This window comes from Sorex fumeus, unplaced genomic scaffold, assembly GCF_029834395.1.
Source record: "Sorex fumeus unplaced genomic scaffold, SorFum_2.1 ptg000063l, whole genome shotgun sequence".
NCBI classification, from domain to species: domain Eukaryota; kingdom Metazoa; phylum Chordata; class Mammalia; order Eulipotyphla; family Soricidae; genus Sorex; species Sorex fumeus.
In genome coordinates, this window is record NW_026606120.1 from 16,724,345 (window position 1) to 16,796,433 (window position 72,089).

Consider the following 72,089-nt stretch of genomic DNA (forward strand, 5'->3'; position numbering starts at 1 on the left):
AATAAGTACTAAACCAAACAGTAAGCAAACGACTTTGAACAACTGGGGGCACAGAAAGAAACTTGTAATTCTATAATGAAATTATACAAACGAATGAAATCTCCATTTTGTCGGATAAAAACAACAACTGTTAGTTTGACATTTTTCTCTTAACATTAACATCTTACATAACTGCATTTATCAAAATTGGCATTAATTTGAGATGACAGTACGGGTAACTTCAGATGCAATTTGTATTCACAAGTTGTCCTTGACCAGATTTGAGATTTCAGATTGCAGTCAATCATATTGTTTAAATCTCTTTCGATCTGTGATAGATTCTTGGTGTACATCTTTGTGATCTCAGTATTTGAAGAGAAACCATGCTGCTGGACCCCGTGTCAGGCTGTTTCATTTGGCTCGCCCCAGAAGGTGGTGGAGTGAGACCCCTCCCTGCCCCAAGGGACCCAATCCCAGCAGCCAAAATCCTTGAAAACTCAACTGCCACCAGGCTCTCAGCCACTCTCCACATGCTCCAATCAAGCCTCACCCACGAGTGAGCCGCCCCCAGAAAACCCAGGTGGTATGCGGCACTCTGTGACTGAGAACTCTGCGTTCAATGGGACCAGGAACAAGGATCCTTCACCCATATCCCCCTGTCTCTGGAAAATCAGCAGTCACACCCATAAGCCACCTCTGGCTGGCACCAGATAATCTCCTCATCAGTCACCACACAGTCACATGTGCTTCTCTCCCAGAAGGGAGCATAACATGACACACACCATAACCATGCCGCCAGACCCATGCCAGGCTATTTCTTTCGGAGCACCCCAGAGGGGGGCAAGTGAGACTCCTCCCCACCCCGTCAGCTAAAAACTTCCAGAACTCACACTCTACCATGCTCACTGCCACTTTCCACATGCTCGGGCAGAGCCTCACCCACGAGTGAACCTATTCTTGGACTGTGCGACCACAGATGCATACTAGACACTTCATACCACACAACCTACCCATACTCCAAGAGTACTGCACCACATTTAATGGGGTTCAAAGTAGGGGACAACAAATCTTAGAAGAAAATTTTTTATAATTTATTTATTTATTGAATCGCTGTGGGAAAAGTTACAAAACTTTCAGGTTTAGGCCTCTGTCATGCAGATATCAATCACATTTCCCTTTACCAATACTTATTTTTCACAACAAAGAACCCCAATAAACCCCCACCCCCAACCCCCTAATGCCTGTGGGGCAGGTGAATTCTAGTTAACACTCTGTCTACTTTGACTAGCTTCATTGTTTCGATAAAAGTTGCACCATTATTATTTAGACTTTACCCCTACTCCCCCACCAAAAAAAAACAGCCATGCTGAAAAAGCATTGTGGAATGATTTGCTTTCTACAGCTGGGTTCAAGAGTTAAAGGATGTTTTGCATTTGTTTTGTTTTTGTTTTGTTTTGTTTTTGTTTTGTATTTGTTTTGGATTTGATGTTTTGGATTTCTGCTATTTTATTTATTAACCCTGGAAGTATTACTACTGAGAGTCAGATAATTACGAGATGGTTTCCGTGCTTCTGGGGCTGTGGCCATACCGGAGAGCCGCTCGTGGAGGGCAACTGGTGACCTAGGTAGGGCGTGAAGGATGGGCCGGAGCGCCCCCCCCCATGAGGTTTCAGTCGCGCCCCCACCCAGGCTCATACCTGCTCTCCACCAGGCTCCCGTGCGGCCGCCATCTTTCTTTCCAGAGTGGAGAGGGCAGAAGTGAGCAACACCCTTTCCCCCTCCGGGCAGGCAAGACGACACGGATTAATGCATAGTCCATTTGCTTTTCTGCTCCAAGCTGCTGGATTTCTGTATTAAGTCAAGAGGAAAATTTTTTACACACACACACACACACACACATACACACACACATATGCACACAAGGCTCAACCTTTATTTTTATTTATTCTATCTATTTATTAATTTTGTTTTTTGGGTATCACCCGGTGGTGCACAGAGGTCACACCTGGCTCTGCACTTAAGAATTACCCCTGGTGGGTAATTCAAAAAGATCATACACCATGACCAAGTAGGATTCATCCCAGGGATGCAAGGATGGTTCAACATTCGGAAATCAATCAACATAATCCACCATATCAACAAAAGAAAAGATAAAAAGCATATGATCATATCAATAGATGCAGAGAAAGCATTTGACAAGGTCCAGCACCCCTTTATGATGAAAACCCTAGCCAAAATGGGTATAGCGAGGACTTTCCTCAACATAGTTAAAGCCATCTACCACAAGCCCACAGCAAGCATCATCCTCAATGGGGAAAAACTGAGAGCCTTCCGTCTAAGATCAGGGACGAGACAAGGATGCCCACTCTCTCCACTGCTGTTCAATATAGTACTGGAAGTACTTGCAATAGCGATTAGGCAAGAAAAAGATATTAAGGGCATTCAGGTAGGAAAGGAAGAAATCAAGCTCTCACTATTCGCAGATGATATGCTACTATACTTAGAGAACCCAATAACCTCCACCAAAAAACTCCTAGAAACAATAGACTCGTATAGTAAAGTTGCAGGCTATAAAATCAATACCCAAAAGTCCATGGCTTTCCTATACGCAAACAGTGAGAGAGAAGAAAGCAACATGAAAAAAAAATCCCGTTCACAATTGTGCCCCAGAAAATCAAGTACCTAGGAATCAGCTTAACTAAGGAAGTAAAGGACCTGTACAAAGAAAACTACAAAACGCTACTTCAGGAAATAAAAGAGGACATGAGGAAATGTCCTGCTCATGGGTCGGGAGACTTAACATTGTCAAAATGGCAATACTACCGAAAGCATTGTATAAATTCAATGCAATCCGTATAAGGATACCCATATCATTCTTCAAAGAAATGGAGCAAACACTCCTGAAATTTATATGGAACAATTAGCCCCCACGAATAGCTAAAGCAATTCTTGGGAAAAAGAAAATGGGAGGAATCAACCTCCCTAACTTCAAACTCTACTACAAAGCAGTAATAATTAAAACAGCGTGGTACTGGAACAAAAGCAGAACTGCAGACCAATGGAACAGGGTTGAATACACTGACATCTCCCCTCAATCATATGATCATCTAATCTTTGATAAAGGTGCAAGAAATGTGAAGTGGAGTAAGGAAAGCCTCTTTAACAAATTGTGCTGGCATCACTGGACAGCTACATGCGAAAAAATGGGCTCAGAACTCTGCCTAACACCATGTACAAAAATAAGATCAAAATGGATTAAAGACCTCAACATCAGACCAGACACCATAAGGTACATTGAAGACAAAGTTGGCAAAACCCTCCATGACATTGAGGCTAATGGTACTTTCAAAGATGCCACGCCACTGGCCGAGCAAGTAAAAACAGAGATAGATAAATGGGACTATCTTAAACTAAGAAGCTTCTGCACCTCCAAAGAAACAGTGACCAAAATACAAAGACAGTCTACAGAATGGGAAAGGATATTCACCGAATACACATCTGACAAGGCGTTGATAACAAGGATATAAAAAATACTGGTTAAACTCCACAAGAAGAAAACATCCAACCCCATCAAAAAATGGGGCAATGAAATGAACAGAAACTTTCTCAAAGAAGAAATCCGAATGGCAAAAAAGCACATGAGAAAATGCTCTACATCATTAATCATCAGGGAGATGCAGATCAAAACCACAATGAGATACCATCTCACACCTCAGAGACTGGCCCACATTCAAAAGAACAAAAGCAACCGATGCTGGCGCGGATGTGGCGAGAAAGGGACACTCCTTCACTGTTGGTGGGAATGTCGACTAGTTCAGCCCTTTTGGAAAACAGTATGGACATTTCTCAAAAAATTAGAAATTGAGCTCCCATTTGACCCAGCGATACCACTCCTGGGAATATACCCCAGAGAGGCAAAAATGTGTAGTCGAAGTGACATCTGCACTTGTTTGTTCATTGCAGCACTCTTTACAATAGCCAGAAACTGGAAGAAACCTGAGTGCCCAAGAACAGATGACTGGTTAAAGAAACTCTGGTACATCTACACAATGGAGTACTACGTAGCTCTTAGAAAAGATGAAGTCATGAAATTTACATACAAGTGGTACAATATGGAAAGTATCATGCTAAGCGAAATGAGTCAGAAAGAGAGGGATAGACATAGAAAAATTGCATTCATCTGGGGGATATAAAGCAACAAAATATGAGATCAATACCTAAGAATAGCTGAGATCAACATCAGGAGGATTACTCCATAACTTAGAGGCCAGCCGGATATTCTAGGGGAAAGGGCAGTTCAGATAGAGAAGGGAACACCAAATGAAAGGTGTTTGGAGGATCCTCCCAGGAGGGGAAATGCATGTTGAAAGTAGACTATGGACTGAACATGATTGCCACTCAATGCCTCTTTTGCAGACCACAACACCCAAAAGGAGAGAGAGAACAAAGGGGAATGCCCTGCCACAGAGGCAAAGTGGGAGGGGGGGTGGGGGGAAATGGGCACTGGTGGAGGGATGGGTATTTGATCATTGTATGACCGAAACTCAGGCACAAAGATTTGTAAATCTACAACTGTACCTCATGGTGCTTCACTAATAAAAAAAAATAAATTAAAAAAAAAAGAGTTTGAGGCACAAAAAAACTGGCAAAAATGACTTGGATACTATAAATTGAGTGGAAATTTTGTGTACGGATATATCAAATATTATAGTCATTTAAATTGCTGCATGACCACCTTGGAAATGAGGGAAGAGCCTAAATAAATTTATCTACATTAAAAAATAATAAAATTCAATTAAAAGGGTGGGGATGAACTGTCAGCTGAAGAAAAATGAATCATCTCCTTTTCCATAAGCATGTACAAACTTTCAACACAAGTAAAAAAGCATCATCCATTTTAGGTCAATAATCTCTAAACTATAATTCCCTTTTTCACAACCATACAATTTAAAAGGTGTACACATCTAAAAATGTACTTTTTATTTATGAGAATGTTTAGTTCCATATAATTGTTCCACATGTGATGTACTCTGTCAGTGATCAGGTAAAGAGAAATTTAGTGAGTTGTAAACATGAAGTAAATATGGCATTGGGGGTCTGTGGAAGATCTGTATGGTAGAAACCAGAATATCACAGCCTTGCAAAAGGGCCTCTACCTTTTAATCTTATTTCAGCTCAGGGGTTTTAAAAAAGATCTTCTTAAAACTTTAAAATACATATGATTTTCCATAGATAGCTATCACTAGAATCTGACTTCCAATGAGCATTTGACAATGTGATAAGAGAGTTGTGAAATTAAAGTTGTGCTATCAAGTTAACAGAACCTCAGAATTAATACACTGTGAGATGACAGAACCATTGGGAGATGTGATCATTTAGGTCTTTCTGTGAGAACTGGCACAGGAGACATCACGGGTGTGGAACCCCAGACCTAAGTCTAATCTTGGCTTGACAATATCCTAGAGGTCACAACGTCAAGATATTTAGTGTTTGAAGTTCATGGCTAAACTGTGTCTGTGAATACTTATTGTGAAATCAGCATTCATTTCTGACATTTCTGGATTCCAATCATATGCTGTGATCAATAAACCAACATTTTTGCCTTGAAAAAAAAAAAAAGAATGACCCCTGGCGGTGCTCAGGGGACCATATGGGATGCTTGGAATTGAACCCGGGTCAGCCTCTTGCAAGGCAAACGCCCTATCCGTTGTGCTATCGCTCCAACCCTAAGGCTCAACCTTTAACAACATGTTATTGATCTCTTTTTAGAAGGACTTAATGGCTCCTCAGTGAAGAACAACAATCTTCACAGTCTTTCCTCTAAGGAAACTTTTTTTGTGCATTATCAGCGGTTTTTCATAACAAACAATACAAAACATATTATTTCAGTTCTGCTTTGGGGCAGGGGTTGGGGTTCGGGATGGAAACCTCCAAAACATGGTGGTGGAAAGTTGTAATGGTGGTGGGATTGGTTTGAATATTAAATGTAATCAAATATTGTGAACTACTTTATAAAATAAAAAAATATTTAGAGAGAATATGTCGGGTATTTGATAGAGGGCACCAGATTTGAGATTATGTGATGTCTTTTCATTACTAGATTTTCATTATTGAGTTTGGGAGAAATATCACAGAAGTGACTTTCTAAGACCAAGAGATACAAGACACGAGCATATAATAGGCTTAGCTCCATAACTAATCTCAAAGAGGCACCAAACTGCTGAATAATCCTAGTTCTACAGTTCCTGGAGCACATATGCAAATGTGACACCTCCAAATCTCACAGTGCTAACAGCCCAGTAGGAGCACAGCAAAAATGGGAAGGTTGCTGAGAAGCCCACAAAGGTCAATGAGCAAAGACAATAAAACAGAAGACTCAACTGACATATCCCTGCTTAGTAAATCCTCAGAGTATGACTTAGCAATACCATTGTGGGATATAACAATTTTCACAAAATTTCTGTTATTGGGATATTTTTTGATACTTTGCCATTTTGTTCTAACAAGCAATATAAAGTCAATTATTTTGTGCCTTCTAAGGGGGCAGCCTTGGGATGAGTGGGAAACTGAGAACATAGGTTGTGGGAAGGTCATACTTGTGGTGGGATTGGGGTTGGACCATTAAATTCCTGAAACAACTGTATTATGAAAAACTTTATGAATTGCAGTGTTTAAATAAAGCTTAAGATGCTAAAAATACTTCAAATAAATGAGATACCTGAGAGAATTCCAGTTCCAATTCAACCTGAAGCCAACTGTTCATAGAGAGCTTCACAGATTTCACATACTTGCTTCACAGACACTTCTTAGGACACTGTTAACCATGAATCTATGAAGAATAGATCAAGCATCTTATAGAATCAAAAAGATATGAGAAAAAACAAGAAATAAAGTAGGGATTAAAGTACACTAAGTGTGGACTGGAGCAATAGCACAGCGGGTAGGGCATTTGCCTTGCACTCGGCCAACCTGGGTTCGATTCCCAGCTTCCCATATGGTCCCCTCTGCAACTCCAGGGGTAATTCCTGAGAGCAGAGCCAGGAGCAGCCCCTGTGCATTCCTAGGTGTGACCTAAAAAGCAAAAAAAAAAAAAAGTACACTAAGCCACTACATCTACTTTACTAACTGTAATATAACTTTAGTCTGATAAATAGAAACAAATAGTTTTAAGCAAAATGAGGAGATATATATATCCCAAAAGAAAGATTGAGATAAAACATCAAAAATTGAACAGAAATGATCAATATTCATAAAATTTATTCATAAAATATCAATAAAAATTTCAAATGCCCAGATAGTATCTGTCAAAAAAGGACAAAAATGAATATAGGAAGAACATCAATGCAGATACAAAAATAATAAAGTGTCAATCATAGATCAATGCTGATGAAGAATAACTAAACAACAGAGGGTTTAACAGCAGACAAAAAGAATGGATAGGTAAAAGGAATGAATAGGTGATTTCTAAAGAAAGTGTCAAAGGAAACCACCGAAATAAGGCACCAAAGGTAGTTAAAAATATATTGGGTGGTGATATGTGGTAACTTAACACTATTGTAAACATATGACTTTAACTGCTCTAATTTAAATTTATGTTTCCACATATATATGCATCAATATAAATATATGTAGTTTGTATGATATTTGGGAACACATAAGGGCCCCACATTTACACAGTAGGGACCTCCGGGGCAAACAAAAATAACTATGAAAGTACTTGGTGGAAAAAAGGATGGAAAGGTTTCCCTGAACAGGAGAAGGAAACAGACACTTTACCCTTAAGACACACACACACACAAAATGAGGGTAAATGAGGGAAAAGATGTTTTATTCAAACAAGCAAATCCCACAAATAGCTAACATTAAATTATATGAAACAATTTTAAAACGCTAAAATTAGAACAAGGAAATCATTATACATAAAGGGGATAGTAATTACATAAATAGAAATATTTGGAATTTTTGTCTTTTTGGGTCACACCCTGCTATGCTCAGGGGTTATTCCTGGCTCTGCACTCAGGAATTACTCCTGGTGGTGCTCAGGGGACCATATGGGATGCTGGGAATCGAACATGGATCAGCCATATGCAAGGCCAACGCCCGACCCGCTGTGCTATTGCTACAGCCCCTATTTGGAAATTTTTATTTTTGCAATTGTATATTTTTATATGTTAATCATCAAAGCACTTATAGAGGAAAACTAAACATATTAATAGTTAAGAGCTTCAACAATGATCAGAGAATCATAAAATAGATTTAAAACATTGTAGCACTGTGCTCCCGTTGTTCTTTGGTTTGATCGTGCAGGCCCAGTAACGTCTCCATGGTGAGACTTGTTACTCTGTTTGGCACATTGAATACATCACAGGTAGCTTTCCAGGCTTTGCCGTGAGGGCGAGATACTCTCAGTAGCTTGCCAGGCTCTCTGAGAGGGGTAGAGGAATCGAACCTGGCTCGGCTGGGCCAGCTGCACGCAGGCAAATACCCTACCACTGTGCTATTGCTCCAGCCCGATTTAAAACACTAAAGCACAAAAATACACGTGTAAACTGATATAGTACACATACATGCACACACATACATGGATATATATATATATGGCATTCTATGCATCACAATCTTCTCAAGTGCATTTGAAATACTTCCCAAGACTGACCACATATCAGACCACAAAGGATTCTTAGAAATTTCAAGAAGATCAAAATTACGTCAAGTATCTCATCTTAACACAGTGGCAAAAAGTATACATAAGCAAGAAAATAAAAATTGGAAGTTCACATACACATGTAAATGAAACCACTCTTCAGAACAGATAATGGAACAAAAAGGTGAAGTAGAAGTTAGGAAAATATATAGAGACAAATGAAAATGGAAACAGAACACTGAGATGCTGTACAGTGAGAAAGTTTATATGGGGCAGGAAAGATAGTACAGTGGGTAAGGTGCTTGTTTGTTTTACTTGCAAAAACCTGGATTTGAATTCCTGGCACCACATATAGTCCTCCGATCTTTCAAGAGAAATCCCTGCGCACAGAGCTAGTAGTTAGTCCTCAGTACTGCTGGACTAACTAATGTATGAAGTCTCCATCATATATATGTTCATTGTATGATGATGAACTGTCACTGTCACTGTCCTCCCGTAGTTCGATTTGCTCAAGCAGGCCCAGTAACGTCTCCATTTTGAGACTTGTTGCTACAAATATTTACAATTACAAACATTTTTGCCCCCCCCCCCGCCAAAAAAAGTGTGTAAACTCAAAAAAGGGGCACAGCACAGCGGCAGTGGCTCTATATCTCCCCGCCACCCACGTTCGGTAGTCTCACACAGCTTCCCCCACCCTGGGGAGGTCGATGCCGATGGGCAGGCAAGGGAAGGAAACGAGGGCCAGGCTGGTTGGTCTTAGTCACAGTTTATTCCAATCCTCTCTCCATGCACACCAGTCTCTCTCCTCTGCCTCTGCCCCCAGTCTCTCTTCTCCGCCTCTGCCCCTGCTTCTTCCTTCCCCATGCCACTTCATTCTCCTTCTCCGTCCCCCTTCATCCTCCTTTTCTGGAGTCTGGATTCTGATGCTGATCTCCTTTCTGCTCCTTCTGATCCCCCAGCCCACTCTTACAGTCTAGTTAAATCCCAAAGCATGAGGGGTTGGGGTAACAATTACACATAGGTGCGGTCACAATCAATAGGGGTAGAATTCTTTCCCTCAGGGAAAGCTGCTCCTAGGACAGATCCTCTATCAGCAGGACGACCAACCCTAGAGTGTATGGATACAGTAAGAAATATCTTAAACTTACACAATTGCTCTCTTAGGGCCATCTCAATCTCAGACTACAATGCTCAGGCCCATTAGTCTTTCCCATCCCTAGCAGGTTCCTAGGCTCGTCATTACTTTTGGATCATTGACAGCATTTGTCTATGATCAAACTCTTAACTTATAGTTAAGAATCGTGGCACTTTGGCCTGGCCCATTTCGATGCCAGGGTAGCTTACCTCTTGCCCTGGGGTCATTGAGTTCCTCGTCGGGACCCTGCTTTTGGGGTGTGAGGAACTAAGGGCAACTGAGGCTTAAGTCGAGAAAGCAGATGCCCGGGAGTGAATAATATTCAAAGCCAACTAAATCCTAAGTTACAAAGCATAATGTTTACAGTCTTCCTGTATCCATACAAAAAGGGCAATATTTCACGCATACATATAAAATCATAGATTTCTGAGGAATCTAACCTTACAAGTTAACAGAGTCTGATTAGGGAGAAAACTGATTAACTGGTTGGGGAGGAGAGCATAGGGAAAATTTACAGATAAACACAATGGAATGGAAATGCCTCAGGAGCACTGGGATGGGAGCACTGTGATGGGTGTAACCAGATAAACCTAAGCTCCTTGTGGAGAAAGGGAGAAAGGACAAGGCAATGTCATCCTACAAAAAGAAGTTCACATTGGAGTATGTCATACTGAGTGAAGTCAGACAGAAGGAAGGGACAGATACAGAGTGATCTCTCTCATATGTAGGCCTGAAAGATACACAGCAAGGTAGCAACAAAAGGCCGAAGGCAACACAATGGGAGAACTGATCCAGACATTGAGTTGGTGGGATGGAGGGGGAGGGAGGTGATGATGTTAAAATGTTAAAGGTGGTGTTAAAATTATGCGCATCCAAAACCTCGTTAACACTATTGTAAAGAACTTTAATAAATTAAAATCACTTGATCACTTGACAGCCCGTTACTCATCGATTTGCTCAAGCAGGCTCTAATAATGTCTCCATTTGTCCCTGTCACGTATAGGCCAATGGCGTCTGCTTGCTCCAGGAAAATGAAGAGCCTCCAACTGATCATTTAGGGTCTTGATGAAGAAGTCTGACTATCTCATAGGTGGCAGCCATGCGATCATTTGACATTCCATGGAATCCAATTGGTAATGGCTCTAGTCCAGCGGTCATCTCCAAATCACATTATGTGTCCAGCCCATCTGATTTTCGATGCCTTGGCAAACGAGACAGCATCCCTGATTCTTGATCGCTGATGGAGGCTGGAACTCTGGATTCTTTCTCTCATTTGAGTGAAGCGTGATACTCCAAGCATAGCTCTTTTGATTCCTCTTTGGGAGACGTGAATAGTGTTCTCATCCTGTTTTTGTAGGGCCCCGGTCTCTGAGGCATATGTTAATGCAGGAAGAACGGTGGAATCGAAGAGATGTGCCAGAGCTGGAGGTTCTTCATTCTCTTAGCTATTTCTTCAACGCTCTTGAAGGTGTTCCTAGCCACTCTCGTCCTCCTGCGCAACTCAGATGCCTGGTCATTCGTCTTGTTGACTTCTTGACCTAGGTACACATAACTGCTGTATTCGGAGATGTTAGTTCCCTTGAGGGTGAATGGAATGTCAGTAATGAGTCCATTTCTCATAAATATTGTCTTCGTGAGATTCAGCTGCTGTCCAACCTTTCCACACTCAGGGTCAAAGTCAGCCAGCATTTGTGCCACTTGGCTAATGCTTGGTGTTATTAGAACAATGTCATCAGCGAAGCAGAGGTGGTGTAGTTGCCGAATGTCTATCCTTACTCCCATTCCCTCCCATTTCAGTTCCTCGCATGAAGTTCTCAAGGGTGGCACTGAAGAGTTTCGGTGAAATGGTATCACCCTGCAGAACCCCTCTCTTGATGTCGATGATCACTTCCTTGTAGAATGGTGAGAAACTGGTAGTAAATCCATAATACAGCTCATGGAGGATCGAACGCCCTGTTTGGCTAGGGATTCGATGATCGTTTCAGTCTCAACCCCCACTACCTCCACTACCCAGCTACCGTCATGCTCCAGGCCACTTTCTGGACCTCACATCATAAGACACTTAATACCCATCTTCCAAGATTACTGCACCATATTTGATGGGGTTCAAACATGGTTTGAACAATGGGAACACCTGCAAGGGTGATTAGAGGCCGCCCTAAAAGCCTCTATCCCTCTCACAGACCTCGGCAAGCTACCCAGAGTATCCTGCCCGCATGGCAGAGCCTGGCAAGCTATCCATGGCATATTTGATATGCCAAAAACATAAATACAATGGTTCTCATTCCCCTGACCCTGAAAGAGCCCCCAATACGGCAGCGTTAAATCAATTAAAATAACATTTTTAAAAAAGAAAATACAAAAATAAAGGTCCACATTAGCAAGCAACAAAATTTTCAAATAAAAGGGAAAAGACTGACCAACCCAAACATTGGTTCTGGAAAGATAAACCAAATTAACTAGGGGTAAAAGAGACACTGTCTTTCCACTACCCTCCCGTTGTTTGTCGATTTGCTCGAGCGGGCCCAGTAACATCTCCATTTTGAGACTTGTTCGTACTGTGTTTGGCATATTGAGTACGTCACAGGGAGCTTGCCAGGCTTTGCTGTGCAAGCAAGATACTCTCAGGAGGTTGCTGGGCTCTCTGAGAGGGGTGGAGGAATCAAACCCAAATCAGCCGGGCTGGCTGCACGCAAGCCAAACACCCTACCACTGTGCTATCGTTCCATGGGGAAAAGAGAAATGACCTTAAATGACAAACTTTTTTTCCCCTTCTTTTTCATGTAGGAGTACTACTATTTACCCAGCCACTGATCAGCTGACTGAATTGGGCATGAACTCCACCTTACTTTTTCTTTTTTTATTATTTACATTGTTATCCATTGAATCACTGTGAGAGCAGTCACAAAGCTTTTGGGTTTAAGACTCGGTCACAAAATGAAACACCCATACCCTCACCAGTGCCCATTCTCCACCACCAAATACCCCAGTATACCCCCATACCACACCCTCCCCTTACCTGTGGGGCAGATGATTTCCACATTAACTCTCTCTCTACTTTGGTCACATTCAACATTTTGACACCAGACCCACCATTATTATTTGGGATTTTACCCCAACACTCAGATCTGCTGAAATGACAAATTTTAAGTGAAAACAGGAGACATTTAAATCAGTAACGGAAATGCAAAGGAAAATCAGGCTACTGAGAACAACTCTACACCAACAGATATTGAAAAATAGATTATGGGTGAAAAAAGGTTTTTAAAAGATCCATTACTTCTAAGTTTAATCAGTCAGTCATGAAAAATCTCCCAGCAAAGTAAAGCCCAATAAAAGGTAGCTTCGATGATGAATTTTACCAAATATTTGGTGAGACCTGAAGCTTTACTCCTGTTGCTCAAACGCCCAGCTCTCAGTTCCACCAGCTTCTACCAAAAAAAAATCATCTTGGAGTGAAGATCTCAAGATTAGACCAGCATCTACAAAACACACTGAAGAAAACATACAGAACTATTTTGGATAGGGACTTCAGAAGTGTTATTAGTGATTCCACTGGACAAAGAAATCAAGAGCAGAAATATACAAATGGGACCACACCAAACTAAAAAGCTTTTGTATGGCAAAAAAAAGAGAAAAAGGCTAAAATTAAAAGATATCTTATTGAGAGGGAAAAAAACATTTGTAACCTATGCTTTTGATGAAGAAATTGATATCCAAAATATATAAGACTAAAAAACCAATAACTCCATAAAAATAAAGATTGGTCTATAGTTACTGATGGCAACATGTATGTCCTTAGGGGTGATGCTACATGGAACACAGGATGAAAACCATATCGCATGAATACTGTATTTACATGGAAACTACATGGAACTACATGGAACTACATGGAACACAGGATGAAAACCATATCGCATGAATACTACGCCTGTACGTCATTTGCAAACACACCCACACTGAACTTTACTTCCCCCAGTACACAGGCACCGTAAACTCCTAAAGAGGCTCAGAAGGAATATGAAGGATGCTGACGCTTCACCCTCACCCTTTTCTGTGTCCTGAAGGGGAAGCAGTAAAAGCTTCCGTGACTGGCTACTCCCAGGAGAGGATCAAACTGCAGTCTTCTCTGTGCCCATACAGCATCTTCCTCCTCGCTGAGGTTTCTCAAGACTCTTTCCAATTGCTCTTTGCTCGCCCTTTTGATAGCAGACATATCCTCCCCTGACAAAGTCCTGGTGGGGTAAAGGAACCAGAAGTAGCATTGTCCCGGTACCAGAACTGCCCAACACTATGGGTTCTTCTTGTTTGATGGGTTCGATGTGCTCACCTCTAATCCAGCAGATTGCTTCCCCAAATAAACAACACAAAATCCTTGTCTCTACCCACTAGCCTTTCTAGTGCTCTCTTTGAAACTAAGGTGCTTGAACTGTCAGAGGTCTGGGATTGCAGCATCTCACTCATGTGCTTGTGTGAAGCAAGGACTGAAGCACCACTGCTCTCTGAAAAACAAGTATCTGTGTCAAACAGTATCCTGGAAAAAGAGCAAACACTTTACAAACTAAAAAAATACACCAAAAGTGTAGTTCCATTGTCAATTTAATTTGCTCAACTAAATCTGACCTTTTTGGATCACACCCAGTGATGCTCAGGGGTTACTCCTGGCTCTGCATTCAGGAATCACTCCTGGCAGTGCTTGAGGGACTGTGTGGGATGCCAGGGATTGAACCTGAGACAGCAGCACTCGAGGCAACACCCTACCTGCTGTCCAATCACTCCGGTCCCCAGATTTAATATTTTTATGTTTGCTTAACTCTTACATCTCCTGCCAACTTAGGTACCAACTGCACCATAATTGGGCATTCAGGTAATGATGATTTCATTACTCCTCGTCAACAAAACTGTTTCATTTACTGAAAAGTGCTGAAACACAGATCTTGGTTTCTAATTCTTTTAGGAAAAGAAAAGTGAAGCTCTGAGGAGATGTGTTAGCACTAGTACATTTTCCCCATATACTGCTGTGACCTGAGACACTTCTTGCTCTAGGAATAAGGATTTCAAATTAGAAACAACTTTTGGCTGGCTTTTGCATCACTCCAAACTGGCTCACAAGGCAGCAGAGGTTTGTTTTGGTTTGGTTTTCAGCCACACTGGCTATGCTCAGTAATTCCTTCGCACTCAGGAATTACTCTGGCGGTACTCAGATCGGTGTCTGCAAAGGCAGCCTCGGTGCTGCAGGAATGACTGTGATGGAACCCAGGTTGGCCACGTGCAAGGCAATCACCCTACCCCGCTGCACTATCGCTCTGGCCCCAAGCAGTAGTTAGATTGGTCCCAGGAGTCCTTTACCTCCCTGGCGCTCAGCATCCAGATCCGGAAACGACCTGGCGCAGGTGTGCGGCAGTGCCCACAGCCTGGGGGAGACGCGCCCCTGCAGAGAGCTGGACAGGACCACACACCACTCTGTTGATCCCGACACAGGCATGGGTGCGAATATCCCAAAGGTGTAATGATTCCCTTTTGGGGCATCATTACAAAAGGTGTAATGATTCCCTTTTGGGGCATCATTACAAAAGGTGTAATGATTCCCTTTTGGGGCATCATTACAAAAGGTGTAATGATTCCCTTTTGGGGCATCATTACACCCATAGCCTGTAGGACGTTGGCGGCTGCAGACCCCGCGAGAGATGCAGGTGCGCGTGCGTGTCCGTTACCTCTAACTGCTTAGAACTGACCCAGGACAGCCCCGACGCGCGCGCACCTACTGGCCACGGTGGGTGGTAACGTCCGCCAGTCACGCGCAAGCGTCTCCATAATTATTGGTGGCTTTTCAGGACACAGCAAGGAAGCAAGCATAAAGCCTTGATTGATGCCCGAGGACAAAGTTCAATCTCAAAATCCATCTCATGAGGAATCCTTGGCTGAAAATCAAGTCTAGGTTCTTCGTGACCGAAGTGGAAGTCCCAAGAAATGTCTCGACTTTCCTGTGTTTCCTGTGTCCAACATCGTTTGGGGAAGGATGTTCCTGATGTTGATAGAATTCTTATGACTTGGATATCCCTACTGAACCAATGTAGAGTGCACAGAGCAGCTGCTGGGAAACGTCCAGAGATCGGTGTCTGCAAAGGCAGCCTCGGTGCTGCAGAGAATGGAATGATCTGACGGCTATGGACAGAGCAGGTCATTCCCTCGATAACGACCAAACAGTGCAATGAATGTTGGATTTAAATGCATAATCCCAAAACCTTTCAGACTGAGAGTTTGGGAAGATCTTATAAATCGTTCCAAAATTAGACTGAAAACTCTCTTTCTTATAAACACTGGAGAAAAGAGTGCAGAGGAAATCTGAATTCAGGGTTCCCAACCATGGAAAAAATTATGTAGAAGGTAACTTTGTTGAGGATCTGAATATTGAAGTCAGTTGCACATCCATTCTTCTCCACTTCCTAATTCAGACCTCCCTATTCCATCAGCCACTGAATTGCCAGGCAGTGTAAGGATTCAGTTAGGAATGGCAGAAGTTTGTGCTGTGGGGATGGAGTCTCCTAAGAGGAGAGAGAAGCCGTTTAAACAATATAAAGAAATCACTGCACATGCCAGCGGGTAGAACATACATGTACTTTTAACCAGAGAGGAAAACAATTATGAGTTCATAAAAATGGGATCCTTTTTGGGTTTCAGCACATAGTGCATGTCTAGAAATATGTTAACAACAGAATACCACTTTTGTGTGGGAGAGAGCATTGTACTAATCAGAGAAAGTTGAAGGGAACACCCAGCACTGCATTAAACACACATCATTGAGCCTTTGGCAAAACTTAGCTTTGAACAATGAAAGATATTCCTCAATTCAACATTATATTTAGGAGGCAGATCATTCATAAAATGGATAGCAAATGCAAAGAAGTAAGTTTGAGTCTGGTCATTGTCTCAACTTGAGGCTTCATGGCTATTCCAGGAAGGGTAAGAGCTTCCAGTAGAAAGAAACTTTGAAAATGTTAGTCAAACATGCTAGACAAATCTGCATTACTTTCAGTCCTAGGGACTGGACCCTAATGAATGATCAGGAAACAAACAAACAATAAAGCAAAACCCACTGCATTTGCTGGGGAAAACTCCTCTCAAATTGTGACCTCCATGGGTTCACAAATCACTAATGACTGAATTTTTCAAAGAAAGAGTAGCCTCTGTTGAAGGAGGTCAACAGGGAGAGAGGAAGGAGAGAGATTTGAGGGGCACACAACTAGACTGGTGGATAAAGTATTGAGATCCAGCAAAGACCAAGCCAACCTGTGTGCTGAGAATGGGGAAACTTTGTCTAAGTTGCTAGAAGAGGCCATGTGAGCAGCGCTGCCACTGACCAGTTTGAAGGAAAGATCTGGTCCTGGCCCACCAATCAGAGCCCTTCATGGAATGTTTCCCCAGCCAGGCCCTCCTGGCCCTCCCCTCCCCCACTGCAGAATGTCTTGGCCCAACATTCTGAGGTTTGAATCCAAACCTCTCCCTCACCCACTCGGATCCTGAGCATCTGCGTGAGCAGTTCACTGTCTGATACAGGTCCTGCCTTTTGCCATTGTGAAGGCTGATAAGCTGTAGTGGCCTCTGGCCTCGTCTACGGGGATGGCGTCAGAAGGAGGTAAGCCTGTGAGGGTGTCTGTGTATGTGAGAAAGTCTCTGCCACCTTGAAAGCCTTTGGGTTCAGAGTTATCCTGACTGGGGACACCAAGTTTTGAAGGGGTAAAAGAGGAGAAAGGACTGGGCTTCATAGATAGCTCACCTGCACAACAATGGGAGCCCAGGAGGACCTGAGGGGACTGGGAGGGCATCCGTGGAGGTGTGTCAAATGACAGGGGGAAGGTCATGGGTATGGACAGAGGGAGGTAGCAGGCATATTGTTGCTTTGTGTGTGAGTCTCCCTGCTTGTGGATGGGGGAACAAGGCCATTTGTCGTGTGTATGGAGGGTCTGTTTGGTGGTGGCACAGGGAACACCGAGGCATGCTGAGTCCTTGTCCCCTCCTGTGCTCTAGAATAAGTTTAGAAGGATTTGGACGTGGGCTGAGCTCAACCTGATGTGGGCAACTCAGCAGAGATGGTCCAGCCTGAACCTTGTTGAGTGAGGTTGTCTGTGTGCACTTCTGCCATGATGGGTCCACGCGAGAGCTGGGCTACAAGTGGCTAACTGCCACAGTCAGAGCCTGACCCCCCTGCAGATGGGAACTCTCTCCTGGCTGAGCCCAGTAGCTGCCCTGGGTCAGCAGACTAGGAGACAGGTGACTTCAGCGTAGTTATGACTCAGACTCTTGAGTTGTTCTGGATTGTTCTTTTGGTGAAGTTTGTTCTTCCATGGTCTGGCATTTCATGGGGACCAGTCTGTATTTCAGCTCTGAGGTGAAGAATGATTGGTAATCACATCCCCCCTCATACCCTAGAGGGGGGTAGAGATGAATGTGTGTGTGTGAGAGAGACAGAGAGAGAGAGAGAGAGAGAGAGAGAGAGAGAGAAAGAGAGAGAGAGGGAGGAAGGGAGGGAGAGAATGTGTGGGGGTGTGTGAGGGGGTGTCTCTATGTCTGTGGGTGTGATTTGTTGGGTTTTCCTGAGTAAAGCCTGTGAAGGTCTGTTCCTTGAGGGGAGGTGGAATGTGCTGAGGCAAAATGATAGCATCCTCAGAGCAGTTGGAGCCTCAGGGCCTCTGTCTTGAGCGTGATGCACACAGGCTCTAGGGCGTCTCTAGGACCAGTCTCTGCCTGAATTCCTCGTGTGCAAGTATGGTTGCAGACAATTTTCTCTCTCCTGGCACCTGGTTTATGCCTGATGTTTAGGATCCTGTCACTGGGATAAAGTCTTAGATTATTTAGAAGATGTCACCAATTTTCAATCTACCATGACCACCAGCTCCAGAACTCTGGAAACCTCCCAGAGTCTGACTGGCGAAATCTCTGACCTTTTCCATCCTTGCCATCGTCCCTGATGGAACTGGCGTAACTCATGGAGCCCAGGACCACTTTCCAGGCCACTCTCGTGGGAAGAGAATGTTGGAGGTAGAAACTGTGACTAAGTGTTCGAGAGACAGGGTGGCAACACCCGCCAGTGTGGAGGGTTGACTGTGGGTTTACTGTGCACAGGCTAGGCAGTGGGTATTGTGCTCCTGTCTGGGTCCTGGGCACTTCTTGGGAAGAACACATTTTCAGAGGTGTTTGCCTTCTTAGTGAAGCAGGAGGCCCTGATGAGCCTACAGCCTGAGTAGACAGTCTGTCCTTTAGACTCTGTTGTCATGGGACCCTGTAGGTGCTGAGCACCTGTGGTGCGGCTGGTCCAGTCTCTGTGACTGACCCTGCAGGGTCTCTTGCCGACAGACCAGTGTGTCCAGGTACATGTTGGGAAGCTCCAAAGAGGCTGGAGGGCAGGGTGTGAGAGGTCAGGGTGGTCAGCACAGAGGCCATCCCAGGACACAAGGACCCTGGCCTTAGGATCTCCACAAAGCATAACCCAGTTGGAGGGGAAGGATGGCCTGTGTCAGCAACTCAGAGCTGAGACAGGGCATGCTGCCTCATTCCCATCAAAGGGCCTGATCTAGAGATGGTTGAGCCAATGAGGCACCGCTGCTCCCTGTACCATCCCCCTCTCATTCCCCCTCCCTCCTCTCCTCGGTGTCTTCAGGGTCTTGCCCTTTCTCAATCCAGGGCCCCCCCAGCCACCACCCTGGGAGCCGATCCAGATGCCCCCTCTGGTGACCTCGACCAGCGTTCCCGGCAACCCTCTGGTGCTGTCACCTTTTCCCATGATGCCCGTGGTGGCAGGAGCTGCCGGTCCTGGCCCCCACAACCCTGGACCTTGCAAGGTCATCATCCAGGTCAGCCCTGAAGCAGGGCTTGTGGAGTCATCCCAGAACCAGCCTGTCATCCTGACACAGGCTCCACTCAACTGGGGGGCCGCAGAAGCTCCTACTGCGGTGGCCGGGCATCCTGCACCACTCTACTTGGTGTCCTCTGGGCCGGAGACAATTATGCCCACCCCAGCTACTACTGGCACCCAGGCTGGGACAGAAGACCATCGTCCACAGGCTCCACTGCCAGTGGCCCAGGTGGCCCCCATCATCCTCCCATCCAGCAGTGGGACACTGACCCAGTGGGTTTGTGGGGACAGTGGTCCGGCGGCCACCCGGAGCCAGTCACCGCCTAAAAGCTCCAGAAACCCCAACAGCGTCTACGAGAACTTCCGGCGCTGGCAGCGCTTCAAGGCCCTGGCCCGGAGGTACCTTCCTCAGACTCCGGACACTGAAGCCCTTTCCTGCTTCTTCATGTGAGTCCCTCGGGGGTCCTAGAGCTAATGGGAGTTTCCCAGGAGGGGACTGGGGTGACACCCAGGGTAGGGTCCATGGGAGAGCTGGAGGAAGGATGAGGACCCTGTCCCCAGGGATAGCACATACAGGAATCACCCTCAGTGCATCATGGCCTGTAGGACCGGTGGCCACACTGCCCAGCACCTCAGCACAGCCCCACTCACTGGCTGTACTCAGGAATGCCATCCTGGGGTTCTGGCTCAAAGGCCCGTAGTGACCAGCCATGCCCTAAGCCTCACCTCAGTCCCCTCATCAGGGTTGGTCCCGACCTGTGGTCTGAAGGACAGACATTCCGTTCCCAAGACCAGACACAGCACAGATGTGACAGAATTCAGACAGGCCATGACTGCTCGGCCTAGGCGTCTCATGACGTATCCCCAGAGCTAAGAGTGGATGCCAGCAGGGCCACTGGACTGGGGTATAGGAGGCAGAGTCCACTCTGGGAGGGGAGATCAGGCCGATATCGGGGGTCAAGGCATGGGTGTGGGGCGGCAGGGGCTCCCGGCAGACGCAGAGCCTGACCGAGCCTGTTCTTGCAGCCCGGTGCTGCGCACCCTGGCCCGCCTGAAGCCCACCATGAGCCTGGAGGAAGGCCTGCACCGGGCCCTGCAGGAATGGCAGGGCAAGAGCAACTATGACCGCATGATCTACTACGACATGGCGGCCAAGTGAGTCAGGCCTGAGCAGAGAGTGGGGGTCAGGGTGGCTGCAGGCCCGAGCTTCAGGGGCTGGTCCCAGATGGCCGAGGGGAAGGGAGGGCTTGGCAGCCCCGGGAGACCCTTCCACTGCGGAAACTTGTTCCTCCCGGAGCCGGGACACTTTTCCCAAGCCCACTCTGGGGCTCCTGACCACAGTCTGAGGGTCACAGTCCCTGACCTCCTGTGACCCTCCAGGGCCAATGTGGGGGATCGCTGGGGGTGCTGGGGTCCGTGTCCACCCAATTCTCTACCCTCCTGGGGACTGGGCCATGAGCATCCCCTGTCCCTTACTCATCCTGCTCAGTCCGGTTCAACCCGACTCATGAGGGCCTGTGTTCCCCACACCAGGTTCATGGAGTTCGAGGCCGAGGAGGAGATGGAGGTGCAGAAACTGCAGTGGACGAACGGGGTGCAGGGCCTGCCACTCCCCGCCCCACCCAGGCCTGGGGCTCAGGGGGCTCCAGGCCCACCGCCAGACCAGCAGACAGGTACGGACCCTGCTCCCAGCTAAGGGCCACAGGACCTGGGAAGGCCCTCGTGGGTCTTGACCTGACAGGGAGCCTGCACTCTCCCGATGACCCCCAGACCTGTGGTCAGCGGCTTCCTGTCCACTGGTTTCTCCCTCTCCTAGCACACCCCACGCTGCCTGAGGCGTCAGATTCACCTTTGAAGTGGGGTCGGAGACCCTGGGGACACAGTTGGTCAATCCTCCCGTTGAGGGCCACCTCATCCCTCACACAGTCACTGGATTCTAGGGCCCTGATCCAGCCTACAGGGACCCGTCCCCGACTCTGTGCTCAGTGCTGTGTGTCTGAGGGCATGGACGCGGGGTCCCCTCACATCCCTCTCTTCTTCCTTCCTCCTCAGCCTGTGTCCCCAAGAAGGCCAGACCCCAGGCCCGGGCAGCCCGCCCCAAGACACACAAACCTCAGCAGCCCCCCAAGACCAAGGCCCCTGAGGAGATCCCTCCTGAGGCCGTGCAGGAGTACATGGACATCATGGACGAGCTGCTAGAGGCCCCCGACTCAGTCTGCAGGGCGCCCCTCGGCCAACGGGCAGTGGACAGGGAGGAGCAGCAAGAGGAGGCTGGGACCTGCCCTGACCCGGGGCTCCTGAGCTATGTGTACGAGCTGTGCTCCCAGGAGGCCTTCGTCACCAAGGTGGGCCTGGGGTCTGGCCTTCTTGGGGACACAGGCTGAGGAGGAAGGAAGAAGAGAGGGATGTGAGGGGACCCCGCGTCCATGCTGCTGTGGGGTCGGGAGGGGGCAGGGCTGCTTCTGTCCAGGGCTTGGCAGTGATGTGCGGTCTCTGCTTTGAGCTCTGTGTGTAAATGCACACCTGTGTTTAGATATTTCTGCTTGTGTTTGTGCGCATGTGTGCACGTGTGTCTCTCTGTGTACAAGCATTGGCTCTTTCTGTGCATTTTTGGGTTTGGTCAATGTGTGAACATCTCTGTGTCTACCTCTGTGTGTACTGTGTGGGCTCTGTGCAGACACGTGCAGATACATGTACATGTACCTAGAGGTGGAAGAGTGTGTGTCTTTGTGTCAGGTGTTTGCATGAATCCATGTGTGTTTACATGTGCTTCTCTGTGAGAGTAGGTGAATAGTCGGTGTGCCTTTGTGGGTGAGGGTGTGTTTGCATCTGTGTGTGTGTGTGTGTGTGTGTGTGTGTGTGTGTGTGTGAGTTCTCCCGGTGTGGGTCTGTGTTTGACTTTGTGCAGCTGTTCAAGCCCCTGCACTGTGCTGGGGACAGGTGTGTTTGCTTCCTCATTCCCTCCTGTTCCCTACGAGGACCCTCACCCCTGCTTCCCTCTCCCAGGCTGAGGCGATCCTTCATCCCAGCTTCCTGGAGTACCTGGTCTCCCCAGAGTCCCAGCTAGATTTCCCGGCCCTGGCTGAGGAGCTGGAGGAGGAGGAAGGACTCACCCCCGCACAGGTGAGGCAGATGGGTCTCTGAGGTCCATGTGGGGCCCAGGGGAGTAATGCGAGGGATTCCTGTAAGTTAGTGGGCAGCAAATCAGGACAAACAGGAGGCATATTTCACATGATTCCTGGGAAAGAGACCCTGCAGGGGACACAGTGGACAGGGCCCAGGGCACTCAGAGCAGCAGGTGGGTCGTGAGTCAGGAGGGGCGCCCTAGCGCCCTGGGTCTTGGTCACTTGGTGGCCTCCCTGCCCATGTCATGACCAGGCGCCTCCCTCTGAGTCCTCAGGTGAGAGGAGGACGTGAATATGGGGTGAGGACCCTTAGTGGGACAGAGATCTGGTTTTTCTGTTTCGGGAGGAACCAGGGTCACTCTCTGTCCCACCCTGCACCCCCACATGCCCACAATGTTCCTTCTCTCCCCAGCTTGTGGAAAAGCGTCTGCAGACCCCGCAGGACAAGGAGGTCATGAAGGCTCGTCCCCAACACCAGGTGTCCCTAAAGGACTCGAGTCCAGCTGAGAATGCAGCAGGCTACTGCACCCCAACACCTACCTGGGGCCACAGGCCAGGGGCCAGCGCTGAATCTGAGACTGACTCTGGACACGCCTCACGGCCTGGGCGGGCCGAGGCCACTGGGATGGCACCTGGAGCCTCTGTCCTCTCTCGGGGGAGCCTGGAGTCTCCACCACTGCAGGCAGGACCGGCCCCCTGTCCCAGCCTCACTGCACCCACTCTGGACAGCAGGGCTCCCCGCATGCTGGGCGAGGCCCTTCCTGGCCAGGGGTCGCCTGGGCCAGCAGAGGGCTCTAGTAAGGAGGAAGAGGACCTGACCAGCCTGTCCTTCCTCCTAACCTCTCACTACAGCCTGCTGCCCTGGGGCTTACCCAGGAGCCCTGGCCCTGACACAGGCCCCGACACTGGCCCCCACCTGCCTGGAGGTCAGGGGACTCCCGAGCTCCCATCCACTCGCACAAGGGCCTTCAAGTCTAAGGCCCCTACCAGGAAGAATCCTCTGTGTGGGGGCCCAAGGCGGCGCACTGCTAAGAAGACCCCCTGTCCTAGGGGGCACCCCACAGTGTCTACTGGCTCAGCCTTGACTGTGGAGCTGGAGGGCCCCTCCCTGCCCCCCAAGAGAAAGTGCCAGCCTGCCATGGCCCAGAGGAGGGGGAAGGGGCACAAGAGACAGTAGGATATCGGGGGGCTCCTCCTGACCACCTCCCAGGGTCTGGCTGCACCCAGAAGCCTTGTGCTCCCCATGATCTTCAGCTAAGCCTGCTCTGGAATGGCAGGGGTTGTACCTAGAATGGGGGTTTGACTGGAGCAGCCTCTTTGTGTCATTGTGTAAATAGTGAATAAAGTTCAGTTCATTGGAAACATCTCAGTGTCTGTCCTCTCACTTGTGCTCCTTGGGAGGCCTGAGAGCACAAAGGGTGAGGGGAATCACAGGGGAGGGGGGAACCCTGAGAGTACTGTGCTCCCTGGAGAGTGGAGGAGTCCTTCCCATCTGGAGGAAGATGTGCTCAGTCACCTGCAGGCCCACACCATCCTGAGGGCATAGACAAGGCTCTCATCTTGCTGCATTAGCCTGGACCAAATAAAAAATTAAAGCTCATTGGGTATTTGCATATCATATTCTTCACTCACATAAAATGTACAATGCTTTGATTTCATATCATTGAATTTAAATGTTTTTGTAACCAGACATATTTGAACATTTGCCATCACTCTTTAAAAAATAAGAGGGAGGGATAGTATAGCAGATATGTCGCCTGCCTTGCCCATAGCCAATCCATGCACTCGATTCCCAGCACCCCATATAGCCCCCACACTGTGATAAATGAGTCTGTTCAGAGATCCAGGAGTAAGATGTGAGTATACCAGGTGTACCCCCAAAACCAAATAATCATATAATAATAATAAAGGGGGCCGATTTAATGTACTGATTTAATTGTTAAGTGTTTTACCATTTAAATATGGTCCTGGTACCTGTAGAGAAAGTGTTTGAGAACCATTCTTCATTTTCAGTGACAAGATATTTGAAACTCAGGACCTTAGAGATTCTCAGGGAATTAGACTACTAGTTTTTAAAAACTAGTTACAACTCTAATTATTGAGAAACAGTAGGAAAACAACTCTTCAGTGTTAAACATTTTAATTCTCTGCACTTATCACTATTAACGGGCTGGAGCAATAGCACAGTGGGTAAGGCGTTTACCTTGTAGGCGGCCAACATGGCTGACCTGGGTTCGATTCCTCCGCCCCTCTCGGAGAACCCAGCAAGCTACCAAGAGAATCTCGCCCACTGGGCAAAGCCTAGTAAGCTCCCCATGACGTATTCAATATGCCGAAAACAGTAACAACAAGTCTCACAATTTGTTGTGAGACATTACTGGTGCCCGCTTGAGGGAATCGATGAACAACGGGAGGACAGTGCGACTATTAATGAGGGCTGGAGCAATAGCACAGCGGGTAGGGTGTTTGCCTTGCATACAGCTGACCCAAGTTCGATTCCTCCGCCCCTAGTAGAGCCCGGCAAGCTACCGAGAGTATTTCGCCCACATGGCAGAGCCTGGCAAGCTCCCCGTGGCATATTCGATATGCCAAACACAGTAACAACAAGTCTCACATTTGTTGTGAGACATTACTGGTGCCTGCTCAAACAAATCGATGAACAACGGGAGGACAGTGCTACGGTGCTATTACTAATGAAAAGTTAAGCATAAAATGTGTTTCTTAAAATATTTAGTGAATTTGAATTCACGTAAAATTACATTGCAGAGAGGGAAGGGACGAACTAGAAATGACAAAAAGGCAGTGGCAGAGGTGTTTGGACACGTTAGTGGGGATGAAAGTGAATAACATGTACCCCCCAAACAGAATTATTAAAACAATTTGGGGGCAGTTGGGTCACACCCAGAAGTGCTCAGGCTCCTCATGGCTCTGTACTGAGGAGTCACTCTTTGTTTCTGTTTGTTTATTTGTTTTCTGTTTGAAGGAGAGGAAGCTTTTTGGGTCTCACACGGCCATGCACAGGGGTTACTCCTGGCTCTGCACTCAGGAATCACTCCTGGTGGTGCTCAGGTGACCATACGAAATTCTGGGAATCGAACCCGGGTTGGCAAACGCCCTACCCGCTGTGCTATTGCTCCAGCCCCGCTGAGGAGTCACTCTTGACTGCTCCAGTGAACATACGCTGTCCCGGGGACCAAACTTGTGAGCTTACCCTGCACTGCTGCTAAACCCTGGCAGACGTCTGGGGCTTCCTGGGGCCTTATTGCCTCAGAAGGTGCCCGTCTGCTGGCCCATACAGGACTGCCCCTCTGCGGGTGCTGCGCCTGGGCAGAGGCCGGGGCACCTCGGCTGTGCTCCCCTGGAAGGCTATGTTGGCTGCTGGGACTGCAGGAGGACAGGACACCCCCCTGAAAGTGGTGCTGGGCTGGGCGTGTGTCTGGCAGCACATGGCCTTTGCGCCCCTCAGTACGCATGTGCAGCCATTGGGCTGGTTTCAGGGTCTCTCTTGGGGTTGGTGGGGGGGTCTTCCCAAGGAACGCTCAGGAGGTCTGGGGGCACCATGAGGGATTCTCTATATTTTTAAAACATTCGGTACCATGATTTCTAATGCTACTGCGATAGGGTTTCATGGACAGAGTGTCTCTCCACCACACCAGCACCAGAGTGCCCACCGCCCTCTGCTACAGTGATGGAGGTCCATGAACACAGTGTCCTACACACCAGCACCAGAGCACCCACTGCCCACTACCCACTGCTACAGTGATAGGGGACCATGGACACAGTGTCCTACACACCAATACAAGAGCGCCTGTCTATCTGTCTGTCTGTCTGTCTCCCCCCCACCCCCTCTCACTTCCCTTTTAGGCAGTGTGGTTTGCAATACTGTTACTGAAAGGGTATCAGCACTGCCCACTGCTACAGTGGTAGGGGTCCATGGACACAGTGTCCCTTTACCACACCAGCACCAGAGTGCCCACTGCCCTCCCCAGCCATGGCTCCAGTCCCCTCTCCCCCAGACCATCTTCCCCTGCCACCCAGGAAACTCCACTCTCTAAATTCTTCCTTAGTTTTTATTGTCTCTGGCATTTATTATTTCCTTATTACAACTCTTTATATGCCACATCTGAGGGATAGATCTATGCACACCTATGTAAACTTCATCACTGGCATTTCTTGGCCAATTCAATGGCAATTCAGTGCCAGGGTGTCTCCAGGGCTGCACCCAATGATGCATACTGAACATGCCCCCAAACAGCTCTAAGAGCTCCCAGACCCATGGAGGTCAGTTCTTTCAAAGGGGTGATTAACAGGAAAGAGATCACTGATAAATACCCAAACCCAACAGGACTGGTGTCCTGATGAGAAGAGACATGGACTCACACAGAGGCACCCACACATGAAGTGGAGAGGCTTCGGGTGCGATCAGCCCTGCTGCCTCTGCATCTCAGACCTCCAGGTTCCAGAGATGTTTTCATCATTTGCGTTATGGGCCTGTCCTATTGTTTCTGAGGGATGATAGAGATTGATCATCATCTGGGAAGATATGCTCACCTTCGACACAGAGGAGAGTCTACCAACGTGGACACAGACAACTCTTTTAGCAGGTGCCAGTGGCCTCAGTGGCCTGCCCTCCTGCCAGTCAGCCTTCCTGCCAGACTTCTTTCCTTGACCAGGGGTTGAGATGACCAGTCCACAGGAAGGGACATGCACCAATTTCAGAGCAAGGTGAGCCTTTATTTGGTTTTGCTTTGCTTTTCCAGGCTTGGGTTTGGGATCATAACTGATGGACAGAACCACAGAGATGGTGGCAAGTGTGAGGCTCCAGTAAGAATGCTGAGGACTGGGGCAAAGAGCAGGGACAGAATGTTCTTCGGTCACTGCAGGTCCTGCCACAGGGCCTTAAGCACTAAAAGCAACAGGAGCCAGTGCTGTAGAGGTCTGAGGGTTAATATCGATGAGCTGGAAACTGGCTAGGATTCATATAGAAATGGGACCTCAGGAGGAGCAGACAAGGAAACAGGAAGAGGCACAAGTCTCTGGATCTGGACGATCCACTTGATGAAATGGGCAACACTGGTGAAGACACTGAGGGATATGGGACGCTGGCAGTCCAGGCCCCAACTGGCCAACCCCAGAAGAACCCAACTCTTGGAGAAGTCAAAGACCCGAAGGCCTCCAGAATCACCCTAAAAAAAGAGAGGGCAATCAGTGTGGACAATTGAGGTGGGGCTCTGAATTCTAATTATAAGGGCAGGTTATTGGACACGGCTGTTCGGGTGTTTTCAGTGGTCCCTTGGGATGATCCTGATGCCAGTGTCCTGATATAGTTCTAAAGTCAGGGGTCGGAACTACAATCCTGCACTAGGAAGCTCCAAATTGATCCTTGGGACAGTCACAGTTGGAAATCTATCAATCATGCAGTTAAACTTGGCCACTGGCCGAGGACCTTGTACTAACTCAGCATCAGAAGTGATGGTTAATGAATAAGGGCCGAGAGACTGAGCCTGTGAGAGGCACTGGGTGTCTGAAGCCACTATAGACCCTAGGCTTTTCAGAAAGCTGATTACAGCAGTATGCACCACCTAGAATCCTTCCTCTCAGTCACTTCAGCCTATGGGTTTCTTAAAAAATGTTCAGACTCTTTGGAAAATGCTCCTACCTAGGTGTGGTGGAGAAACTCTATAATGCTGGGGCCTGAGGGGTGGGGGCCTCGTCACCACAAAGCATCCTGAAATAATCTCAGGGAAACCAGTGTGGGCAGAACCCCTCTTATTGCATCAAAGGGAAAGGTTCATCTAGGCAGGGGAGTTGGGGAGCAGGAACTATAGCTCTGAGGCTCCTCTAACCACACTGCAGACAAATGCTCCCTGAGTACCTTTGTGTGATTCCTAGTACTGGAGCTTTAAGGCACACAGGCACATACAGAGAAGACCAGAAACCTCTCTCAGATTGACACGTGCAATCAAATCTCATAAGAGATGGGAGCTGTCTAGAAGGGAGGGGCGTTGCTCATGGCTGCCGGAAGAAGGCTTTGCTGAGCTGGGATTCCAAGCAAGAAACTGAAAATGACCTTGTGATCCTGGAGTCAAGGGAGCAGAGGGTACAAAGAGGAGGGTCCAGTGTGGTAGGAAAAGCAGAAGCATTGTGGGCAGCAAGGAAGGCAGTTAGGGATTATACTGGTCATCCAACCATGGAGAAGTAGATCTGCAGCGGGCGGGTCTTGATGTACTATGAAGAAAAGACAGCACTGACTGAGAATTCAACAGAGGGGCTACAAGAGAATGTCAGACATCATAGATGGGGGAAGAGTCCCAAAGACCTGAGATTTGGGAGAATATTTACAGAAAGGCACTATGAGATCTGTGGGTTCTCACCATTCTCACCAGGGGAAGATAAAATCAGGTCCTGGGGTCTTGTGATCCAGTTGTTAGCAGGGAGGGAGCAGGAGAAGAGCAGAGAAGGCCAGTGGCCAATCCTATGACCAGGAAACAGGGCCAACAGCCCTCCCTTATATTGGCGAGAAGAGTTGGGGACTCTTGCAGCCTGGGCAAGATCACAGCTGCCAAGGAAACAGACCACAGAGTGATGGGGGCAGAATGGAGACACAACTGGGTGTGGGGATCGAAGAAACAAAGGGCGAGGAGGAGGAGGAGACTCGGAAAAGGTAGAGCGAGGGATGGTGGCAGCAGATCAGAAGCTAATGGTATCTTCAAAGATGTCACGCCACTGGCCAAGCAAGTGAAAACAGAGATAGACAAATGGGACGATCTTAAACTAAGAAGCTTCTTCACCTCAAAAGAAACAGTGACCAAAATACAAAGACAGTCTACAGAATGGGAAAGAATATTCGCCGAACACACATCTGACAAGGGGTTGATATCAAGGATATACAAAATACTGGTTGAACTCCACAAGAAGAAAACATCCAACCCAATCAAAAATGGGGCAATGAAAGGAACAAAAACTTTCTCAAAGAAAAAATCTGAATGGCTAAAAGGCACATGAGAAAATGCTCTACACCGTTAATCATCAGGGAGATGCAGATCAAAACAACAATGAGATATCATTTTACACCACAGAGACGGGCCCACATCCAAAAGAACAAAAGCAACCGGTGCTGGTGCGGATGTGGCGAGAAGGGGACCCTCCTTTACTGCTGGTTGGAATGCCGACTGGTTCAACACTTTTGGAAAACAGTATGGATGATTCTCAAAAAATTAGAAATTGAGCTCCCATTTGACCCAGCTGTACCATTCCTGGGAATATGTCCCAGAGAGGCAAAAACGTATAGTCGAAGTGACATCTGCACTTGTTTGTTCATTGTAGCACTCTTTACAATAGCCAGAATCTGAAAAAAACCTGAGTGCCCGAGAACAGATGACTGGTTGAAGAACCTTTGGTACATTTACACAATGGAGTACTATGTAGCTGTTGGAAAAGATGAATCATGAAATTTACATACAAGTGGTAATACATGAAAAGTATCATTTTAAGCAAAATGAGTCAGAAAGAGAGGGATAGACACAGAAAGATTGCATTCATCTGGGGAACATAAAGTAACAAAATAGGAGACTAACACCCAAGAGTGGCCGAGATTAGTACCAGGAATTTTGCTCCATGACTTGGAGGCCAGTCACATGTGCTAGGGGAAAAGAAAGCTCAGATAGAGAAGGGAGCACCAAATAAAGGGTGTTAAGAGGATCCTCCCAGGATGTGAGAATCATGCTGAAAGTAGACTATAGACCAAACACAATTGCCACTCAATGCCTCTCTGGCAAACCACAGCACCCAAAAGGAGAGAGAGAACAAAAGGGAATGCCCTGCTACAGAGGCAGGGTGGGATGGAGGGGTCGGGGATGGGAGGGATACTGGGACCCGTGGTGGTGGAAAATGGGCACTGGTGGAGGGATGGGTTCTTGATCATTGTATAACTGAAACCCAAGCACAAAAATTTGTAAGTCTATAACTGTACTTCAAGGTGATTCACTAATAAAATAAATAAATAAATAAATAAATAAATAAAGGCCGTTAGGGGCTGGAAGGCATTTTTCTTTCACGCGGCTGACCCACATTCGATTCCCAGCATCCCATATGGTCCACCGAGCATCGCCAGGAATAATTCCTGAATGCAGAGCCAGGAGCAACCCCCTGAGCATTGCTGGGTGTGACCCAAAAAGAAAAGGAAAGTAAGAAAGAAAGAAAAAAAGACAGACAGATGAAAGAAAGAAAGAAAGAAAGAAAGAAGGAAAATTCAAAATAATGGTGGTGAGAAAGTGTATGGAGGTGGGATTGGTGTTGGAATATTTAATGTAATAAATTATTGTGAACAACTTTATAAAAATAAAAAAAAATTAAAAGGCAAATAAATATTTCCTTTTCCCTAATCAGTATGCCATCAACATTTCACTAAAGTATAAACATACTTCTCTGAACAAGTTCATGTTTATACTCAATGTTTATATTTCTAATTTAACTAAAAACCTCCACAAAGTTTTGCCCTGTATTCACCCTATATCTCCATTCACCTAACAAATCCAAGAGGCAGATAGGAGACACAGGTTAGGAGAAGAACAAAACTTAGGTGATGGAGCTGAGATAATTTCAGGCCATGATCGTTCTTCCCCAAGGTTCTTCAAGAGCTTTTTTCTTACTTTTACGTGTTCCTTCTGGAGCGATAGCACAGTGGTAGAGCGTTTGCCTTGCATGCAGCCAACATGGCCGACCCGAGTTCGATTCCTCCACCCCTCTCGGAGAGCCCGGCAAGCTACCGAGAGTATCTCACCCGCACGACAGAGCCTGGCAAGCTCCCCGTGATGTATTCGATATGCCAAACACAGTAATAACAAAGTCTCCAATGGAGACGTTACTGGGCCCGCTCGAGCAAATCGACGAACAACGGGAGGGCCTTTACTTTACTTTACGTGTTCCTTCTATGGCCATGGAAAAATCAAGGTATTTCACAGTAGAAAGAGAAACACTCAGACAAATTCATTTCACAAAGTCATGTCTGATCTACATCAAATTGAAATATTAGAACCAAGGGGCTAGAAGATAACAGAAGTGTGAAATACATGCTTCTCACAAAATCATTGCCAGTCATATCTCTGGCATGACATGTTCCCTGAGCATCAAGATAAAGCCTTACTGGCCCTTGAGCACAACCAGATGTGGCCCAGAGGTTTCCCCAGCATCAGTGGGGTGGCCTGCAGGACCTAACAACACTGCATCCTCAAACTGAGCGGGTAGGCCATACATCACTGAGAGGAGTTCTCAGGCCACCTAAACAGCATTTTTGAGAAACCCTAAATCAATTAATTTATCAGTTAAATTTGGACACCCAAACCAGAGAAACTTTGAGATCCAGATTCCTGACTCCAAAAACCAAAGGACCCCAGAATTTGAGTAACTTTAAAGCTTTCAAAAGGACACATTTTTCACAAGAGGAACTAGAAGAGTCCAGCTCTCTGGAAATGACGCACAGAGGGACAAGGTCCACTGGCCTCCATGCTAATTAGAGATTTTGATGAGCTAGAATCCCATTCCCCATCTCCCACCCACACCCACACCATAGCCACTCACTGTTCTCGGTGAGCTTTCCCCAGCCAGTTATCCAACAAGATGTGCCAAGGGGCAGCTCCATGCCAGGGGTTGGAAGGCAGACAGGAATGATATAGGAGCTGAAGTTCACAGGTTGGTGCAGTTGTAACACCGTTGCAAAATGGTGGAGCTTCTTAAAGTCTGGATGGATGATAATGCAGCTCACAGTCACCCTCCTGGCGTATTGGGTGTCCTGGTAGAGCTGCGTACTTCCCCGAAACACCCAGTAATCCGCAGGGGCATGAGACTTGCTGCAGGAGGGAAGGTGACAGTCATTATCTTCTGCATATGGCAGCTTGCGCCTCTACACCATCATCTGACCCCCAGCACTGCCTTGTCTGCACCACCCCACACGACTCTCCCTTTCTGTCATCCCTTCTCTCTGGAGACAAGCGGCGGTTTTACTCACAACTCAGCACACACCCACTACTGGAGGAAGGGATCACAGAGGGCTGGAGGCCCCCATGAGGCTAGACGATCCTGACCTTCCTTGGGCACATGCAGAGAGCCCTGGCTCCGTCTTGGCTCTTGACCCGCCTTATGACCAAACTGCTCTAGCACCACTTTCTCTCACTTCCTTCTTTTTTATTTTTTATTTTAATTTTTATTTGATTTTTGGGTCACACCCGGCAATGCACAGGGATTACCCCTGGCTCTGCACTCAGGAATTACTCCAGGCGGTGCTCAGGGGACCATATGGGATGTTGGGGATCGAGCCCGGGTTGGCCACGTGTAAGGCAAACGCCCTACCCACTGTGTTATCGTTCCCGCCCCTCACTTCCTTCTTGGTACTCACCTGTTCTAAAACTGCACAAAATCATTGGTCAGTGGGAGACCATGTGTGCAGGATGTCCTGTGTTCTGACCATGAGGGAGGAAACATCCCACCTTCCACTCCACCACCTGGAAATTCCTCCCCACACACAGCCGGTGACCAAACCCTTGCTTCCACAAGCTGACCTATACCCACAGGAGCCTACCCATCTGACTTCCACACTCCAATGGTGTCAGCCCTGCTCATCCACAAGGGGAACTTTGGCTCTGACTAAATGGAGACACAGTGAGGTGGGTCAAGCCAACCTAATCCATAGTGAGTCTCAAGTGGGACACAGCACAGAGCAGATGCTTGTGGTTCTCTATGTACCGAAGATCCAGCTCCTGGTTACTGCCCTTCCCAAACCTATAGGAACAGCCAACCAGACCCAGGACAGAGAGCAGCTCTGTTCTTCTTCAAGGTCACGGACTCCATATCTAGTGTCCATGCAGCTGGCCAATAGACATGTGCTGAGCAGAGACCCCAGGCCAGAGACATGCAGAACACCAGCATCTGACCCTGCATCCCAGGTTCCAGCCTCTCTCCGCCAACCAGGATTGCAGGGACATTGAGGGAAGCCCTGGTGTGAGGTGACAAAGAGTCAGCTCTCATTGCACCTGGGAGGCAGGATGAACACTGCCATCTCGGGGGCATACCTGTGTCGGGGGAAGGCACAGGGATGAGGATGGAAGACGAGCAAAGTCAGGTGAGGAGTGAGGACAATACAGGAGAGGACAGGTCACAGGCAGAAAGACTTGGACTAGAATGACACAGATTATCCCAGCACACAGCCTTGAGGATGCGGGGGCTCTAATCTTTTAACCCTCTCCCCTGCCAGCCCAGCTGCAAGGACCCAAGAAACAACTCACTTTGGAAAGCAGTGGATGGTAGAGAACACCCAGTGGGAATCAATGAGCACAGCTCCACAGGGATGACTGCCCCAGTACTGCAGGCTGGCCAGCCATGGCCACTGGCCCTCCACGGCCTCCTGGCCACCAGTGATCATCCCTACGCCCCTGGGCTTCCCGCACATTGTGGAGACCAGCCCGACGCCGTGCGGGAGACAGGGAGGTCCCCGTTTCCTCTCCGGTAGACCCTTGACCACTTCTCGGTGGGAAAGCCAGGAGCAGGGCTCAACCAGCCCCAGAGCCACAGGGCAGCTTGGTGTCTAATGTCCCTGCCCGCTGCCTGGGCAGCAGGAACCTGGACAGCAGAGCGCGCGTTAGCAAGCCCCGTGGGAGGACGCGGAAGGGATGTGGTGGCCACAGCTGGTTCCAGCCGCATCCCGGCGACCCCATGCCCAATGTGCCCCCCACCCCACTCCCGCCCCGGGCACAGACACCAGCTTTGTGTGCGGGGCTGTCCTAGTATCCCGCCTCCACCTCCCCGCTGTCTCGGGAGGGGCGGTAGTGGGCCCTGTGGCCTGGACAGGGCGGGCCGGGTGCCCCAACCTCATGGACGCAGTGGCTGGCTGCCCGCACGAAGACTGGGGAACACCGCGAGGAACAAACAGGCTGGGCCAGTCCACTCCAGGCTGTTCCCTGCCCAAGGCCGTCCGCTCACCTGCGCCCAGGGCGCCCCAGGCACCTCCTGGGCCCGTGGGCTTTGGGGGCGGGACTTCCTGCAGGGGCTTCCTGGTTCTGTGCCCAGGGCCAGAGTGGCCCCGCCCCTCTGTCCTCTGACCCACCCTGACACTGCCCCCTGACCCTAAGACATACATGACCTCTCTAATCGCACCCTCCTCCTTGGACACAGCTCTCTCCTGAGCCCTCCTTGACCTCGGACCTGCCCCTGCGCTGTCCCCGCGCTGGCCCCGCCCTGACCCCGTCCTAATCCCCTCGGACCCGAGCTCTCACACCCCACCTTGGCCCCCCTCTGACCAGGTCAGGCCCTGGAGCGTTGGAGCAGGGTCCACGGAGCAGCTGAGTGCTTCTGCTCACTCAAGGGAGGGACCTAGGGGCTCCAGGTGGCTTTTGGAAGAGATCTGGGCTGGAGAGGTCGAGCTCCGAGTTGAGTAGGGGCCTCAGGCGCAGCTGGAGCTGCGGGATGGATCCATCCTGAGATGAGAACGTTGGAGCAGAACGGGAGACCCCAGGAGCGAGCCGAGAGGAGGGACCCAGGGAGGCAGGATTGAACGGGGATGCTTCAACCCAGGAAGGGCAAGCCACACCGCTAGATAAGGGGTACGCTTCTCAGCTTGTTACAGAGTTCAACTGAGATAGAATTCGTGTCATAAAATTCACCCATTAGAAGGGACAATTCCATAATTTTCAGTATCATTTAGAATTTTTCAGTAATGACTTTCATTGGAAATAATCTGAAAGATCCTCAGTGTGTGAATCATCAGGGAAAACAATATAATCCGTTGTAACAAATACTAACATCCAGTATAATAAACATTCTTTCTATCAGAGGATGTCAAGTGGATTTTGCTCAGTCATTTAGTCAGTAGTCATTTCTATAACATTTCATTTTCATAGCATGTATAGTTCCGTTTGGAGAATATCAATCTCAATAAGACGAAGTTATAAAGATGAAAAACTGTGGCATGGTGATCACTTACCATGAAAACCATCTTACTCAAAATATGAGATTTAAATATTGATGTTCAGTTTATTCATTTTTAAGCTTATTAATCTGGTGTTTTCTATCATCGCTAAGAATTTTACTTTTGCACCTTTGTCAAAACCGATTTTGTTTTTCTGTTTATGTGTCTGGGATTGGCAGAAATTTCTTATAAATTGCTAAGTCTGGAAATTTGATTCTTCCTCCTGGTTTTCTTGGCTTACTGTAGTATTTTTTTCCTCCCCTTGTGAAATCTACAATAATATATATGCTGATTTGTAGAGTTTTCCAATTTGTTGTTGATTTTCTGTCGCAAAGCCTATTCCTTGTCGTGTGTGGTCAGTGATGTTTCTGTTCTTTACTTCATGTCCTCCCTGTGTCCATCTGAGCTCTCAGCTCCCTGAGACCCATTATAACACTAGTGAACAAGAGACAAGAAAATGAAATTCACATTTTCCTCTGCTGTGAAATGTCTCTTCTGTCAGATGAATCTACAGGAGAGATCAGAGGCAGCTGATGTCAGAAAGACCCTGTCTTTCATCTTCTCTGCCGAAATCTATGTTAAAACGCAAAAAAGTGGGGCTGGAGCAATAGCACAGCAGGTAGGGCGTTTGCCTTACACGTGGCTGACCCGGGTTCGATTCCCAGCATTCCATATGATTCTCTGAGTAGCGCCAGGAGTAATTCCTGAGTGCATGAGCCAAGAGTAAACCCTGTGCATCGCTGGGTGTGACCCAAAAAGAAAAAAAGAAAAAAAAGAAAAAAGCAAAGAAGAGCCAGAGATAGGTACAGAGGTAAAGGCTTGCATGTGACTAAATCGTGCTTTGATCCAGGAAACATTTATGGTCCTCTGAGCACTGCCAGGAATGATTTCTGAGCACAGAACCTAGAGTAGGCCCTGAGCACCACTGGGTGTGTTCCAAAAACCAAAAGGGAAGAGAGAAAATAACAAAAAAGTAAAGAGAGAATATCTCATAAATCTACAGTCAAAGGCCCTTACTTTGTCATTTATGAGTTCCTAGAAAAAGAAGAATGCCTGAGTTAGAATTTCTTTGTGCCATCACACCTACCAGACACTGTAGGAATGAGATTCAAATAATTTGGGCTCTTATGTCATTTTAATTTTTGTTTATTTATAATAAAGTTCCTATCATTTCTGTCTGCTAATTTTTTCTTTATGTCTCCATTTTCTTCACATGTGAGCTCAAATTGATTATTTGAGACTTTCTTACTTTTTCTTTTCTTTTTTTAACGGTAGGCCTGTATCGCTTTGATCTTCCCTCATTCCCATCACTTTCTTTGCTGCATGTCCTAGTTTATTTTTACTTTGTCTCTTGTAATGTTCAAATATCTTATTTATTTCCTCATTGTTTCAAGAGCTATTCAGAAGAATCTTGTTCTGCTTCTGTATAGTGTGATTCTTACTGTTTGCTTTTGGGTTGATTTTTTTCCTTCATAGCTTTGTAATGGGAAAAGATGCTTAATTTCACTTAAACGTTTATATTATTATTGATACTTTTGTAGAGATCTGTGATTGATTTGAACTGGACGACGTTCCACATGCACTGAGAAAAATGTGAGTGTTTCCTTTATGTTCATGCTCTTGAAGCCTTGCCAGCTTGTGATTTCTAAATCGCCTCTTTTTCCAATACCAGAAGGTGTCGCTGTGACCTTACTTCTGGGTTTCTTTTGGGTCCTGGTTGGAGGAGGGGAATGGCGAGTCAAAGACAACTTCCCTTAGCCACCCACAGCCCTGGGCAGGGAGGGCAAACCTGAGCACAGAGTTCACAATTCTCCCCATCTCAGCCCCTGTCTATGGTGTCGGTGGACAGCATCTGGGTTTCCCTCTGACCTCAGACTCTAAATCCCCAGGGAAGAGGGGAGGGCAGTGGGGGAAAGAACACACCTGCCACAGCCAAGTGTCCAGAGCCAAGTGTCTGTGCCCAATGGCCCGTCTTGATAGTTGGCACAAACCTACCCTCTCTCTGTGGAGTTCACTGGGGGTGGGGGTGTGAAGCTCTACCTTCCCCAGCCAGGTCAGCTGACAGCTATGGCTCCACTCATGGGGCTCCATCAACTCCATGTGTCTCTCTCTGTCTCCTCCTTCAGAAAAACAGGTGTGTGGTCCTTAGGCATCCTCGGATGATGAACCACTGAGTGTGGTGAGAGAAGTATGGAACCTTCTGGCACTACTTTAAGGGTGATGTTTGGCGGTAGCTGCTCATTCCCCATGATGATGAAATTATATTTGTTCTTTGATCCGCTAAGGCTTACAGTTATTCTTTCCTTTCCTTTTTAAATTTACAAAAAGTTTGTTAAGCATTAATGCGCTGTTACTTACGTAGTTATTCATAGTTGACTTTGAGGTATAAAATGTTCCATACAACCTCACCACTGGTGTTGACTTCCCGCCACCAGTTTCCCTAAGATTCCTCCCACCCCCAGCCTGTCTCCTTGACAGGCACATTTTATTATTATCATTATTTTTTCATGTAGAATAAAGTAAGAAAAAGTAAAGTAAAGGCCCTCCCGTTGTTCGTCAATTTGCTTGAGCGGGCCCAGTAACGTCTCCATTGGAGACTTTGTTGTTACTGTGTTTGGCATATTGAATACTTCACTGGGAGCTTGCCAGGCTCTGCCGTGACTCCTGGTGGCGCGCCGTGATCGTATAGTGGTTAGTACTCTGCGTTGTGGCCGCAGAAACCTCGGTGATGTACGAGTACTGCTATTTATTCAGCCATTAATTAAGCTGATTGAATTGGCATGAACTCCACATTGCTCGAGCGGGCCCAGTAACATCTCCATTGGAGACTTTGTTGTTACTGTGTCTGGCATATCGAATACTCTCGGTAGCTTGCCGGGCTCTCCGAGAGGGGTGGAGGAATCGAACTCGGGTCGGCCATGTTGGCCACTTGTAAGGCGAACGCCCTACCCGCTGTGCTATCGCTCCAGCCCACATTACTTTTTAAAATTTTTTTAATTGAATGTCCATGAGATAGACCATTACAAATCTGTTCATAATTGGATTTCAGTCATACAATGATCCAGCACCCATCCCTCCACCAGTGTACATTTCCCACCACCAGTGTCCCGTTTCCTTCCCACCACCCTCCAATGCCCCATCCCTCATCCCCAGCTCCCTCTATGGGAGGCACTTTTCTTCTTGCTCTCTTTCTCCTTTTCCTTCTGTGTGTTATGATTTGCAATACAGGTACTCAGAGGTCATGGTGTTTGTTCAGGGAGTTCAGTATTTTTATTGACTCAGTAAGGCTGGAGTATCTTTTTAACTGTGTGGCAGCTTTGGGGTGTGGATGTCACTGCTGAGGCTTCCAGAAGTACAGGGAGGTGAAGGCAGGTAGCCCATCCAGACACTGAGAAAGTCTGGCGACTTCAGTCACAAAACCCGCATACCCAAATTTTCAGCAGGTTCTGTCTTGGTGAAGTTCATTCTGAGATGGTTTAGTCAAGCCAGGGGTATGGTGGCGATCCTGGACTGTTCAGCCAAGTTTGGGTCCCAGATTAACTGCAACTTTTGATATCTTTCGAGATTTATGGATCTCTTAAGCAAAGTCTGTAGTAGAGCTGACATGGTGGCACTGGAGTTGGTTCGTGGGGGGTGAATGCTGGTGCTTCCATGTGTATTGGGAAGTGGGGGGAGGTAACCCATCCCAACTATGAGAAAGCCTGGAGATTTCCATCAGAAAACCTACATACCAGAATTTTCAGCAGATTTTATCTTTGTGAGGTCCATCCTGAGATGGTGAAGTCAGGTCAGAGGTATGGTGGCTATTTTGGATTGCTTCCAAGCAAGCAGCTGCTGGGAGCTCTGCTTGGGGGTGCTTCAGGCTAACATGATTTACCCCTATCTGTTCAGCCATGAGTGGTTCTGAGATTAATTGTGGCTTTTGATTTCTTTCTAGAGTTATTTATGGGTCTCTGAAGTAAGGTCAATGAGCTTGTATAGCTGAGCTGGAGGTGATTTGTGGGCATGGCTCCCACATACTTAACTTCTGGTCATTTAATTTTTTGGCAAATTTGGTCCCACATTGTTGGGTCAAAGGCACAGAGGCAATTTTGGGGTATCAGGAAGCCTAAAGTCACCATCAGGCTCCTGATGCACTCTCCCCGCAGATGCAGGTTGACTGATGGCAGCACCATTCCCCTGGACAGGCATATTTTTTTTAACTTGGATGTTTTAGTATGAGTCTTATGCTTAGAGTGTTGTTAGCTGTACAATACAGATATACAGATAAACCTCACCTCTATACTACTGTACATGCCCCCTACACTTGTTACGCCCCTCCATTCTTTTCTTCTCACTCCCCTCAGTTTCTTTCCTTCCATTTATTTCTTATTTGTGTAATCAAGGGCCAAGGGTCATCTAGGCATATCCCCTTTGTTACCTTGTATTCTTTACCCTGTTCTTCTATATACCACAGACAAGTGACATTTATCTGTGGCATTTGTCCTCCTTCTGACTCACTTCAGTTTCATTCGAGTTCTGCAGGGTGCTTTACTGAGACAATACATTTCAGGAACAGTAAATACACCTGAATCCTGTCACACTTGGTTTAGAAAGAAGTTATGCCCTGTTCACTTTCCAAGTCCCCTCTCCCCCAGGTGCAAAGCAGCCAAGCAGTTTTACAGAAAGCAATGTTCAAGTTAGCTGAAGCACGCAAAAATTTGATGCCCTAATATGGATTCTTTCATTCCCCACTTCTTTTAATGAGCATCTCTAATCCTAGAGATCGTGGGGGGATCGGGGCCTTATTCAAGGACCCGTGGTTAAGAGCAGCTTTCCTCAGTGGGTAGAGTCTGGTCTTGTTGCCCAGAATTAGGAGGATCTTCAAGACTCAAACCAATTCTCCCAGGCCTTCCTTTCTCTCTGACGTCGTTCAAGGCCTTCCCGTAGCTTGGCTAGAGTCTCTGACAACCTCAGTGTGGTCTGCGTAGAAACAGCATCCCTCCACCAGATCAGAGCAGAGCCCTCTGTTCTTGAGGAACAACAGGTCGAAGGTCGAGTCCTCTCAGGTTTTGGGAGACTATCTCGGACAGGGATGTGAGAGATTTCTCAATGAGGTCTTAAAAAGAGTTAAAGCAACAGAAACCAAAGCAACATAATGCCATACCCATCTCTATCATTAAAACAATGAAAAGGATTAATTCTACAAACAGGTTTGGTTGATAATATGACTTCCTGTGTCCAGATTTTTCTAATGGACCCAGAAACACCAAGCCATTCTCTGGCTTTCTCAGTACAGATTGGAAAAGCTTCTGCCCATACACTGAAGCTATCAATGACAACCAACAGATATTTATACCTTCAACATATGAACACTTGATCATTTGCATAAGGTCAAGCTGCCGATTCACCTCTAAGTTCCTTGATGCTGAACAGGTGTTAGGAGAGGAGGCTCAGGATTTCCACTAGGTTCATTAATGGCACAGAAAGCACAGTTCTGAATTACTTCTACCTTACTTGCTGTTCAGTTCCTCCCCATGGAAGATGGTTCTCACTAGTGTTAAAACATAACCCTTTAGGCCGTTCAGATAGAAAAGGGAGCACCAAATAAAGGATGTTTGGAGGATCCTCCCAGGAGGGGAGATGCATGTCGAAAGTAGACTATGGACTGAACATGTTTGCCACTCAATGCCTCTTTTGCAGACCACAACACCCAAAAGGAGAGAGAGAACACAGGGGATTGCCCTGCCACAGAGACAGGGGGGATGGGGGGATGGGGGTGGGAGGGATATTATCCATGGTGGTGGAAAATGGGCACTGGTGGAGGGATGGGTATCTGATCATTGTATGATTGAAACCAAAGCACAAAAAATTGTAAATCTACAACTTTAAAAAAAATAAAATAAAATAAAGGGGAAAAAAAAAGAAAAAAAAACATAACCCTTTAATAACATTCCATTGCATTGGTCCAGGAGTTGTTAATCCCATGATGCAACAGAAATTATGAGCTGATAATATTCTTGTTCTCTCCAAATGACTGTTCACAGAAAATGAGATGCAATAAAGTATAGAATGAAAATTCACAGTATTTTAGAACTAGATATTAATCTACTCTAATTTAACCAGTTTAGATGCCTTTCTCGACACTTTGGCCAATTCAGACCGGGGGAAAGCAATTCTGCACTTTGAGATGAGCTTCACCCTAGTAAAGCTCTGGCTTTCAATGCTCGGATCAGACTAGTGACCACATGTATAACATTGAGTTCCTTTACAGATTAGGCTGTTTTACCTACAGACAGTAAACCAAGTTTTATCTAAATTTCCCCAAAGGGGGTCCTTTTAGATCAAGATTAGGATACATTTATTCAATCACCTCTGTAGAATTAGTATCTGATTCTTACAAAAAGCAAGTTACAGAAACAAGGTTTTCTCTCCACCTTCATTTTAAAACGTTGCAAGATAGTTTAACAAGCCTGGCTTGTTCTTTTGCATAAACACAGTAAGATTAGAGAACTCTCCATTTGGGATACCCAATTATTTACTGAGAAGTCCTGGGGATCGGCTAAAGACAGGAGACACACCAAAAGTGGCATTACTCTTATCTGGCACGTCAGAGCTACCCAGGCCTGGCCAGAAGATGTCCTGCGATGAACTGTATGGATGGCCCCGAGCCTTTGGGTTGTGGCTTTGGTCCTCGTTTTCCACAGAGATGTCCTGGCAGAAAGGAATCCATCCCATCCCTTCTTCAGGGCTGGGAGAAATCCTGATTTCCAGGTTTTTCCTTGACACTGAAAGTAGGCCCAGACTGAGATAGTCATTGCAGAGTCCTGGATTCCTCATTCTCCATAGCAGTGATGATTTCCAGTCTTTTCTCGAGCCAGCATGCCTCTAGGGTCGCCCTGAGGTTTGTAGGGTACTTGAAACAGTACCTGTGAAGTCCCTGCTCCTGTCATTTAGACAGATCCCCTGACTGTTTCCCTGGAAGAGGGCTTTGGGGTCCCATGGCTGGTTTTTCCCGTCTGCATGAGGGGTAGATCCTATTACAGAGAGGAAAGACTTATCTGTATTTATGCAAACCAATGTAGTGCCATGAAGCATCAAAAACATCTGAAGGTAAAAAAGAAGAGAAAAGCAAGCTTTTCACCTTACACACAGCGAGGTGTAATGCACCCATTTGCTGTGGGTCCTAGTCACAAGAACCTTAAATCTGTAGCGATAAAGGGTACAATTTAGCAGCATTTTTAAACCTTGACTTCCCATTTTCTTTTTTTTTCCCTTTATTTTATTTTATTTTTTTTTAAGTTGTAGATTTACAATTTTTTGTGCTTTGGTTTCAATTATACAATGATCAGATACCCATCCCTCCACCAGTGCCCATTTTCCACCACCATGGATAATATCCCTCCCACCCCCATCCCCCCATCCCCCCTGTCTCTGTGGCAGGGCAATCCCCTGTGTTCTCTCTCTCCTTTTGGGTGTTGTGGTCTGCAAAAGAGGCATTGAGTGGCAAACATGTTCAGTCCATAGTCTACTTTCGACATGCATCTCCCCTCCTGGGAGGATCCTCTAAACATCCTTTATTTGGTGCTCCCTTCTCTATCTGAACAGCCCTTTCCTCTAGGATACCCGGCTGGCCTCTAAGTTATGGAGTAATCCTCCTGGTGCTGATCTCAGCTATTCTTGGGTATTAATCTCATACTTTGTTACTTTATATCCCCCAGATGAATGCAATCTTTCTATGTCTATCCCTCTCTTTCTGACTCATTTCGCTTAGCATGATACTTTCCATATTGTACCACCTGTATGTAAATTTCATGACTTCATCTTTTCTAAGAGCTACATAGTACTCCATTGTGTAGATGTACCAGAGTTTCTTTAACCAGTCATCTGTTCTTGAGCACTCAGGTTTCTTCCAGTTTCTGGCTATTGTAAAGAGTGCTGCAATGAACAAACAAGTGCAGATGTCACTTCGACTATATATTTTTGCCTCTCTGGGATATATTCCCAGGAGTGGTATTGCTGGGTCAAATGGGAGCTCAATTTCTAATTTTTTGAGAATCGTCCATACTGTTTTCCAGAAGGGCTGAACCAGTGGACATTCCCACCAACAGTGAAGGAGTGTCCCTTTCTCGCCACATCCACGCCAGCATCGGTTGCTTTTGTTCTTTTGAATGTGGGCCAGTCTCTGAGGTGTGAGATGGTATCTCATTGTGGTTTTGATCTGCATCTCCCTGATGATTAATGATGTAGAGCATTTTCTCATGTGCTTTTTTGCCATTCGGATTTCTTCTTTGAGAAAGTTTCTGTTCATTTCATTGCCCCATTTTTGGATGGGGTTGGATGTTTTCTTCTTGTGGAGTTTAACCAGTATTTTGTATATCCTGGATATCAACCCCTTGTCAGATGTGTATTCGGTGAATATCCTTTCCCATTCTGTAGACTGTCTTTGTATTTTGGTCACTGTTTCTTTGGAGGTGCAGAAGCTTCTTAGTTTAAGATAGTCCCATTTATCTATCTCTGTTTTCACTTGCTCGGCCAGTGGCGTGGCATCTTTGAAGATACCATTAGCTTCAATGTCATGGAGGGTTTTGCCAACTTTATCTTCAATGTACCTTATGGTTTCTGGTCTGATGTTGAGGTCTTTAATCCATTTTGATCTTACTTTTGTACATGGTGTTAGGCAGAGTTCTGAGCCTATTTTTTTGCATGTAGCCGTCCAGTGATGCCAACACAATTTATTAAAGAGGCTTTCCTTACTCCACTTCACATTACTTGCACCTTTATCAAAGATTAGATGAGCATATGATTGAGGAGAGATGTCAGTGTATTCAACCCTGTTCCATTGGTCTGCAGTTCTGCTTTTGTTCCAGTACCATGCTGTTTTAATTATTACTGCTTTGTAGTACAGTTTGAAGTTTGGGAGGTTGATTCCTCCCATTTTCTTTTTCCCAAGAATTGCTTTAGCTATTCGTGGGGGCTTATTGTTCCATATAAATTTCAAGAGTGTTTGCTCCATTTCTTTGAAGAATGTCATGGGTATCCTTATAGGGATTGCATTGAATTTATACAATGCTTTCGGTAGTATTGCCATTTTGACAATGTTAAGTCTCCCGACCCATGAGCAGGGGATATCTTTCCATTTCCTCATGTCCTCTTTTATTTCCTGAAGTAGCGTTTTGTAGTTTTCTTTGTACAGGTCCTTTACTTCCTTAGTTAAGCTGATTCCTAGGTACTTGATTTTCTGGGGCACAATTGTGAATGGGATTGTTTTTTTCATGTTGCTTTCTTCTCTCTCACTGTTTGCGTATAGGAAAGCCATGGACTTTTGGGTATTGATTTTATAACCTGCAACTTTACTATACGAGTCTATTGTTTCTAGGAGTTTTTTGGTGGAAGTTATTGGGTTCTCTAAGTAGAGTATCATATCATCTGCGAATAGTGAGAGCTTGATTTCTTCCTTTCCTACCTGAATGCCCTTAATATCTTTTTCCTGCCTAATCGCTATTGCAAGTACTTCCAGTACTATATTGAACAGCAGTGGAGAGAGTGGGCATCCCTGTCTCGTCCCTGATCTTAGAGGGAAGGCTCTCAGTTTTTCCCCATTGAGGATGATGCTTGCTTTAGGCTTGTGGTAGATGGCTTTAATTATGTTGAGGAAGGTCCCCTCTATACCCATTTTGGCTAGAGTTTTCATCATAAAGGGGTGCTGGATCTTATCAAATGCTTTCTCTGCATCTATTGATATGATCATATGCTTTTTATCTTTTCTTTTGTTGATATGGTGGATTATGTTGATTGATTTCCGAATGTTAAACCATCCTTGCATCCCTGGGATGAATCCTACTTGGTCATGGTGTATGATCTTTTTAATGAGTAGTTGGATTCTATTTGCTAGTAGTTTGTTGAGGATCTTTGCATCTGTGTTCATCAGGGATATCGGCCTGTAATTCTCTTTCTTTGTGGTATCTCTGTCTGCTTTTGGTATCAGTGTGATATTTGCTTCGTAGAAACTGTTTGGAAGTGTTTTTGATATTTCAATTTCATGGAAAAGCTTAAAGAGCATTGGGAGTAAGTCCTCTTTAACGATTTGGAAGAATTCACTAGTGAATCCATCCGGGCCAGGACTTTTGTGCTTGGGGAGACTTTTTATTACCATTTCAATTTCCTTGATGGTGATAGGTCTGTTCAGGTATTCCAGGTCTTCTTGGTTCAGCCTTGGGAGTCTGTAGGAGTCTAGGAATTTATCCATTTCCTCAAGGTTTTGATGTTCCGTGGCATAAAGCTTCTCAAAGTACTCCCTGAGGATCCTCTGAATTTCTGTGGTTTCTGTTGTAATGACCCCCTTTTCATTTCTGATTCGGTTTATTAGGGTTTTCTCTCTCCCTTTCTTTGTGAGTTTTGCTAGAGGCTTATCGATCTTGTTAATTTTCTCGAAGAACCAGCTCTTGGTTTCATTGATCTTTCGGATTGTTTTTTGGGTTTCCATCTCGTTAATCTCTGCTCTGAGTTTTATTATTTCCTTTCTCCTATTCGGGTTGTGCTCCTTTTTTTGGTCCTTCTCCAAGCTCTTAAGCTGTGAGGTTAGGTTACTTATGTGTACTCGGTCCTCCTTCCTGAGGAATGCTTGTAGAGCTATAAACTTTCCTCTTAACACAGCCTTTGCTGTGTCCCATAAGTTTTGGTAACTCGTGTTCTCATTTTCATTCGTTTCTAGGAATCTTTTGATTTCCTCTTTGATTTCCTGTCTAATCCACTCGTTGTTCAATAGTGCACTGTTTAATTTCCAGGTGTTTGATTTAGTTTTCTGTTTTTGTGTGTGATTTACTTCTAATTTCAGCGCATTATGGTCTGAGAAGATTGTTGATACAATCTCTACCTTCTTGATTTTATGGAGGCATGTTTTGTGGCTCAGCATGTGGTCTATCTTGGAGAATGTTCCATGTACGCTTGAGAAGAATGTGTATTCAGCTTTTTGTGGATGAAGTGTCCTGTATATATCTACTAAGTCCCTTTCTTCCATTGTTTCCCTCAAATGAAGTATGTCCTTGCTAAGCTTGAGTCTGGTTGATCTATCAAGAGGTGACAAAGCAGTGTTGAAGTCTCCCACTAGTATTGTGTTGCTATTGATGTCTTTTTCCAAATCTATGAGTAGTTGTTTTAAGTACTTTGCTGGTCTCTCATTAGGTGCATATACATTTATTATTGTAAGTTCTTCCTGTTGTACAGATCCTCTGATCAATAAGAAATGGCCTTCACTGTCTCTTATGACCTTCCTCACTCTGAAATCGATGTGGTCTGATATAAGGATGGCTACCCCAGCTTTTTTATGGGAACTGTTTGCCTGTAGGATTGTTTTCCAGCCTTTGACTCTGAGTCTGTGTTTGCTTTGACTATTGAGATGCGTTTCTTGCAGGCAGCAGAATGTTGGGTTCAATTTTCTAATCCATCCTGCCACTCTATGTCTTTTAATTGGTGCGTTTAGCCCATTGACATTGAGAGAGATTATTGTTATGGGATTTTGTCCCATTGTTCTGTTAAAATTTGGTGTATTTGAGGGGCCTTTCTCGCCTTAAAGTAGCCCATTTAGTTGTTCTTGTAACCATGGTTTTGAGTCTATGAAGTTCCTGAGCTATTGTTTGTCTGTGAAACTGTGTGTTGTTCCTTCTATTATGAATGAGAGTCTTGCTGGGAAAAGTATTTTTGGGGAGGCATTTATTTCATTGAGTTTTTTTACTATGTCCCACCACTGTTTTCGGGCCATGAGGGTTTCATCAGAAAAATCAGCTGTGAATTTTAAGGATGCTCCTTTGTAAGAGATTTCTTTCTTCGATCTTGCTGCTTTCAGAATTTTGTCTCTGTCTAAGGTTTTGGTCATTTTGATCAGAATGTGTCTTGGGGTATTTTTATTCGGATTTCTTCTAGCTGGTACCCTTCGGGCCTCCTGAATGTGGTCACAAGTTTTCTTCAGCTCTGGAAATGTTGTAGCAATGATGTCTTTGACAGTTTCTTCTTCATCGAGGTTTTCTTCCTGTCCCTCTGGGACTCCAATAATTCTTATGTTACCCCTCTTGGCTTCATCACGATCTTCTCTTGCCATCTGTTCCCGAATTGTGAGTCTCTTTTCCATTTTCTGCTCTTTTCTGGAGAGTCTCTGAACTTCATCTTCGAGCTCACTGATTCTGTTCTCAGTCGCTCTTACTCTGCTGCTGAGGCCTTCCACTGAGCTTTTCAATTCGCCTACGAGATTTTTCAGGTCTGACATTTCTGATTGCATTTTCCTCATTTCTGCCTTCAGATCCTCTTGTCTTCTATTGGCATTGCTTTCCACTGTTTCTTTTAATTCCCTAAGCATCCTAAGTAGCTCCCTTCTGAATTCCTTGTCAGAGAGGTTGTCTAACACTACAGTACTGTTGGTGTCATCTGGGCTAGACTCTTCAATATGAATGTTTGGTGGGCTTTTGTGTTGCTTTACCATTGTGAGAGGTGTGGTTTAGTCCTTCACGTTCAGTGTTACTATTCTGCTTGATATGCAGTGTGAGTTAAGATAGGCTTATGAGTTATTGGCAACTGTGTTTCTAGTGGCTGAGCTAAAATAGAGAAGTTTCCATCTAAGAAGTTAGCTTATGGTTCCTATGGCATATGTAGTGGGAAAATATTTCGCGGCCGCGTTAGCGGCCGCAGCTCCGGAAAGAATCCCTGGCACTGGGCGAGGAGTTGGGAATGTCTCCTGTTTGGAATTGGAGCCGTTCAGCTTTGTTGCCCAGAGCTGGGCCTCTGTGCCCGTCCCACGCAGATCAGGGGTTGAAAACCGGCTGTCTAGGGGCTGTTTCTAGCTGCGCGTGCCCAGAGAGGAACCCAGGCCCTTGGGGGTGGGCTGTACCTGTTGGAATTGGAGCCGTTCAGCTTTGTTGCCCAGAGCTGGGCCTCTGTGCCCGTCCCACGCGGATCAGGGGTTGAAAACCGGCTGTCTAGGGGCTGTTTCTAGCTGCGCGTGCCCAGAGAGGAACCCAGGCCCTTGGGGGCGGGCTGTACCTGTTGGAATTGGAGCCGTTCAGCTTTGTTGCCCAGAGCTGGGCCTCTGTGCCCGTCCCACGCAGATCAGGGGTTGAAAACCGGCTGTCTAGGGGCTGTTTCTAGCTGCGCGTGCCCAGAGAGGAACCCAGGCCCTTGAGGGCGGGCTGCACCTGTTGGAATTGGAGCCGTTCAGCTTTGTTGCCCAGAGCTGGGCCTCTGTGCCCGTCCCACGCGGATCAGGGGTTGAAAACCGGCTGTCTAGGGGCTGTTTCTAGCTGCGCGTGCCCAGAGAGGAACCCAGGCCCTTGGGGGCGGGCTGTACCTGTTGGAATTGGAGCCGTTCAGCTTTGTTGCCCAGAGCTGGGCCTCTGTGCCCGTCCCACGCAGATCAGGGGTTGAAAACCGGCTGTCTAGGGGCTGTTTCTAGCTGCGCGTGCCCAGAGAGGAACCCAGGCCCTTGAGGGCGGGCTGCACCTGTTGGAATTGGAGCCGTTCAGCTTTGTTGCCCAGAGCTGGGCCTCTGTGCCCGTCCCACGCGGATCAGGGGTTGAAAACCGACTTCCCATTTTCTAAGAGCACTGTACCAGGAGTCTGGACAATCTGTCCAATATCTTTTCCATAAGAGCTTACCAAAAAGGCACTAGAACAATTCTGCAGGTGTACTTTAAAGTTTTTTTATAACAATACAGTTTGATCAGTTCCTTTTCTTAAAACACAACCTCAAATCCTCTGCACATTCCTTTACATACATTCTGTAACTTTCATTCATTTAAAAATCAACTTCACTTTAACAGAATTCCTTTCCCTTTTCCCACTGACGATATCTCCATCCATTATCTTTCTGACTTTTGACATACATCTATACTGAACTTAGCACAACATGATCTCCCAAGTTTGGAACACCAGTTACCAATCATCTCATTTAACATTGACAAAAATACTCTGCAGTACCATTTCAAAAGCATTATATCAGTTCTATAGGTATGTAAAAGGCTTTAGAGATGCTCACAACTAAAGTTCTTACAACATACATTCACTGGGCAAAAGTTCACTTCACATTAGAAATTAATCAAGAGACATCTTAGAATTCTGATTTCTAGGAAAACACAGATATAAAGAGCAAAACACTCATAGATTACCATGAAACAGAAAGGATTTCACACTTGAGGACAAAGCTCTCTGAAGGTCAGGACTAGGTTGATACCTGGAGACAAAGCTTGGCATAAAATAAAATTATCAAAATAATAGCATGCACTTTTAAGCAATAGACAGGCTGATTAACAACATAGTTAGTAAAATTTCCCACATTTTCCATGCAATTCTCCATTCTCAGAAACTATTACAGAAGGCTGACATCTGAGGTGAACCCATTTTATAACTCTTAGTAGTTCTAGAAATTTGAGTTACCAAGAGTCTCAGAGATCATATAGAGCACTGGTAGGACAAACTTTGCAACCAATTTTATAACTCCAGAAACTCATGTTTAAACTAAACCATACTTTTTGAACCTGTTTTCATGTGTCATAGTTATTTTAACTCCTTCTAGGTCAAATATTCTAATCCAATGCAGATACAAATATGTACATTAACATAACAGCATAAGACCTATAAACAATCAATTTTTATAAAACATGATAAAACCTTCTTTGGCTCAATTTCAATAGTTCTTGTACCTTAATTATTTAAAATCATGAGCTTTCTACACCAGATACTTTTAACAATTCCATGAGAATACAAACATGCTTTCAGAAACAGAAAAAGCCCTTTGGATTTTTTTTTAACCAAACTTTGATATTAGCATAAGAAAATATTTAAACCTTTCACAAGTACTTTCACAAGCTAAGAGCACTTGGGACCAGTCTGCTAGAGCTTGGAATCTACATCCCAAAGACAAGTATCTGAGCTTTGTATACCAAAGACTAGCCTGGCTAGAGCTGCAAATCTACATCCCAAAGATCAGGCCTGGCTAGCACCTGAGATCTGCATATCTAAAACCAGCTAGGTTTCTGTGAGGAAAGGGAACTGCCTCTTACAAATTTTTCATAAAAGTTAGCTGAGGCTTGTAAGATAAGTTCTTGCTTTCTCTGAACTTTTTTTCAGTTTAGTTTCAGGCTCTAGTTCCATAGCTCTTCTAGATAGCACAGATTGTTAAGTTCAAAAAGGATTTCAACTGTTAATAATATAATCATCAATGTTCTTCTAACAAGAAATTTAGATTGAGAATTCTGCTTTCTCTGTAGGCTCAACCTTCTGATAAGGATTAACCCTTGTCTAACAGGTTCCAAAAACAACTGAATTTCTTAAATCACTGGGTTGCATGTCACTAACTTCTTTAAAATTTCTACTTCTGATTTCAGCCTGGTTCCAACACTCGAGTGTTCCACATAGACAGACAGATAGACAGACACAGACAGACAGACAGACAAACAAGACAATGAACTGACTAAAACACCACACGTACATGTGCACACATCTGTAGTTGATCCTTCAATCTGACTCTTCAAAAAAATGGCAGGGAGAAACTGATGGACTGAGAAAGGAAGGGCGAAGAAACCTGAAGGGCTGATTGGGAACTCTGCTCCCCATTTCCCAGCCTGACCAGCCAGTATCCTGCTTGTAAAAAATGGGTCAAGAAAGCGCTTTTGTTAATATAAGCCGGCAAAATAAACTATGACAAAGATGTTACCATATTTTGGCCAAGACTAATTCTGAGGCAGGGAGCTAGTATCTTATCAGACATGGGGATAGGCTTCTTTGTTTCTGATGTCAAACAGTTAATCATAAGATCTTGCATTTTCCTGCCTCCTCTGCTTTGATACTCTCCTATTTCTTTTGTTACCTGCAAAGATCTGACTGCAAAATGATCTGGTAATGCAAACTGCCATTCACTGGCTATCTTTCCCCACTATACTCAGGCCACATGGTGTTTTACAGAGGTCAACAAGATCTTCTTATCTAAAACTACCTAGTTGGAAGCTCCTCAGATGTTTTCCTAATTGCAAGCAATAATCTATGAAAAAGGAGGAATCCTTGGCAAAACTTCTCCCCAGGTCTATCACTTTGGCCTTTATTCAGAGGCTCATGTCCACCTGGGCGGGCCTGGCATTGGACAGACCCACAGCTGTGTGCCCGACGAACTTCGTGCTGTGGTCTTAAAAACTCTGCTCCTTAAAAAAACAGTTCTGCCTTTCTTAGCTTTCTACTTTTCCCACTTTTTGCTGGCTTGCTGCTTCTGTCCCTTTACCCTTTTTTTTTTTCTGCCTTACAATTGAACTGCCTTCATTAACATTTCAATTGACCTCTCTGCCTGGAAATTGCTCTGCCTTAGTTTCCCAATCTTCTCACTAGTGGGCTTTCCTCCCATAGTGGATGGTGATGCAAAACAGACAAAGGAGGGGTGCCTCTTTGCAGAAACCATTCAGATGCTTGCCTGGCCAGGGGAGAACTTAGCCTTAGTGGTTCAGCATTCTGAAGCCCGATGGGAGGACCTATCAGGGTGCTCATACACACACGCATTCACACAGAGGTTATCACATTCCTCCCCCAGTCCCCCTAGAGATTTCCAAGGGAGCATACCTTCACAGCAGGTCTTCCACAGATTACCTCCTTTATCTGAGCCACAAGGTTTGGAGAGAAGGAACCTCATGGGGGCCAATCCACCCTGAAGGAAGCCCATTCTGATGAACAATAAGTGTCAAATTTACCTTTCTTGATCATCAAGCCCAGATCCTGAGCTTTCCTGTGGATCTCAGAGAAGTGATCAATTCTGACCCGTATTAAACAATCTTAATAAACAGAATTAGGAGAAAGATAATAAATACACACACTATGGATACACGCACAGATCACACTTCGGCACTCGCTTGGACCGGTCCACTCTTTCACACGGGTGCGCACCACACTCACCAGTCACCCTGGGACTCCTGAATATGCCCAAAGGGCGTGCACATGATATTTCACCTCCGGAGGGTTTAGTTCTTCCAACTGAAGAGATCGGAAGTAGGGAAAGGCCAATGCTGGCCCGGGAGTGGCATTATAGAGTTCGGGGTTCAGGGGCAGAGGAAGAGCAGAGTCAGTGGGGGCCCCTTCTCCCGCCCGGGACTCCTGCCTAAGGCTCCTGGTCCGGGTGCCCCCGGGGAGCAGGCTGGTAGATGACTCCCTTGACCTGGAAGATAAGCGGCAAGTGGAACAATCCCTCGGGGGCCCAACCAACCTGGAAGGTCGGCCATCCTGCTGAGCAAAAGGTCTGCCATTTAGGCTTTTTAACAATCAGAAAAGATTCTGAACATGAGAGCGGACCTCTGACCAGTGGGAGAGAGTGAGTGAGAGAGGATTCGACGGAGATTGTCCCATGGTTCCAAAGACGGTGTCTAGGAAGAGAAAAAAGACGAGCATGATCCAACCTACAAAAAAGAATGACGCAAGCGCAAGGAAAGAAGAATAGAGAAGTAATAGAGCGGAGAATGATTCCTTTGACACACCCGATGTAGCCTCTCCGAGGCTACCACAAAAGAGGCTTCCAGGCGTCCCTGGCCCTCATCCACCTCCGGGGTGTCCCCGAGGGCTGCAGCCCGTGTCTATTCCGGACACGTCTGTCAGACACAAGGCTCACACACATACCACAGTGCCACCGATTGGGCATGATTGCCACTCAGTTCCTCTTTTGCAAACCACAGCACCCAAAAGGAGAGAGAGAAAAAAGGAGAGTGCCCTGCCACAGAGGCAGGGTGAGATGGGGGTGGGTGGGAGGGATTCTGGGATTAGTGGAGGTGGAGAGTGGGTACTAGTGGAGGGATGGGTATGCAATCATTGTATAACTGAAACTCAAGCACAAAAATTTTAAGTCTAAAAATATTTGTAGGGGCTGGAGAGATAGCACAGCGGGTAGGGCGTTTGCCTTGCACGCGGCCGACCCGGGTTCAATTCCCAGCATCCCATATGGTTCCCTGAGCACCGCCAGGAGTAACTCCTGAGTGCAGAGCCAGGAGTAACCCGTGTGCACCACCAGGTGTGACCCAAACAGCAAATAAAATAAAATAAAAAATAAAAGTGTTTGTAAAACAAAATCACTTCTCTCTCTCATTTTTAGTTTTGAAAAATATAGCCAATTCCATAAAAAATGTTATTTATATTAAGAAATACTGGGCTTGTATCTGTATTGCAAATCATAATGCCTAAATGTAGAGAGAGAGTATGGAACAAATTGTCTGCCAGGGAGGCAGGGGGAGGGTTGGAAAGGGGGAGTATACTGGGGAGACTGGTGGTCGGAAATGTGCACTGGTGGAGGGATGGGTGTTTGAACATTGTATGATTGTAACTCAAATATGAAAGCTTGTAACTGTATCTCACGAGGATTCAATAAAATTTAAAAAATAAATAAATGAATGAATAAAAATTAAATTAAAAAAAAGAAAAGGAACAGGGGGGCTGGCTGGAGTGATAGCACAGTGGGTAGGGCATTTGCCTTGCACGCGGTCGACCCGGGTTCAATTGCCAGCATCCCATATTGTGCCCCGAGCACCGCCAGGAGTAAAACTTGAGTGCAAAGCCAGGAGTAATCCCTGTGCATCGCTGGGTGAGACCCAAAAAGCAAAAAAGACAAGACAAGACAAGACAAGACAAGAAAAAAAAGAAGAAAAAGAACAGGGAGTGGATTACCTTGTAGTTTCTCGGTTTGGCATCACGAGGTTCTGGGGCCATGATGGAACCTAGACACAGCACAAGGTCCCAGAGGTTTCCCTTCCGCAATTCTCCGCCCGGCTCCCGAGCCTGACACCAGGACTGCTCTGAAGGCACCTTGTCCCCTGAGTGTCCTCCTCCAGGCTAGCGTCACAGCCTGAGTCAGACCACAGCCCCGCCCCTGCAAGTAGGAGCGAGCAGAGCAGCGGCGCCCCCGTGTGGCCATAAAGCAGAAAGCCCCTCAGTTTGGTTGTGGTGGCCGAGGCTAGGCGTGTCATTCTCAACAGCACATCAGGGAGTGAAGGGGTCACTTGGTCATTACTAACAATTGTCACCCTCGCCACCTAATTAGACACATTCCTCAGTTTCTCCCATTGAAGACACATGTTTTACTTTATACATACAAACATTTATTGCTGTAGTTAAGGTGATACATCTAGTGTTAATGTACAGTTACTGCATCTCTCCACCCCCAAAGTGCCTAATACCATCCACCATGTCCTTATATTATTTTTGGGTTTTGCATTTTCTTGCCATTCCCCAAACTACTCCCCAGAGAGTCAAAAGTTTTCTTTTCCTCTTTCCCTCACTGCTTCTTTAGAAAGAACACTATGGGCTGCTCTGCAGCTTTGTGTGAAACATTCTATTTTGTTTGTTTATTTTGGTGCCACACCTGGCCATGCTCAGGGTTTACTCCTAGTAGGACTCGGGGGACCATATGCGGTGCTGAGGGTTGAACCTTGGTCAGCTGCATGTCAGGTAAACATCCTATCAGCTGTACTAATATTCACCATCTCTGATGTTTCTCCTTTAGCCAGATGACTATGGGCCTAGTTTTGAATCTCAGTGTAAAATTTAAGATTATAAGTAAATATATCTTCAGTGGTTTTTGTTCCGAAGGAAAGAAATGCCTTGTTTCCAAAGAAGGAGAACTGAAGCTGACATTGGTGAAGAGATTGGTGATAAAATATTAACTACAGTAACTTTATAAATCATTGTTCTTTAATGAATAGAAAAAAAATTTTAAGGAGAATCATCAGAGGTGGTAAACTGGTTCCTCTTAGCTAGAGTTCTATCATCTCTGCGGGAACAGCAAGCCCAGTCTAGGATCTCAGTTTCAGTTTGCAGCTTATTTTCTCTAATTTCAGATGATATTGATTTTCTTCTTCCTTCCTTCCTTCCTTCCTTCCTTCCTCCCTCCCTCCCTCCCTCCCTCCCTCCGTTCCTTCCTTCCTTCCTTCCTTCCTTCCTTCCTTCCTTCCTTCCTTCCTTTCCTTATTCCTTCTTTCCCTTCTTTCTTTCTTTCTTTCTTTCTTTCTTTCTTTCTTTCTTTCGTTCTTTCTTCTTTCTTTCTTGGTTTTGTAGTTTTGGGGGGCCGCACCTAATGGTGCTCAGCCTTTTTCCTGGCCCTGTACTCAGGGATCACTCCTGGTGGGCTTGGGGGGCCATGTGGGGTGCTGGGGATTGAACTCGGATCAGTTCCATGCAGAGCAAACACCCTCCCTGCTGCTTTGCCCTCCAAATGATGTTATACCGTCTATTTCATGCTAATATTAAAAATACCTATAACACTGTATGAACATAAATGACCAATCATATATATCTTGTTTGTTGTTAGAACCATATTGACAGGAGGTAGGAAATGAACAAAGACTTATTGGTGAAGCATTCAGGAGCCTGTCCTCCAGTGTTAGAAAATGTCAGATGAAGGCAGAGTTGTTGTGAGAGGGGGTTCAGATCTCTGCCCCTGAGATAGAGCTTGGAGACTGAGATTTGGAGGGGAGAGATGCTCAGCCATTGTCTGCGACCCCAAGGAGATGTGCACACCAGGGGAGACTGAGTGATGCTTAGTGAGGGAGCCCCCTCCAACTCTGAGTTGTATTAAGACATTTGGTTCACCCAATCAGCTCCCACTGCTGAACAGGGACCCTCCAAAGTATTGTGCTGCTCACACCCGGCAGAGGCAGAGAACGGATCACCCCATGCAAATTCCTGTTCCTAGTTGACATTGTCAATGACTTCTGGCTATTCTTCCTGGGGGAAAGTTGTTCCATGGGACATCGAACAGAATGCAGACCCTAAGGAGTTTACTAGTGTTGTTTGAACTCAATAAATGAATTTTTTCCTACCTTTTTCATACCTTAGTAGGCTTGGATAAAAAATATCATCTATGGTCCTGGAGCTCCCGGTTCCATATGCTGTTCTAATTTTATTTCTAGCTAAGAGGTTTTGAGGAAAGATTATTAGAGTTGTTGCCAATTTGTAGCTTAAACTTTGTGACAATCAACTTACACGCACTGTAGGACGGAGCCACCTGTATGAGACCTGTCACTCCAGTGGCCGAATCTCCATTTGATCTCTATGCGTCTATGATGGAAAGTGTCAAGAAGAGACAACACTCCAGCTGCTTTCCCACATCTCCAGTCTCTGTTTATACTCCTGAAAATCGTGGTTGGGTCAGAAGTCCTAGATTTACATCCGTGTTTTATCACCTACTTGCCTTAATAACCTTCACAATTGACTTTCCTTCATCTGTATAATTAGAATGATTTGTAAAATCTTTGCTAGCTCAAATTCCAATATTTTTTGACAGCCTTGACTTTCTGTCCCTTCACTATCTTTATTTTGTATTAATTTTTCAGGGCTGAACAGGGAATCAAACTGCCAGGAGTGACAGTAAGACGGTACCGGTTCCTGTCTGAGCATGAAGAAGCTCCCCGAAGTGGGAAGAGAAGTAGCTGAAGAAACTTTCATCACATTTACTGAGAGCAGGAAGGAAACGTTGCTCCTCCTAATGTCAGGTGGGAGCTTATTCTCTCTAGATGTCCCATCTCTCCAGGGACTCTCCTGGGCGCTTTCTCCTGGAGCTTAAAGCACTCGCAGGTTTCCCTAGTGGTTGAAGTGCTCTGGCTTCTGGAAGAAACTGAGGATCCAGCACTTTGGACTGAGAGTTCACACTGAAGAGGAAAAAGGGACAGGAATCTGCCGTGAGAGGCCCTGGCATTAGGTTCAACCTATTTTGGGCAACATCCTGCTCAGTGTGCCCATAAAGTTGACCAAACATTTTTTGTTGTCTTTTTTTGTCTGTAGTTAAGGCAACATTGTTACAATAATGCTAATTCTTATGGTTTCAGTCTAAAAATGACTGTACTTCCTCCATCGTCAGAGTGCTTAAGACCCACCTGCACTGCACTTGTTATTTTTATTTTTGTCAAGTTATCTTTTATGTTTCATACCTATGCTTTTTAATATCAACCAAAACTATCTGTACAGAAGACCTAAGATCAACCAAGCAGCAAAACATGTAAAAGGCACAAGTACCTTTCCAAATGAAATGGAAATATTTAATAATGCTTTGAAGGTAAAATTAAGGCAGAAATTAAGGAATATACCTTATTCTAGCTAATTTCATGTTTCCCAAGTATTGCCTATTCAAGTGTACAACTTGAATTGCCCATTCAAGTGTACAACTTGAACAAATTAGTGTTGAGACTAAAGAGTATAACACACCTTCAGGTTGCTTATTTGAAGATAATAAAATAACAATGTCAAACTTGCATTCTGTTACTTAAAGAGACATCAGTTCAATTCAAAAGATTCAAAAGCATTGTAGTGATAATATATGTGTGGTCAGGAAAAAATGGTCTCTACACTTAAAAGATAAAGACAAGATCCTTAATCTTCTATATTTCAAAAATCATATGTATTGTACACACATACAGTAACATTCTTTTAAAGCCCTTATTAAAGTATTTTGTAACAAAATTATTTGAAAGCACACATTACTCACTTGTTTTTCTCAACCATGCTATAAAAAGCACAGCGGGTAGGGCGTTCGCCTTACAAGCGGCCAACATGGCAGACCCGAGTTCGATTCCTCCGCCCCTCTCGGAGAGCCCGGCAAGCTACCGAGAGTATTCGATATGCCAGACACAGTAACAACAAAGTCTCCAATGGAGACGTTACTGGGCCCGCTCGAGCTATAAAAAGACACGAAATACATAAATTTCTTCAAGATACAGACCATTAGAAAGTCCTCTTCTTGAGATTGCAGTGTGTATTTAATTACCTATACAATCTGCTGTTTTTAAAGTAAATATCAAAATATACACAGAACTAGAATACAATTTTTATATTTAGCCCAATTGAAGCTCTCTTTACTACTTTATTAGCCATCCTTGAGAGTAAAGATGCTATTATTATCTTTTTATAATACATTGAACAAATTTTTTATTGAACGATGTGAAAATATTTTTAAAATATGAAATATGCCTTATATTACTTTAGTAAGAAAGAAGAAAACTTTGCAAAGATTACCACTTATTCCTCTTTTTACTGGGAAATTTATATTTCTGCCACTCATGTATCTCTTATTTCCTCAAAGCATATCCCCTTTTCATCATATATGATACCAGGAACATTTAATAGGCAATAAAACAAAAAGAACTTAAATGAACCACTGAAGTGAGAGTTCTATTCCCCTCTGGTACAGGGGGATAGAATATAAGTTACACATGTTGTAAGGGTTTTCCTTCTTATCTTTTTCTATCCTTCTTGAGCAAACACAAACAAATAAACACTGTTCTCCTGTTCATCGATTTTGCTCGAGCGGGCCCAGTAATGTCTCCATTTTTTTTTTTGAGACTTTTTGTTACAGTGTTTGTTTTTGGCATATTGAATACATCACGGGTAGCGTGCCAGGCTTTGCTGTGCGGGCGAGATACTCTCGGTAGCTTGCCAGGCTCTCTGAGAGGGGCAGAGGAATCGAACCCTGCTTGGCCAGGCTGACTGTATACAAGGCAAACGCCCTACCACAGTGCTATCGCTCCAGCCCGATCTTGAGCAAAAGCTTCTAAAAACTTTCTTTTTTTTTTTTGTCTTTTTGGATCACACCCGGTGATGCACAGGGGTTACTCCTGGCTCTGCCTTCAGGAATTACTCCTGGCGATGCTCATGGGACCATATGGAATGCTGGTAATTGAACCGGGTCAGTTGCGTGCATGGCAAATGCCCTACCCGCTGTGCTCTCACTCCAACCCCTTCTATAAACTTCTTAAATTCCAACAAGCTGTGCTCATTACTGGGTTTTGTGCTAGAGAGTGACTAACATATAAAAAATGCACCTTGACCCCAGGCTGTCGCCTTGGGAGCCCCCAAGCTGATTCTGGTGGTCTGAGACACCTCAGGGCCCCAGAAATACTGAGTTGTTGGACCTAGAATTGAGCCATCTGCTAGACTGAACTGTTATCTCTGGGAGGGGCCCCTGAGCCCCAGAGCACAATTAGGAGACTCCCTGGTCCCTGTCCCTTAATATAGAACAGCGATTGCACGGCTGTTCTTCATGTATTGTGAGGTGGTATTTGTTGTTGTTTTGGGGATACACCTGGCAGTGCTCAGGGGTTACTCTGGCTCTGCACTCATAACTCATAACTCCTTGGTGTGCTCAGGGAACCATATGGGATACCAGGGATCAAACCTGGGTCGGGTGTGTGCAAGAAAATTACCCTACCCCCTGAACTATCTCTCTGGCCCTTACATTATGTTTTTTTTATCACTCCTAAAACTGTTTTTTATTAGTCTGCAATAAGTTCCATAAAATAGTATCTACATATACATTTCAGGGATCAGATAAGTATATGCAAATTTAACCAAAACTAGTGCATATAAATACTTGTACTTGAAGACAAATTTAAAATTTGTTATTTAAGTAGGTTAGAATTCATCTCAGATTCTTTTATTTCTTTATTTTTATTGAATCACCGTGTGAACAGTTACAAAGCTTTTGGGTTTAAGTCTCGGTCGTACAATGATCAAACATCCATCCCTTCACCAGTGCACATTTTCCACCACCAAGAATCCCAGTATGCCCCCATCCTATCCTTCCCCCTGCCTGTTGGGCAGATGATTTCCACTTTACTCTCTCTCCACTTTGATCACATTCAATATTACAACAAGAGATCCACCATTATTATTTGGAATTTTCCCCAACAATTAAGACCTGCTGAAAAGGCATCATTAAATAATTTGTTTTCAATTGCTGATTATGGAGAGTGAATGATGTCGGGTGGCTGCTATCACTGCTGTGTGATAGCACATGGTAGGGTGTTTGCCTTGCACGCAGCCAGCCCGGCCGAGCCGGGTTTGATTCCTCTGCCCCTCTCGGAGAGCCCAGCAAGCTACCAAGAGTATCTCGCCCACACGGCAAAGCCTGGCAAGCTACCCGTGATGATTTGATATGCCAAACACAGTAACAACAAGTCTCACCATGGAGACGTTATTGGGCCCGCTTGAGCAAATCGATGAACAATGGGAGGCCACCTATTTCAACGATTAAGTCTGGAGGGATTTCTTCCAAAAGCCGCTGGGTTTTGAGATTGTTTTGTGTGCCTCTGGAATCATGACCGTTAAGGAGTTCAGTAAGTAGCTGGAGGAGCCATTAGTAGGCAGCAACTCAGGGTCTCTTTGGAGTGGGGGAGAAGGCCTTACATTATGGGTTTTTTGCATAATTTTATTTTTTTCTTCTTCCATTTATTTATTGAATCACTGTGGGAAAAGTTACTAAGCTTTCAGGTCTAAGTCTCGGTCATACATTGATCAAACACCTCTCCCTTCACCAGTACTCATTTTTCACCACCAAGAAACCCAATATACCCCCCTTCCACCCCTCCCAATGCCTGTAAGGCAGATTATTTCCACTTAACTCTTCTCTACATTGATTACATTCATTGTTTCGACAAAAGATGCACCATTATTGTTTAGAATTTCCCCCCCAACAATTAGAATTGCTGATCGAACTATGGTCAGAATTGCAGAATCGCGGCCTTGTGATTTTGGATTTCTGCAAAGAGCCAGATAATTACGACATTGGTTTCTGTGCGTCTGGTGTTATGGCTGTGCCGGAGAGCCGCTCGTGGGGGGCAACTTGTGACCTCGGTAGGGCGTGAAGGATGAGCCAGTACCGTCCCCCTTCCCATGAGACGGAAGTTGCCCCATCACCACCGGCTCATACCTGGCTTTCCCATAAGCTCTGAGGTGGCGGCCACCTTGCTGCCGGGGAGGGGGGCGGGGGGAGGTGGAAGGAAGCAACACCCTTTCCCTCCCAGGGAGGCATGGCACCGTAGTTTAATGCGTAGTCCATTGACTTTTCTGCTGCAAGCTGCCGGGCTCTGGATTAAGTTCTTTTGCCTCTGGAGCCATGGCTGTACCGAAGAGCTGCTTGTGGGGGGCAACTCGTGACCTTGGTAGGGCGTGAAGGACGAGCCGGTACTGCCCCCCTTCCCATGAGACTGCAGTTGCCCTGTCACCACCAGCTCATACCTGGCTTTCCAAGAAGCTCTGAGGTGCCAGCCACCTTGTATGTGGTCCAGATGCATTTCTGCCAAAAGCCACTGGGTTTTGAGGTTTGTTTCTGAGTCTCTGGGTTCATGCCCATTAATTAGCTTGATCAGCAGCCAGAGAGGCTGTTTGTAGGTGGCGACTCGGCATCTCGCTGGGATGGGGAGGAAAGGGCTGATTCCACCCCCATCTGGTGAGGCCCGGCGTGTCTTGTCACTGCAGGCCCAAACCTGACTGTCCAGTGGCCTCTGGAGGATGGTGGCCACCGGGCCGCCAAAGGGAACAGGCCAAGGCACAAAACCTATTTCCACCTGGAGTGGCCCAGCGCCAGTAACCTACTCCAGGAACAGGATGCATTTCTGCCAAAAACTTTTGGGTTCCAAGATTCGTTTCTGAGTCTCTGGGATCATGGCCGTTAAGCAGTTCGCTCGAGAACCAGAGAGGCCATGCCTCCAATTATATAGCTGAGCCGGAGGTGGTTTGTGGGTGTGTTCCACATACCTAACTTTTGGCCATTTACTTTCTTGGTAAACTTTGCCCCAAGTTTTGGGGTCTGGCCAAAGGTACAGCAACAATTTGGGGGTATCTGAAAGTCTGACTGTGCCATCAGGCTGCTGATGCACTCGCCGCACAGGTACAGATTGACCTGCTGGCAGCACCATACCCCCTTATGTTTTTGAAGAATATTTTAAACATTTTTAGCCTACCCCCTTTTTTGGCATTTTAATTTAGGTACATGGGTTTACAATATTGCTACTCATTCTTTTCATGTATAATATCACTCCCACCCCACACCCACCACCAGAGAGCCCGCTTCTCTCTGCCATGTCGCAAAGACCCCTCCCCCTCCAAGTAAGTTCTGTTCTATAGACAAAATCTTCAGTTCTATTTTGACAGTTATTATTCTTACTATATTTCTGTCTTGGGGTGGTGCTTAAAATTTACTCCTGGTTCTCACTCAGGAATCAGTCCTGGCATTGCTCGGGGGACCACACAGGGTGCCAGGATCAAACCCAGATTCCATACATTGGGAAATGCTGTAAAGTCCGCTTCAAATGCCTGCAGAATCCAGTCACCTCCATTATTTCACCTCTTCACACCCCAAAGCCCCCAACATCTCTTCCCTGGAATCTGCACCAGTTTCCCAGTTCCCTGCAGCTCACTGTCCCCTCACCTGTCCATCTGCACAGCAGCCAGACTGATGACCCAGAGACAATCGCACCAGCCTGAACTTTCATTCAAACCTGCTTGTAGCTGCCCCTCTTAGATAAAAGGCAAATCTTCCAGAGTCATAGCAGCCTCTGAGGGCCTGAGGGCACCAGGACCTCATCTCAGTGACTGCTCCAGCCACACTGCTATCTACTCTTCCCTGACACAGACTCGCGCCTGCCCTGGTGCATTTCCACTGACATTTCCTGCATGGCCCCAGATACCCACACAGACAGACCCTCACATCATTCCATATTTCCTCAAAGGTCACCTTCCTGTGGAGCCACACCGACAGGGCAAGGAAAACAGTCACTGTTCCAGTCCCCACACACTTATAAGTGGGTCCCATTCCCCACAGATTATCAATTTCAAACCAGGACATTTGCTTTGGTTATATTTTCAGCCGTAAGTATGTCCCTTCATATTAAATCTCAAAGGCTGGTAAATTTTGTCTGATTTTCTTCTTTTTTTCTTTTTTATTGAATTATCATGAGATACAGTTTCAAAGCTTTCATGTTTCAATCTCTGCACTCTTTCCTCTAAGGATACTTTTTTTTGTAGTATTTTCATTGGTTTTTCATAACAAACAATACAAAATATATTATTTCGGTTTTGCTTTGGGGCAGGGATTGGAATTCAGAATAGAAACACCTATAATATGGTAGTGAAAAGGTGTAATGGTGGTGGGATTGGTGTTTGAATATTAAATGTAATGAAATATTGTAATATTTAAATATTGAAATGTAATGAAATATTGTAATATTTAAATATTGAAATGTAATGCACTACCTTATAAAAAACAAAGCAAACAAACCATGCTTTCATATTTGAATTTCAGTCATAAAATGATCAGATACCCATCCCTCCACCAGCAACCATTCTTACCACCAATGTCTCCCCTTTCCAACCCTCCCATTGCTTCTATGGCAGACAATTTCCCCCATACTCTCTCTTTACTTTTGGGCATTGTGGTTTAGTTTTGCCTGATTTTAATTCTCTGTTGTTATGATAGACCCCAAAATATCATCGCCATATCTGCACAGTGGGTAGATCAGTGTAGACTATAGTAGAGACACTGTCCTATTCATGCAACATCAACCGACATGCTGTGCTATAGCAGTTACAATGTCTACTCCAAGTGACATCGATGTCACCTCCACTTTTCTCACAAGTGCTTCTCACTCTCCCACACTGGCACCCCACAGCACACAGCACTTTCTCTCTTAGAAGAGGATCTTGGGTTCAAGATCCCATTTTCTAACCCCTAAGTTTTAGAGTAGGTGGGATGGCTGAATACTAACATCACAAGTCTGAAAACTCATCTCTTGATATCACAGAGGCTACTGTGTGCAGGGTTCAGGCTGGTCTTGAGGGGACAGTGAGAGGCAAATGCCTCCTGAGAGTCAGAGATGGGGACACACACTGAGAGAATGAGCTATGAATGTGTGGACAAGAGATCAGGCAGCCTCCTGCACAGAAGCAACAAAGAAACACCCAGATGGGGCTGAGGAGCAGACCCAGGCCTGAGCCTAGACTGACCAGCACAGAAGCCCTCGCTGCTCATGGTCCTGGGACAGGATGAGCCTGGGTGTGACCTGAGTCCCTGTGACCAAGGGCCCGTGGGATGTGGTACGACTGAGGGACCAGGACAAGGAGCAGGAGAGATGACCCAGACAGAGGAGTGGCCACATCAGAACCCACAGTGGCTGAGACAGAGACAGACTGGGCACAGGTATGTTCCCGCCTCCCCCCCTCCACCCCCAATACCCTCTAGCCTCTCCTGTCACATCTGGGACAGATTCAAATCAAAACAGAAAACACATGGAAGGTCTCAGGATTTCCATTTATTCCTTCTCAAATTTCAGGAATTTCCTTTATTAACCCTCAATCCCACAAAACAGGAATTAGAAAAATGCAAATCAGATGCTTATTTCAGTAAGGGAGAAACATTCATTCAGAAAAACAAGAAGCTAACACAGATGGAGACGGCTGACTCCTGTCTCTGCTGGCACAGCCCAGAGCATCAGCAAGAGAATGCAGGTCAGTGTGGGGAGGGCCCGGTGGGCAGGGGTGGGCCAGTCTCTCCCATCACCGTAAGTGGCAGGACACAGACACACTCAGGTCCCAGGGCAGAAAGAGAATCAGCAGTTCTTGAATCACAATATCGGGATGTGAGGAAACCCAGCAGGGCAGCTGTCTCACACTGTAAGAGAAAAGAATAAAGAGACTCAGGTGAGTCACAGAAGTGGTGACATCCTGAGCAAGCTCCCAGCATCCCTCTCAAAGAACCGCCAAGCCTAATCCTGTCCCCTCTGCCCAATCGCACCCATTCCAGCCTCCAGAGTCTCACCTCTAGGATTCGAGAGAGACTCATCAGAGCCTTGGGAACTGTCGCTGTCTGGGGAGGAACAAACAGGGCAAGGTCAGAGTCACAGGGGTGGGGACTAGAGGAGGACCTAGGGGTGCAATAGCTCCCAATCCCTATCCCCAGGATTCTAGGGCCCCAGGCCTGCCCACACTTACTTGCAGCCTGAGTGTGCTGTCCTCCTTTCTCACCTGGGGGAAGGAAACATCCCAGGGAAGATCAGGAAGAGCACTGGGTCCTGAGGCCACAGAGCAGCTCTCTAGGTCCGGATCCCAGGGAAGCGTCAGAACTCTGAACAGTGAGGGCAGGACCAGGAAACACGCAGGAAGAAAATGCTCCACGACCGAGGAGCCTTCTCCTGGTGGTGTGTGCTCAGCAGTACAGTCCCTGTGACCTGGGACACTGGGACCCATGTTCATCCCCCGCTTATGGAGGTGAAAGTGTCTTTCATGAGCAAACCTGAGAGCGGCACGCACAGGGGGAGTGTGAGCAACTGCACGGGGGCGGGTGGTGCTCCTGCTAATGGGCAGGAGAACTAATATAGGGGGAAGCCTAAAGGGGGACAAGACTCAAGACCTGCCAGGTCGGACAGATTCCCATCACCTGCTTCCCCCATCTCACCTGAGCGCTTCCTCCTGAGGATCACAGCTTGCCACCACAGCTCCAGTGATCACAGCCCCGAGGAGAGCCAGGCCAACAATGATGCCCACAGTGAGGATGGTGGACTGAGAAGGGGGCTCTGGAAAGGAAAGAAGGAGAGGGTCTGACCTCCAGCCTCAGCCTGACCCTCAACAGTTCCCCAGAGGGGCCAACCCTGATTCCCCTGAGAACAGTCTCTGTGCCCCGTCCCCCTCCTTACCCCATCTCAGGGTGACAGGCTCCGGCAGCCCCTGGTGCTGCACATGGCACGTGTATCTCTGCTCTTCTCCAGGAGGCACCACCACAGCTGCCCACTTCTGGAAGGTTCCATCCCCTGAAGGCCTGGTCTCCACCAGTTCTGTGTCCTGGGTCATCACGCTGCCAGGTCAGGGTGATCTCGGCAGGGTAGAAGCCCAGGGCCCAGCACCTCAGGGTGACCTCACGGTCAGAGCAGGGGTGGTGGGTTATGTGTGTCCTGGGAGCTTCTGAGGAGGGAAAATGAGAAAATTCACACTTTGGGTCACTTCCATAATGGGGTTGAACAGGATCACTGGTTTGGAATAGGAGGCAAACATCCAGACACAGACTTGGCTGGAGAAACTGGATAAAATCCTATTGCTTGGAAAGTTCTAGAACAGGGTTTGGGAAGGAGGTCAGGATCTTTTGGACACACTGACTCAGGTCCTGCCCTGGGAGGAGGGTGAGAGGCTGAGAGAAGCAGGAGTCAGAGCTAAGAGCATCTTTGAGCGAGTTCACAGATGGCTGCTGGGTTCCAGGGAACCCACATTCGTTATTTCAGAGGAGGTCGCCCCTCCCCCAGGGACACTCGGGTCCTTCACAGTCCCGGGGACGCAGGGTGGGTGTGAGGGCAAGTCTCTCGGGTGGAGAACATGGAAACCAGGGGGTCCGTCCCTCTCCCGACTGAGGAAGGGGCGCTGTTCTGACACTGAACCCCCTTGTGTCCCCCCTTGTGGGGAGTCGCCCCCCCCAGGGGCGGCCAGGGGTCCTCACCCTCAGGGACCGGTACCTGCGCGCAGCAGCGTGTCCTTCCCGATCTCCAGGTGTCTGAGGAGCCACTTCACGCACCTGCCCTCCAGGTAGTTCCTCCAGTGCTCAGCCCCACCCTCCTGCTCCCACTTTTGCTGCGTTCGCCAAGCCTGCGTGCCCGCCGCCGCCGTCCAGGAGCGCAGGTCCTCGGTCAGGGCGAGGTAGTGGGCGCCGGCGTAGGCGGCTTGAGGGTACCCGCGCAGGAGGCGCCCGTGGGACCCCACGTGGCAGCCGGACATGCCCTGGTGTGAGGGTCTGGCCAGCCTCGCACAGATTAGACTCGAACCGAAAACGGAACCGGGCCCGGTCCCCGCGGCGCCTCCAGGTCAAGGTCGGGGCGGGTCCTCAGCCTCGGGGACGCTCGGACCCGCCTCGGGCGACCCGGCCGGTCCCTGTGCCGGCTCGTCCCAGCCGAGCGCGGCGTCGAGGTTCCCTGGAAAGTCTGTGCGGAGGCCTTCGTGTTCCGCGTCTCCCGCTCCCAGGGCTCGGGTCCCCCTGCTCCGCCCACGGCGCCCGGGCTCCATCCTGGGACTCGCCGAGTCGCTGTCGCAGCGCACGAACTGCGTGTCGTCCACGTAGCCGACGGCGATGTAGCGGGGCTCCCCGCGGCCGGGCCGGGACACGCCGGTTTGGAAATTCTCATGGACGGGGGCCTGGGGGAGGGGAAGGGGTGAGACCCGGCCCGACCCGCCGCCCCGCGCGCCCCGGGCCATGGTGATGGGGGGAGGGAGACAGGAACGCGGGGAGGGACCGAGAAGGGCGAGACTTAGGGGCGCGGGAGGAGTTGAAGGTTGGGGGGACAAGGACGAACATTTGGGGGGGCATCCGGGCAGAGAACGGAGAAACTCCTTCTCGGGGGTCCTGCACAGCAACGCCTGGAAGTTCCCACCCTTCTCCCCGCAACGAACTCCCCTCCCGACCCCGCACTCACCCGCCCGGGTCTGGGTCAGGGCCAGGGCCCCCGAGAGCAGCAGCAGGAGGGGCCGCAGCTCCCACACACCGAAGGAATCAAGTGGATTCTGACTCCCTCACTATTGCCCGCAGTGTAGAACCGGGAGCCGCGAGGACGCCGATTGGCTGATCTAGACAGCGACGCCCAATGGGAATGAGGACTGGGGACGCGTCACGAGAATCCGGGCAGAAGGCGCTGACACAGGTTGCTGAGGGAGAAGTGAAACTTTGAGACCAGAAATCCCCAGGACTGATCTCCTGCCCCCAACACCACCCTGGGGACACTGGGAGCCACACCTGGGACCTGGGACTTCACCCTCTCACCTGCTCCCTCACCTGATCTTTGTCACACTGTCTCCCCGTGTCCAGGGCTGAGACTGACTCAGGATTTTCCATGGTTTTCCTTTCAGGATCTCGCTAAATCTTACAAGTTCCTGAGGAGCCCAGAGATGCTTCTGGGCGTTCAGGTTATGCCTGTCAGTGTTTGCCCTGGGAGGAATCTGAGTTAAAGCCTTATATTGTTGATGGTGATGAATTATTACTATTATTATTATTATTATTATTATTATTTTGGCTTTTGACCAAACCAGGCAGTGTTCAGTTGTAACTCCTGTCTCTGTGCTCTCTGCTCAGGGATCACTCTTAGCAGGTTCACGGGACCATACATATGAGGTGCCGGGTATCAAACCCGTGTTGGCCATATGCAAGGCAAAGCGCCTTACCTTCTGTAATATCTCTCCTGCAGAGTTCAAGCCTGAAAATGATTTCAACGGGAACAATATTAACAACAGATTAATGCGAACAGGATATCTTTTGGAGGTCCAGAGGTCACACCCAGTGAATCTCACTGTCTCTGTACTCAGGAGTTACTCTAATAAGACCTCTAATAAAGTATTTTCTGTCCAGTCCCAATCCTTAGGAGCAGTGGCCACCAGCTCTGTGCTAGCAGCAGAGCTAATGCCCACCAGCAACAGCCAAACTCAGTGTCAGCTCACTGCACAGAGGTAACAGACTTTGACCTCTGGTCAACGCGGCATTCCTTGGCTTCTGCACTGCTGGCCAGATAGTCCCCAGGATGTGACTGGGGTAGCACTAGAATTTCTCAGTCACCTGGAAATCCTCAGGAGTAGCTTCCTCAACCTGAGTGGTGAGTCTGCTGGGTTTCCTTGAAGTAAACCTACTAAGACACACTCACACACTTGGTGAATGCAAGCTCTAAATATGACAAAAAATTGGGAAATGACTGAAACATTGCTTTCTCTTCTCCTCTACTAGTAATTCACTAAATAATCCACAAAATAATGGGTTACGTTTACTTCTGATAAATACTGCCATTTATTTTGCATAAACACAGTAAGAAATACACAAATTCCTTTCATCTAAAACTTAAACAGGGTAAAAGTTTAGAGCAGGGTGATTTTTTTCTGGGGACATCCCATCATATTCCCATACAACAGACCTTCAGGTCGGTATTGTTTAAGCTTTTCCTGTCCCATAAAGTCTTATCACTTGTTTCGTTTGAGTCAGAATCTATTCCATGACTGTGCTCTTGACAAATTATATTTCTTCGACAGACAAGTGTTCAGAAGACAAGAGTTCTCATGACAGACGACGAAGCAGTAGTAGAGAGAGAATCAAAGCAGTAGTAGAGAGAGAATCAACTATCAGTTATCTGGGAATAAAAATAACCAAGTTACTTGGGAATAAAAATATCTCCACTTTCAGTAAGGAAAGTGTCTTAAAAAATTGTGCTGCCATCACTGGATGGCTACATGCAAAAAAGTGGGCTCAGAACTCTGCCTAACACCATGTACAAAAGTAAGATCAAAATGGATTAAAGACCTCAACATCAGACCAGAAACCATAAGGTACATTGAAGACAAAGTTGGCAAAACCCTCCATGACATTGAAGCTATTGAAGCAAATGGTATCTTCAAAGATGTCACGCCACTGGCCGAGCAAGTGAAAACAGAGATAGATAAATGGGACTATCTTAAACTACGAAGCTTCTCCACCTCAAAAGAAACAGTGACCAACATACAAAGACAGTCTACAGAATGGGAAAGGATATTCGCCGAACACACATCTGACAAGGGGTTGATATCAAGGATATACAAAATACTGGTTGAACTCCACAAGAAGAAAACATCCAACCCCATCAAAAAATGGGGCAAGGAAATGAACAGAAACTTTCTCAAAGAAGAAATCCAAATGGCAAAAAAGCACATGAGAAAATGTTCTACATCATTCATTATCAGGGAGATGCAGATCAAAACCACAATGAGATACCATCTCACACCTCAGAGACTGGCCCACATCCAAAAGAACAAAAGCAACCGATGCTGGCGCGGATGTGGTGAGAAAGGGACACTGTTTCACTGTTGGTGGGAATGTCGACTGGTTCAGCCTTTCTGGAAAACAGTATGGACGATTCTCAAAAAATTAGAAATTGAGCTCCCATTTGACCCAGCAATACCATTCCTGGGAATATATCCCAGAGAGGCAAAAATGTATAGTCGCAGTGATATCTGCACTTGTTTGTTCATTGCAGCACTCTTTACAATAGCCAGAACCTGGAAGAAACCTGAACGCCCAAGAACAGATGACTGGTTAAAGAAACTTTTGTATATCTACGCAATGGAGTACTATGTAGCTGTTAGAAAAGATGAAGTCATGAAATTTATATACAAGTGGTACAACATGGAAAGTATCATGCTAAGCGAAATGAGTCAGAAAGAGAGGGATAGACATAGAAAGATTGCATTCATCTGAAGAATATAAAGAAACAAAATATGAGATTAATACCCAAGAATAGCTGAGATCAACACCAGGAGGATTACTCCATAGCTTAGAGGCCAGCCAGGCATTCTAGGGGAAAGGGCAGCTCAGATAGAGAAGGGAGCACCAAATAAAGGGTGTTTGGAGGATCCTCCCAGGAGGGGAGATGCATGTTGAAAGTAGACTATGAACTGAACATGTTTGCCACTCAAAGCCTCTTTTGCAGACCACAACACTCAAAAGGAGAGAGAGAACACAAGGGATTGCCCTGCCACAGAGGCAGGGTGAGATGGGAGGGATGGGGGTGGGAGGGATATTATCCATGGTGGTGGAAAATGGGCACTGGTGGAGGGATGGGTATTTGATCATTGTATAATCGAAACCCAAGCACAAAAAATTGTAAATCTACAACTGTACCTCATGGTGTTTCACTAAAAATTAAAAAAAATTAAAAATTAAATAAAATTAAAAAAATTTTTAAAAAATCACTAGACCATAACACCGTAACATCAATCAACAGCCCAGTTTCCAAATCTATGTAAAAGATTTAAATGGCAAATAAGAATTTGCTGCAGTTTCATATATTATTTAAATGTTCCTCTTGAATAAACTATATGTATTACCATAAAAAAAATCTCCACTTTCATCGGCCACCGCCAGATCCCACGGCTGCTTCTCCCGAAAGGGAGCATAACATAAGGCAAGTGTTCAGAAGACAAGAGTTCTCATGACAGACAACGAAGTAGTAGAGAGAGAATCAACTATTAGTTATCTGGGAATAAAAATAACCAAGTTACTTGGGAATAAAAATATCTCCACTTTCATCGGCCACGACCAGATCCCACGGCTGCTTCTCCCGAAAGGGAGCATAACATAAGGCCCCCATAACCGTGCCACTGAACTCCGTGCCAGGCTGTTTCACACGGAGCGCCTCAGAGCGGGGCAGGTGAGAGCCCCCTCCCCCCCCCCCCCCCCCCCCCCCCCCCCCCGCCCCAAGAGACCCAGCTCCGGCAGCCAAAAAACTCCACAACCCTACTGCCACCACTCTCAAGGCTGTTCCGTACGTGCTCAGGCGGAGCCTCACATATGAGTGAACATATTCCTGGACACATCAAAAGACACCCCCTACCCAGTCTCCATAATTACCACACCACATTTGATGGGGTTCAGATAGTAGGCAACAAATCATAGAGGGAAATATGTATATATGCATATATATTTCTTCACAGTTTTCTATATGAATACTTTTTTTGGTAAGCATGTTCAGCAGTACTACATAACAGACAATATGAAATATATTATTTCAGTTGTGTTTGGGACAGGGATCGGGCTTGGGATAGAAACATCCTGAATTTGGTGGTGGTACGATGTAATGGTGGTGGGAAGGGTGTTTAAATAT

At 46.4% G+C, this 72,089-nt stretch overlaps 1 protein-coding gene and 1 pseudogene across 1 annotated transcript; one reads left to right on the top strand and one right to left on the bottom strand.

The window, feature by feature from the left end:
• The first annotated feature begins 19,474 nt into the window (after positions 1-19,474).
• Positions 19,475-27,405, top strand: LOC130036166 (NUT family member 2G-like). Its single transcript, XM_056128148.1, has 7 exons — positions 19,475-20,058; positions 20,638-20,766; positions 21,145-21,284; positions 21,664-21,956; positions 22,618-22,734; positions 23,149-23,250; positions 27,256-27,405. The coding sequence occupies exons 1-7, from the start codon at positions 19,475-19,477 to the stop codon at positions 27,403-27,405; spliced, it is 1,515 nt and encodes a 504-aa protein (XP_055984123.1).
• A 37,375-nt stretch (positions 27,406-64,780) lies between these two features.
• On the bottom strand, positions 64,781-67,674 carry LOC130036167 (class I histocompatibility antigen, Gogo-B*0102 alpha chain-like; annotated as a pseudogene).
• Between the last annotated feature and the right edge of the window lie 4,415 nt (positions 67,675-72,089).

What these genes read in the sequence shown, in the direction of transcription:
- LOC130036166 (XM_056128148.1), top strand. Translation starts at nt 19,475, where the DNA reads ATGCCCCCTCTGGTGACCTCGACCAGCGTTCCCGGCAACCCTCTGGTG. An exon ending in TACTACGACATGGCGGCCAA is followed by an intron (nt 20,767 to 21,144) that starts GTGAGTCAGGCC and finishes TCCCCACACCAG; the next exon opens with GTTCATGGAGTTCGAGGCCG. An exon ending in AGGAGGCCTTCGTCACCAAG is followed by an intron (nt 21,957 to 22,617) that starts GTGGGCCTGGGG and finishes TCCCTCTCCCAG; the next exon opens with GCTGAGGCGATCCTTCATCC.